This window comes from Equus przewalskii, chromosome 2 (genome assembly GCF_037783145.1).
Source record: "Equus przewalskii isolate Varuska chromosome 2, EquPr2, whole genome shotgun sequence".
NCBI lineage: Eukaryota > Metazoa > Chordata > Mammalia > Perissodactyla > Equidae > Equus > Equus przewalskii.
Genome location: NC_091832.1, coordinates 79062233 through 79134321, shown reverse-complemented (window position 1 = coordinate 79134321; position 72089 = coordinate 79062233). Strand labels below are relative to the sequence as shown.

General features: G+C 35.8%; 1 protein-coding gene and 1 pseudogene across 9 annotated transcripts; one reads left to right on the top strand and one right to left on the bottom strand.

Moving 5' to 3' along the window:
* Positions 1-10135: 10135 nt before the first annotated feature.
* Positions 10136-10661, bottom strand: LOC103553824 (large ribosomal subunit protein eL19-like; annotated as a pseudogene).
* Positions 10662-19621: 8960 nt separating this feature from the next.
* Positions 19622-65007, top strand: RBM46 (RNA binding motif protein 46). 9 transcript variants are annotated; one of them, XR_011537101.1, is made up of 7 exons: positions 19669-19874; positions 33247-33408; positions 34342-34809; positions 35335-36114; positions 51524-51597; positions 56973-57032; positions 64049-65005. XR_011537101.1 is itself a non-coding variant. In XM_070608828.1 (6 exons), the coding sequence occupies exons 2-5, from the start codon at positions 33258-33260 to the stop codon at positions 57026-57028; spliced, it is 1455 nt and encodes a 484-aa protein (XP_070464929.1). In that variant the 5' UTR covers positions 19622-19874; positions 33247-33257; the 3' UTR covers positions 57029-57032; positions 62949-65007. The 9 variants fall into 9 exon arrangements, 6 of the variants coding, with proteins under 6 accessions (XP_070464929.1, XP_008522769.1, XP_070464931.1 ...); XR_011537102.1 differs by having other exon boundaries at positions 19669-20414; positions 62949-65004; XR_545556.2 differs by having other exon boundaries at positions 62949-65003.
* Positions 65008-72089: the final 7082 nt, after the last annotated feature.

Below are 72089 nucleotides of genomic sequence, written 5' to 3'. Positions count from 1 at the left end.
AGGGGAAGGGGGATGAGGCATGAGGGAAGGGCAGAAAGTGTAAAGGGGCACATGTTTACGGTGACAGATGGAAACCAGACTTTTGGTAGTGAACATGATGTAGTCTACACAGAAGTCAAAATGCAATGCACACCTGAAATGTATATAATGTTATAAACCAATGTTACCTCAATTAAAAAAAGACAAAACAAAAGGCTGTAATAAGAATAGGTGTGTCCCTCTACCATCTGTTTGTTGGTGTACACACAGATTCACACACGGTTCCCTAGCTGGGTGTCTCGGTATTTCGGACTTGCTCTCTAGGTACATAGCAGTCATTTCAGGGCAATGAAATTCACATTCCAAATTATAGCCATGGAACTCAGCTGGGTGAATACTGAAAAGCTGAGACACAGGGTTGGCAAATGGACCATCCTGGCTTTTCACCAGTGGGGAATGGTGCAAATCCTTCTCAGACAAAACTCTCAGGCATCTTGTGAGTGGTGGACTCATAGACAATGACAAGCCTGGGTTACAGGTCAAAGGACATTATTTACATGTGTGCCATATGTCATATTGTTGATTCAGAAGAAATCTATCTCGGTCATTTTCTGTAAATAGACAGGATTGAATATACTCCTATAGTTCTAAACTTTTTTCCTCCAGTCTTTACCGCTTGTGAACCAAGCCCTGGAATCACTGCTGACAGTGGCCATTGAAAAGCTAAGACAGAAGTGATGGTTAGGTCTGAAGGGTGAAATCTCCTAGGAAATTAGCCTAGGAGATGGGACGTGTCAGAAGGCAAAGTGGGAGACAGGCGGGGCAAGTAGTTTAGGATGGTGTCTCTTGGAAGGCCACAGGGTTGGCCTAGTCTCATAAGAACAGGCCTCCTAGCTTCAAGTGGCCCCACTGGGCACTTAACATTTGCAGCAGGATGAGGAAGCAAAAACAAAGTCCACACCCACCCCGCCCTGAGTAGGTGTGAACTGGTGGATGCAGGCCCAGCAGCTTCCTTTATCTAGGATTCTAAAATGGGGGCTGGGGCTGGGGCCAAGTTCAAGATGCTAAGACGACCCTGAAACACCCCTTGCTGCAGTTTTGAAATCAACATGTTTACCTTGTTGACAGCTGGCTTGTCCTGCTCCCCAATTAAACTACAAGCTCTTTTAGAGTATTTCTAAGTGTCTAGTACAGTCTCAATAAATTCTAAAGAACGAGTACAATTTCACTGTCTCCCAGAGTCTTTTTTTTCTGCAGACAAGCAGCCAAAGTAAGAAAGATCTCTTGTTTCTAGTTCCTCAGCAGATTGACATTCAAACACCTGACGAGCCATTCATTTTTTCTTTTTACCCTCCTCCCTTCAACAAGTATACATTGAGCACTTGAGTGCAAGGACACGCTGTGCCTTTATTTGCTATGGATGTGGAAGAGGGGGCACAGACCTTCCTCACCACCAGAAGGCAGAGAGTGGCTCTGCGTTGTCTCTCATAATCTTCTGCCTGACAGTATTAATGGTGATATTATTCAGGCTGTGGTTTATGTGTATAAACATAGGATTTATCACTATGCATTGTAAATTTCCTGTTTAATCCTTTGCTTATCTCTACAGACCATCTCATCCTCAAAATCCTCATTCTTAGGACTTGCTCTGGGTTTAAGGAGCAAACAGTCTCTCTTTTCTGTCTTCCTAAATTTCTTCTGTTGCCCAGATAACTAAGATATTAAAAAAAAAGCTTTGGGGGCTGGCCTGGTGGCGTAGTGCTTAAGTTCACACACTCTGCTTCAGTGACCCAGGATTCGCGGGTTCGGATCCTGGGCGCAGACCTACACATTGCTCATCAAGCCATGCTGTGGCAGTGTCCTACATACAGAATAGAGGAAGATGGGCACAGATGTTAGCTCAGGGACAATTTTCCTCACCAACACCAACAACAGCTTTGGCATGTACCAATTTGAAGTGTTATGACTGGCTCTGAGAGTACAACCACTTTCCAGGTGTGGGCCCCCTGCCCACCTGGCTGCCACGGCAGGCACACCTGTCAGTACTGTGTGTGGGCTTCCAGGTTGACTATATGATGCATTTCTGTAAGTGTTCTCATTATTTGATGAGAGTATTATCACTCTCATCAAAACAACCTGTTCTGTCTTGCAAGTTTTACTGTTTGTCTACCATCTAATTTAATGAGAGATTGTCAAGATAATTTTATTTCTAGATTTAACAGGAATAAAGTCTATTTAGATTGAAAACGTTGGTTTTGTTTAATTCTCTCATTTTTACCTCGTTTCATAAACATTATCACATTTATCTGCAGTTTCCCACCATAATTTCATTTGCCCCCCACGATTCTTCTCAGTCTTCATGGGGGAGCCTCTGTGATAAAACGGAAGAATCTACTTTGTGTCTTGCTCCTGACCAGCTGGAGTCTCTGGCAAACTATGTCATTCTTAATTTTCTCAAGTATAAAGGGGAAGCCATATTACTTACCTCTCAAGATTATTGTGAAGGTTAAAGTAAAATATGTTGAGCCCTCCGATGGGCTTAGCACGTAGATATGCTTAATAAATGTTAACCAAGAGGCAAGAGTTAGTATTGCCTCTTCCATGCTCTGAGCAGTATTTCTAGGCTTACGGTTCCTTTTGGTACTGACACATCAATTCTTTCTGTTAATGTGTATTAAAGAGATTCTTCTGTCCTCCAGCCTCTGCACCACAATTTAGCTCTCAGAAACAAAGCAGATGCTTGGCTCTCCTGCTGCCTTCCCTTTGTGGAGCACGGCCAAGACAGCGAGGTCCTGGGGCAGCTGCATGAGGCTTCAATGTTGGTAGGCCCCCAAGGCCCTGATGGCTGTTTAGTCAGTCTGCCCATTCAAATGATGTGACCCCACTGCTGACCTTTTGGACATCCCAGTAGTGCTGGGACCGGCCTGGCTTACAGCAACTGCGTGTACTGGCTCTTTTAAAGCAAGGACTTTATGAAGAGAAGCAGTGAAGAGCTTTTTATGCAGAAGCTGGGTAACAAGAAAGCTTGGAAGCAGCCAGGGAGAGGAGGAGAAGGGAAGGAAAATGGAAGTGTGGCCTTAACCTAGAGGCTATGAATACAAACCAGAGCTTGTATTAGAAATGAACACCTCTTTTTCTAAAATTGAAACCGAGGAAAGCTAAAATAACTCTTCAGTTGTAATTATCAATCATATTGGTAATTCTGGATTTTACGGCATTCAAGATTCCACCTGAAGGGAAGATTCAATAGTGATCAATTTGTGTGTGTGTGTGTGTGTGTGTGTGTGTGTGTTCAGTGTTTATTCTAAATATTTGGAAGTAATAATCCATAATAATATGGCAATACTTGTCACCTAAAATATTTTATTAGCATCCACACCCCATTTTCTAGCATTCTAAGTAAATGAGAGTTTTCTTTTCAAGGTGTACATTTCATTAGGCTTGACTGCCTCCATGAAATGGACTGCTTTTTTTTTTTTTACGTTAACATCAGCCAATTCTAATTTTTCCCTTATTCTGATTTCCTATAGTACTATTCCTTAATGTGCACTCCGTGGGCCACATACATCAGAGTCATCCCCAGGAAACTTGTTATAATTGCAGGTTCCTAGGCAACATTCCACAGGCGGTGAAGCAGAGATGACTAGTTATCACGAAGTCATTTTCCCTCTCCCCTTTGGTAACATGATCCTTATTTAGTTGGGGTTAGCAATGCACCTATCAAAATACTACATTTGCTGGCCTTCTTTTCCATGTGACAATGTTCTGACCACTCTAATGAAGGCAGTGTTGGGTAGGAATTCCAGAAAGTCAACTTGGGAGGGAGGGAGTGCATTTTGTCTTTTCCCATTTCTCTTGCTGACAACCTGGAAATGGACACAATGGCTATGGCGCCAACAGCCATTCTGAATCATGAGGTGACTTTGTGGATGGAAGCCAGGCACATAGGATGGTGAAGCAGGAAGAAAGAACCTTGGGTTCCTGTGGTGATACCATGTCAGGTTTGGACTGTCTTCTTCCAAAGGAAAGAAGCTGGTGATTTATTTAGGCAATTGGAGTTATTTTAGAATGTTCTTTTCTAGACAGCTGACCTAATCCACCTGCTAAATCCGCCGATTCAAAATCTCTGGGGGGGGGGGTCTTGAAAATCTGCATCTTTACCAACCCCGTGAGATAACTCTGGAACACGATCGAATTTAGGAATCACTGCCATGGTATGTAAGGTCTATAAACAGTTTTACAATTATTTCCTGGACCAACCAGAGACAGGGACTGTATACATTACATACCTTTGCTTTTACTGTCCTGAGTTTAGTGCCCTGTCAAACAGTAGGAGATGGTTCATCAAACAAACAGAATGTATAAATGGGTAAGAAAAGTCTTCTATTTCACCCCCAGTTCTCTTCATTTAGCTACCAGAGAAAGTGTTTCATAAGTATGTACAGTCTTGAGAAACAGTTGGAGGATAAATCTTTTTCTACTGCTTTGAAAGTCCTAAGTATACTACCCTACCTCAACACAATGAGCAGCAGCTTTGCAGTGACACTACAGTTTCTCAAATGTGGTGGCTGTTCTGCCTCTGGAGTCCCTTCCAGAGTTTGCTACCAGGATAGTGTGAGTCCAAAGGCCCTACTCAGTCTTTCAATCCTGCTAGCCTAATGGGGAATAAATCCAGTTCTAAACACAAAGCGATTAAATGCTTACTGTGTTGCTTTAATGATCTATATCTATCATCTATATCTATTTGTGTGTGTGCATGCATGTGTGTGTGGACAATATGGACACACTCATATCATTTTATAAACAAAGTAAACTTGCAAATTCCTGGGCATTATGTGTCCTTATGGCAATTAATGACGACTAATTATGCTGATGAAAATGCTAATTACTTCAATGAAAATTTATGTTTTTCATTTAGAACTGTGGTGCTCAGAAGTCAAGGATGATGTATGTTAATGATCTATGGGGTTCTCACTAAGAATTTTAGAAATAATCCATCTGCCTGCTTCAAGACATGAATTGTCAACATTTCTAAAAGGATGTAAAATAATCCAGCTCTTTGCCTATATTTCTAGATTCCTTATAATATGGAGTCTATCAGCTTACCCAAGTTATTGTCTTTTTTTTTGCTCTGTGAGTATGGGCATATGTTACTGAGAACCAGTGCTGGAGATTCTATAATTAGTATCACAGGGCAATGTTCCAAGATCAAGTGATTGCTAAATTCTTATCTGTAAACATCAGTAACGTTGAAGTTATAAAAACAAAACAAAACACCCTAAACACAGGGGCCAGCCCCAGGGCCTAGTGGTTAAGTTTGGCTCATTCCCCTTCAGAGGCCCAGGTTCACTTCCTGGGCATGCGGCCATATACCACTTGTTGGCGGCCATGTTGTGGTGGCTACCCAAATATAAAACAGAGGAAGACATGCATAGATGTTAGCTCAGGGTGAATTTTCCTCAGAAAAACAAAAAACTAAACAAAAACCTAAACTCTCTCAGCTTTAGTTTCCTTCCCTGTAAAATGGAGATAAAAATAGTACTTTTTCATCAAATTGCTGTGAAGAGTAAATAAGATAAGGCATTAAAGTTTTGAACACAGTGCCTAAACAAAGTGATAAATTTTAGCTGTGATTGATAATTTTTCCTTCTATGAATTGTTTCAGCTTTATTGTGTGTTTCCAACTAGATGATAAAAGGTCTGTGAAACTTTATTAAATACTACGTTCTTTTAAACCCATTCTCTAAGGTTTTTAATAAAGTGGAAAAACAGAATCACTTTCCTCAAATTTAGCCATTTGCCAGATCCTACTTCTAACATCTCCAAGACCAATTACAGAATGGCAACTTAATATTGCCTATGTTTGTCCTATGTTCATCAGGTCAGTTTTTTGGGGGCAAGAATCACAAGCCCAAATTCATCATCAGCCAACTATAGCTACTTTGGCCATCGCAATGAATGTGGAGTTGCAAAGACTTTCTTAACATAGAGGTAACCATAGACAGTTGCACACTCTATATTACAAGCTAGACTTTATCCCCAATCTCCTATGTGGTATTTAAATTAAGTGGGCCAATAAATCTTACTCTCCTGTCATTCTAGCTAAAAGCCTGGAGTAGTGGGCAGGCTGGGACTGGCAGCTCCATGCCTTCTGCCACTTGGAACACCACCATGCCTGCTGCCTTTCTTCCAGGACACTCCAGTAACATGACTGGGAAAAGAGAAATCAAAGAAAGAATAATGGAAGATGATTACAGAAGTTAAACTCCATTTATAAACCATTGACTTTATCCACTAAACTTCCTCCAAACGGATGGAGCCATAAGGAGGGAAGCCTTGAGATCTCCCGATAGGCTGGTGTGTACCAGGAACAATAAATGACAAAATAAACTTACTTGATTGAATAAATTTGAGAGGTAATTTTCATTTACATAACAGAATCTAAGTATTTCTATTATATCGAGAAAAGTTGTTTTCCCTATTCTGTATTTGATTAATGACTTAGTTCAGGGCTTCTGGTTTCTCAGAAGATACTAACTTGCATTGGCTGCAGGCACTTTCCCGGGACCAAACCCTGGAGATGTCATAATAACAAGAGAGACATAAAACTATCAATAAAAAGGTGAGAAACGCTGGGAAGACAAACTGGGGAAAAAGCAGCCCAGATGCAGCAGAATGAGAGAAGTTTTGGAAGAGTTAAATATCATTTCCTTCCCTCAAATTCTACTGAGTGGAATAGTACCTTGTACTTTGACACTGTGAGGCAGAAAAAGGGCAGCGCCAGCCAGGGCACCTAGTGGGAGGGTTACACCAGGGTGGTGCTGGTTGTGGTGAAGAGCAGATAACAGAGGCAGGTCCTGGGGTTATCCCTTCCTCCTCCTCCAATCCGTGAGCACTGGGGGCATGTAACCAAAACACAGGAAGACTCTCTGGCCTATGCCCAGTTGCCAACTCCTTAAGCTCACCAGGAAGGGTACAACAGAAGGACTGGGCTTTGTCCTCCACACCCTGGTTCAAGATTGTAGATGTGATCATGAGCTCACAAGGAACATTAGGTAACTGAGGAGTGTAACAGCTACAAAAGAACTAAACAAGCGATAGCAGATGAAGTTAATGAACTAGATTATAATAAGCATAATAAAATAAGCATAATTCATATTTTCTGAGAAAGAAGGGAGGCTAATGGTAACATGAAGCAAGAACTAGTAGTTATAAAGAAAAATCAGGAAGAAATAGATGAGTATGAAAAACATGATTTAAAATAAAAACTATAGGAGAGAGAAACAGCAGAATAGGTACAACCAACAAATTAACTAGGAGCTGAAAGAATAGGTCAAAGATGTCTACCAGCAGCATCAGGAATAAATAAAGGGAAGCCACATAGCATAGTGATTAAAAGTGTGAACTCTGGATCCAGATGCCTGGGTTCAAGTCTCAGCTCTGCCATTTACTAGCTGAATGACCCTGAGCCAGTCACTTAACTCTCTGTTACGATTTTATCACTGAAAAATGGATATAGTAACAGTACCTACCCTATAGGTTTATAGTGAGCATTAAATGAGTTAATATATGCAAAGTGCACAGAAGAGTCTTTGCACATAGCAAATACTACATAAAGTAAGCTATTATCATTATTAAGAGATGGGATATACAAAAGAACAACTTGTAGGAGATGTGGAAGAGAAGTATACACATCATCATTCAACTAATAGGAGTCCTTGAAGAGAAAAACAATCAAATAGAAAGAAAAACTGTTTGAAGAAAAGACTGAGAATATTCCAGAATGAAAGAAAGATGAAATATTTCTGATTAAAGGAGCTTATAAAGAACTAAACAAAATAGATGAGAAAAAAATCTGTACCTAGACACAGTATAAAACTTAAGATCAAAGACAAATAATGTTTTCAGAAAGAAAGAATAGAAAACTTTCAAAAGAACAAGATTAGATTGACGTCAGACTTCTCTCCATAATAACACTGGATTCAAGAAGACAATGAAGTACTATTTCAAGTTGTTGCAGTAAAAGAAATGGGAAAGTAGAATTTTACATCCAGAAAACTATTATTTACAAATGATGGAACAAGAACAATGGTGTCAGGCATTCAAGGCTCAGAAAGTTTGTATTCAAAGGCCAACTTTGAAAAGAATATTGGAGAAAATATTCTAAGAAAAACAGAAATAAATCTAGGGAGTCACAATGAGATATGTGGGGAAAAGGGGCAAGTAAATAACTTATTAAATAATTTATAAGATGGCCCGACCCTGGAGCCGAGTGGTTAAATTTCCGCTGGTCTGCTTTGGTGGCCTGGGTTTGGATCCTGGGCTTGGACCTATTCCACTCACTAGCCATGCTGTGGAGACATCCCACATACAAAGTAGAGGAAGATTGGCATAGATGTTAGCTTAGGGCAAATCTTCCTCAGCAATAATAATAATAATAATGATGATAATAATAATAATAATTTATAAGGAAACAAGTGTGTGTGTGTGTATGATAATCTAAAACTCAAATTCCATGTAATAGCAACAAAGCACGTGTGTGCATTTGGCTAGGGGAGCAGGTGAAGAGAAAAGGGACCTGAGAGAATTCTAAAGTCCTTGTCTTAGACAGAAAACATAAATGTTGATAAGTATAGGTCTTAGTAAGTTGGCATATAGAACATACAGTTTTCATATCAGCAGAAAAATAATCAGTGTATCACAGAAGGTGGAAAAGGGAAAAAATAAAAGAGCTCCAATCTTTAGCTTCTCCCATTGTGTTAAATCCCTACTTCCTTCATTCGTAGCTTCATTATGCACAAATTGAGTTAACAATTGGACACACTCAATTTGTTTATTCCCTTGTCACTATTAGAGGCAATAATATAGTGACTTTAAATTATAGACCAATATGCCTACAACCTCATTAATTTAGCAATTAGTTTGCTGAACAATTGGCTCAATAAATTGTATTCTGAGACACTGCTGACAGGGATGGGTTGAGGCTTAATTCTGCGAGAATTTAAGAAAATTAGTAGTGTACCCAAGATTACAAGAGAAAATATTTAAATTACTTGAGACAGTTATTTTAAGAATCTCAACCACTTCTACAGCAGCTGTTTACTCACACCCATTTAATTGCAAATATGCTGAGGTGAAACGTGCATGTATTCACTAAATCTGTTCTCAAAAGAATTCTTTCAGTCATTATTTTATTGCTTAAGTTTCCATTTAAAATAATAAATATTTATTGTCAGTCTGGACATATAAAACATATGAATTTTTCTTAAATGAAGATAAAAGTTCCTTTCCCTCCTTTGATCTGAATTAGTGAGGTAAGTGTCTACTGTAAAGAGGAATCTAGTATTAAATCTTGACTAAGGGCAACACAATACTCTAGCTGACCTCATGTTAACCTAAGGTGACAAGGTACACCTGGTAGGTAAGCAGCTGACCCATCCATGGTGGTTCTAGTCATCAGAGTGAGTAGTATCTAAATTTCTTTTTTTTAAACTTATACTTACATATACTAGGACAGTGCATTCAGTCAGGATAAACGGTGTATAACTGAGTAACACGTTCCTTATTAAAATTAAATACAACACATATTTCTTTGGTTTAGTACTAGTGTTACCAAACCCAAAGTGGGTTAGCCTCCTGGCAAGTTACAATCAGACTCTCGATCAGAAGTAGTTGTCACACAAAGTAGAACTTATTTGCAGGAAATAGGAGGCCATATGGAATCATTTCCAAAGTCATGGCTGTCCTCCAACATGGCAAAGCAGGGGCCTTTTATTTTGGATGGGGAATGAATCTTCAAAAGGGAGAGGTGGGTGTTGGCTTGCGCAGGTTCAGTTGGAAAACATGCTTCCAAATACACTGCAGGTTACTGTGGTAATAAGGCCTAAGCTTCTCCCAGAGAGGAGATCTTAGCATTAAAAATGAGGCAAAGGTCATAGACTCCCACTCTTGTGGTGAGGCTTGGTCTGGTTCAGGGTGATTGGTGATTGCATCTCTTAAACAGTTAAATGCTTCGGAACCTCCATTTGAGTTCCTCTGGGCAATTAGTTGGTGACATTAGTATCTGATTTTTTATGGCAGATGAAGGGTTGTTTTACTGAGTGATTTATTTATATAACTGTCTAGGCCACTATGTACAGACAAAAGAAGGGAAGCTTTATTTCTTGGTCTCTTCTCCTTGGATAGCCTTGGCCTGGAGCGGCTCCTCAGGGCACTTGTGGGCTTCCTTGGGCTCTGCCCTGGGAGTCTCAGCCTGGTCAGCCAGGAGCTTCTTGCAGTCTCTGTCTGCGTTCAGCTTGTGATGTGTTCCTTGAGAATCCGTGTACTCTTGGACAGGCTCCCCATCACTTGCGGGTACAGGCTGTGATGCAGGTGGTGTCCATCTTAGATTGGCGGTGTCTTCTGGGCAGTGGGCACAGAATTCTCATCCAGGTTACCTTCTTGGACATTTGAGTAGCCTTTTGCTTACCTATGACCATTTACCTGCCCTTTTCCCTGCATCAAGCCTGGGAATGGACAGTCATAGGCTCATAGATGACCAGCCCATCTTTGATGGGCTTCTGATCTGCACATGGAAGCTGGCATTGGCTATTTCACTAGTTTCTCTGGGGTCCAATCTTATTCTTCTTGCCACAGTGGAGGATGCTGGAGATGAGCTTCTTCTGAAGCCTGGGCCTACTCATGGCTGCAGCCACAAGTGCTGAAAGAAAGATAAGTTATCTGATTTTTTTTCTCTTAAAAAATACGCTATCTTTTTTCTTTTCACAAAAGAATTATATTACCTGCTCATCGTAGCAAAACAAAATATTTCCTATAATCCTTCTGTTAATATTATATAAGAATATTTTACTTTTAACAAAAATGGGACTCTTCTTTTGCCATCAACATCATAGTAAAGAGTGTTTTCCATATCAAGAATATGCTTCCATAACAGAAATTTTAATGACTACAAAGCACTCCACCGTATGGATGTTTTACAGTTTATATAATCAATCCTTGAGTTTTAGACATTTTACTAGCTGTGCAACCTCTCTTTTTCTCATCTGTAAAATGAAGCCAATAAAATTGCCAACTTTAAGGGTTGTTATGAGAAGTAAAGAAATTAACCCATGCAAAGTCTTTAAAACACTGCTGATTGATATTCTGCTTTTAGACCATGGCCACCATCAAGGCAAAGATCTTGTCTTGCTTGTTCAGTATGTATTTCTAGGGTCTAACATCAACTTGGCACACAGGAAGTGTTCAATAAATGCAAATAGGAGTACATATTAGTTTTAGTAGTACTGCTGGTAGAACTCAATTCTCAATAAATATTTGTTGAATAAAGTAATTAACATTCTTTTACTTCTGTATTGATAGAGAACTACTTTTAAACAACTAAATATTCTAGCAAATCTTTAATAATATCAGAGTAAGACATTTTTGTTTTTAAATGCTAAAAGCTTTTTCATTGTCATCTAGAAATTCAGTGAGGCTAGTCTTATATTCATTGGAGCAGCATTTTTCCAACAATTGTTCAATGAGTGTTTGTCAGGTTATTAATAGACATTATATGAACCTGTTGGGTGATTAAATAAGTTTGTTAAACCTTGGGTATCTTTAACACAGGGCATCTCTGAACTTTTAATTAGCTACTGTGCACAGAGAATTTCTAAGAAAAGATATAGTAAATGATGTTTCTTGAATTAGTTTGATCACATAACTATTTTTTCATGGAGCATTTTCTGGTTCAATCATTGTACGGGATACAGTTTGGGAATTTAAAGATAATGCTTTTGAAATATAGGTATCTCCACTTTATAAATAAGAAGGCATACAGGGAGAAGCCTGGAGAGAGAAAAGGGATGAATATGAGGTGGATGCTATACTAGACACTTTACATTTAATATCTATGGTAGTCATTGATAGTGCTCAGCAAAAATGCAGGTGCCCACATTCTGGGTACCTAGGATTATACTGCCTAGACCCCTTTGTTGGCGGCACCTTGTGATCAGTTCCAGCTAATGACATGTCCTTGGAAAGGACATGTCAGTTTAGAATCTGGCATGTAATTGGTTGTGTGAGATCGTCCAGAGCTCTCCTTTCCCTCCGCCATGGCAATGTGCAACATAACAGCTTACTGTGCTCCATCAATCTGGGGTCCTGAGTAAAGAGCTGAGGAATGACTGCATAGGAGCAGAGCCACAGCTACTGTAGCTCAAGAAAGAATAAACTTTGTTATTTTAAGGTGAGATTTGTGGAATTGTTTAATTATTGCAGGATGACCTAGGCTTTTGTAACTGATACAGTATCTTATTTAATCTAGACAACCGACATACAAGGCAGGCAATACTGTTATAAATGTAATTGACTTAAAAATGGAGACTTCGGGAGGCTAAACAATTTGTGTCCAAATTTACATTGCCAGCATTTGAACTGTTTCATTCCAAAGCCCATTATATTCCCACCTTATCACTCTGACTAAAAAAGCTTTTGAAATACAACTCATTAGATTTCCTACTGTGCTTAGCAATCAGTAGGTGTTAGACAAAGTTTCATTGAACTATGTGGCTCATGCCCTTGAACTACTTGTTCGGTGATGCCTGGGGTTAGCGAAAGGATGGAATCCTCTACTGTGCCAGCTAAGTAAACTTCTAGAGGCTGAAGAGAAGGCTGGCTGGAAAATTTCCTTTGGGTTCTGCAGGAATTTAAGCTTCACTATAATTTCAAATCAAGGGATAAATAAACAGAGCAGCATAAATTGTACAAAAGCTAATTTTGGAGTCATATTTCCATCAGTTTCAAAATACTTTAGCTAGAAGTTCTCTAAATGCTGACATTATGAAAGTCATTCCACTCACATTTCAAAAATAAGCACGTACTCTAATTTTTCTCTTAGAAGCTGGGAGATGGAGATAATGTCTTTTCATATATTCGTAATTTGGGAAATCCTATAGGAATTATACTTTCCTTTCATTAGGTCACTTCAAGCATTCAAATTTGAGAGGAAAACAAACTGCCTTTAATTTTTAATCTTTTATTCATTCCTTAGTCCATTTGACAAATAATTATTAAGGGCACTGTGCTAGGCACTAGAGACAGAACAAGGAGTAAAACAGACAAAAATCTCTGCTTTCTTGGATCCTATATTTTAGTAGGGGAGACAGAAAATAGCAAGATCAATAAAATACAGAGAGTTAGATGGTGAGAAGCACTGTGGAGAGAGATACAACAGAGATAGATACTGCAGAGATAGATACAGCTCGTGCGTGCAATGTGGAAGAAGGATGCAATTTACATAATATGGCCTTGGAAGGTCTTACTGAGAAAGTGAAATTTGAATAAAGCCCTAAAGAAGATGTAATAGCCAGCCACTTGGCTATGTGTAGGAAGCACACTCCAGGATCATGGAATCGCAAGCGTAATGGCCCTGAGGCAGAAGTGTGCCTGACACAGTCAGAACAGTCAAGAAGTCAGTATAGCCAGAGTAAAGCGAAGGCAAGCATTTTTGTCTGTCTTGTTCACCGTGAATCCTCATCCCAGCAATTAGCATTGTGCCTAGCACATAGTAGGCACTCCATAAATGTATGTTGAATAAATGAACCAATCAACAGGCAGAGGGAATAAAGGGGATTCTAATTTTATCATGTGTGTATGTGTATGTGGTTTTTTTTAAATAAAAAAAATTAAGGCATATATGACCTGATGTAAACAGAAGTCAATTCTGAGTTGTGAGAAAGTATGTTGTACTTAATGATTTAAATGTCTAAAATTATAATAAGCAAACAAATAACGGACAAATCAAGAGATGACACCAAAGATCTCACATCCCGCATATGAAATGGCTACTGTAGGGCTTAGTATCTTTGCTGCTATCTCATGTCATACTACTCACCTGTGAGAGAGTTGGTATTACATCCCTTTTACAACTGTGGAAACTAGAGCTCAGAGAGGCTACATGAGTCAATCCAGGCTATGTACAACTGGGAAAGAGAAGAGCTGAAATGTGCCCATAGCTTCTCTGACTCTAGTTCCAGTGCTTTTTTTTTTTCTTTATACCATCCTGCATATAAGATATACATTAAAAAAAAGGCTTTTAATAAATATAAACTAGAAAATATATTTAACTATTTGTCACATCTAGTAAATAAGTAGTAAGAAAGAACAAACCTGTGTAAAATTTTAATATGATTTCATGCTATTAATATTTGTTCTTAAAGCAGTCATTTTGAATGTACATCTTATAGTCATTCTGCTGAACTCTTTCCTCCTATACCTCCAACTAACTACTCACCCGACCCTCTAAACCATACTACAGACTGACTCGATCTCCTATTTCCGCACAGAATTAAAACTCTCTATCTGTGTTACACAGCGCTCCTGGATGAACCGGAGAAGCAGTTCTCATCCAGTCTGGTTAGCCTGCCCCACATACACAGGGCAGTACTGAGGAAAACCTGAATGACTGGCTGTGGTTGTTTGGACAGTCTACATTTAACAACGTTATTCTAGCAGAATCAGATTCCTTTCTTTTCAGTCACAAGGGCTTAGTAATTCAGTGCTACCAAGACACAGGGTTGAGATGGAACTGTATCTCACTTATTAGGAATGAGAACTGTAAAGGAACAAGTAAAAGCTGGCCAAACATAAAAGGCTGGTGATTTCAGGGATGCCCTAGAGATTGTACACAGAAATAGATCAATGCAAATTAAAACAGACACAATGATTTATTAGAAAGATTGGAGGCCTTAATTTAAAACACAGACTGCATTCTGGATTACAGCGGTATTCTACATCCCCGTTAGAGTTCCATGGACTCTTTATTCCCTGCATTTTGAGAAAATGCAAGATGTTCTCCTAACCACAGAGAGGGAGTCTCCCTCTGCTTCTTCTGCCATGACAAATGACAGTTGGATAGTCAGAGTTGGAGTCCTTGAAGGAGGGAACTACTCATGGAGTGCAAAGAAAGCAATGTCATACCTAGGAAACTGCTTTGCCCCACACATCCTTTATTGCCAGGTGTACAAATGTCCCTGAACCAAAGCTGACCCTGTTGTCCTCAGCCAAAATAATTTTATTCATTGAATATATTTATGATGGCTTTTTTTAAAACCACTGTGGAAGTTAAAAGCACAATTTAAAAGCTTCTGTGAGAGCCAGTATATAAGACAGAAGAGTCAGAAGAGAGGAGTTGGAGATCCAGATTGGCACTAACTGGTTCTGTGATTTGGGGCAAGTCATTTCAGCTCTCCCAGCCTGAATGCTGAGGTATCTGTCAGCTCTAGTCCCACTGTAACTTGTTACTGGAGGAAGCACGATACTGAACTTCTTCAGTGAGATAAAACAGGAAAGAATTCATCACAGTCTTTCTCCAACCAAGTGCTTAAAATGCTAATCTTCACTATTAGAAAGTTATTTTTTACATATGTTAGTTTTCTCATGTGAGTTAAGTCTATATCTCTCAGAGGGGCAAAAAAGATTATTTTCCTGGCATTGCCTAACACTATTTCTAATATTGTAGTTGATTTAAGAAAAACAACCTAGATGACTGGATCTTGATATTAACTAACAACTAACACTCATCAGCAAAGGTTGTCTTTATGACTATTTCCTTTAGTTAGCACCTGTGTTAACTGAGGCTTATATAGGTTTGGTCCCTGTATAGACCATTAAATTATGTACAGAGATCTCTATATTTGATTTGCTGCCTTGGAAGGACAGGTTGTTAATCAGGGGAGGTACATTGACTGGAGGTAAAGATGGTGTGGGGTAACAGCACAAGTGGAAAAAGCAACCATCCTACCTTATAATCACCTTGGTGCTGACACTCACATCCCAGAGTGATGAAAAGTTCCAATTAATCTGTCAGGCAGAAAGCATCAAACCAGGAGTGGAGACCTCTAGGGAGGGAACCACCCATGGAGTGCAAAGAAAGCAATGTCATACCTAAGAAACTGCTTTGTCTCACACATCGTTTATGGCCAGGTGTACGAATTTCCCTGAACCAAAGCTGACCCTGTTGTCCTCAGCCAAAATAATTTTCTACATTGAATATATTTATGATGGCTTTTTAAAAACCACTGTGGAAGTTAATTGTGAATTGTAATAAACATATTTACCACAAGCATGAAAAATTCCCCATACTTGTGAAAGAGTTTTGAGATATCATTTAGATTGGAGAGTCACCAGATTAAAGGAGATGTGCTTAGCTTAGCTCCCAGGCTGTGTCCTGTAGATCTTTAATTCTATAAACATGCAAGTAGTTGTCATGTTTTCAGTGGATCTGTGCCATCACTGCCAGGTATGGAGAGAGGAAGCTCCAACACGTGGAAAACTAACCAGAACACTGCATGATGCTCTTGTATATGAAACCATTCACCTTTCATTTCTTTTATCAGTACTAAGTTGGATTTTAAACATTTATATGGACTTCTCATTACTGTTCTTTCCTTTTAGGGGTTTGTATTTTATAGAAGGCACATGAAGATAACTTTATTCCAAAAAGCTTGCATTTCATATGGGGAAAAACACAGTTACATGGTGTCTAGACTACAGTAACCAACTATATTTTGCATATCCGTTCCAATTTTTACTGACAGTGCTTTTGTCCCATGTCCCACAGTCAGTATTATTTATCTTCCTGGCGTTTGCAGAGTCCCTTTCTGTTTTCTCTCTCACCAACAGGTATCTTCCAACTTTGGCTTCTTTTCAGTCAAAAACACCTCTGTGTCACTTAACTTTGTTCTTCCTATTCATTTGGATCACCTTTTCCCAAAAACTTGCAACAGGCTCTAATTTGGGATATATTCCTGAAAAAGAATTCTAGTTGGTGAAGGTGTTTTAGATTTTCTTTTCTAAGAGCCTTGAGAAATAAACTTAAAGGCTATTCCTTTAATTTTACATGCAGAGAATATAGTTCTCATAGCATGTGAAAAATACACCTATTAATAGACTTTGGATAAAAACGATTTAGAAGGAATCTGACCAAAAGGACATACAATATAAATACTGGAAGGATCTTTAAATAGCACTGTTTTCATTCTAAAGGAAGGTTCTATGGCCTGACTCTAAGGCCTGTTGAGAAGCCTTTGTTTATTTGGTTTTCTTTATACTTGGGGTAGAAAAAAAACTAGAAATGTTAAACAACCCTTCAGACTACTTGCATGAACTATCTTTTGCACCTCACAAAATAACATCTCCACCTAGTGATGTTTTAAGGATACTACAGCAACTCCTAGAAATTGTTTAGTTGTTTAAACTTTTCAGACTAACGTGTTTAACACAATTTCAGCTCGTTTAACCTTAAACACATGTATTTAGAATTAACTACTGAGAACTGAGACAGCACCAACATGAAAGTAAAGAATGTGGGAAACCTTTTTCTGGAGAAATAAAAGAGCAGCCACAAATAGTAATCAATATGACAGAACAATGATCATCCTTGCAGTTTTTGAAGTAGAGAATTGACATGTAAAAAAAATAACAAGTATGTACAGTCATCTCCCCTTATCTGTGGTTTCACTTTCCAAAGTTTCAGTTATCCATGGTGGTCAACCTGGGTGGGAAGCAGATGATCCTCCTTCTGACAAATCCTCAAACGGTCAATAGTAGCCTAATGCTACCTCACAGTGCCTATGTCATTCACTTCACTCATCTCATCACGTAGGCATTGTATCATCTCACGTCATCACAAGAAGGTGAGTACAGTATAATAAGGTATTGTGAGAGAGACCACATTCGCATACCTTTTATTACAGTATACTGTTATAAATTGTTCTATTATTAATTTTGTTAATCTCTTACTGTGCCTAATTTATAAATTAAGCAGTATCATACGTATGTAGGTATAGAAAAATAGTATACAGGGCTTGGTACTATCTATGGTTTCAGGCATCTACTGGGGGGCTTGGAAAGTATCCTCCAAGGATAAGGGGGGACCCCTGTAGGTACATTCTATCAGTCTAGATTTTCTACTTGCTTTATTTTGAACGCATGCATTTATATAAAGAGGTGGTGTTCACTGACTGAAGGGCAGAGAGTCTAGGAAAGAAGGTTTGTTGAGCTTCCATTATGCACTGGGTATTATGCCATCTATTTCTGGACATATTTCGAGACAGTATAGCATGATGGTTATGTGGGTAGGGTTCAGAGCCAAACCGGGCTATGTACTTGCTGTATGACCTTGAGCAAACTGCTTAAGCTTTCTGTGTCTGTTTCCCAATCTATAACATGGGGGCTACATGGGGCTAGTTTTGCCAAAGTTATTGTCAGAATTAAATGAACTAACACCTTAGAGTTGTTTCTGGCACATGCAAGTGTTCAGTATTTGTTAACATTACTATTTGTCATTTAATCCTCACAATCCCCATTTTAAACTGGGGCTCAGAGAAGTTAAGTAATTTACCCGAAGTGTCATAACCACAAAATGGTAACATGGTGATTTGAGCCCAGATCATCTGACCCGAAAGTCCTTGCTAATTCCTCACTGTTGAAGTACATTAAAGAAAATAAATATATATATATACACACACACACACACACTCACACGATTTGTTAATAAAGAAAGTCTAAGACATTCACTAGTGCCTTGAACATATGGAGACAACAAACTGAAATCATGAGTTAGTGTGGAGGAAAGCACTGAGGTTGGCAAGTTGGGGACCTGTGTTACTGTGTAACTAGTAGATTGTTCTGGGCGTCAAGTTTCTCATTTTTTAAAGGAGAAAATACAGGATCTAGGCTCTTTCCAGTTCTAATATTCTGAGTCTGTGAATCCACAGAATTAGTTCCTAAAGCCCTTTTTTCCCCCTTTGTCTTCCATTTAAACCCAAGCTCTATTTCCTTTTTTTTAAAAGTTTTAAAAAAATTTTTTCCTTTTTCTCCCCCAACCCCTCCCCTGCTTCATAGTTGTGTATTTTTAGTTGTGGGTCCTACTAGTTGTGGCATGTGGGATGCCACCTCAGCATGGCTTGATGAGTGCCATGTCCGCACCTAGGATCCAAACCATGAAACTCCGGGCCACCAAAGCGGAGTGCACAAACCCAACCACTCAGCCCGGCCGGCACCAACCAAGCTCTATTTTCATAGGAAGCAAAACTCAGGGTATGTATGCAGAATGCCTCACAACCGTATGGTGAAAATTGGTTTTACACAAGCGTAGAACCTGGCTCTTCAGCTCCAATCCCGCCGCCAAATCTCTCCCCAAACTGACTAGTGGTGGAGTCAGGCCTCTTACTAGGTCCCCTGATTCAGGGCATTCTCCTAGGCATTTAAAACACTTAACTTTAATTTGTCGACCCCTATTTGCAAACCCACGTTTAGCTGTATACCTCCCCACCCCCACCCCCTCAAGCCCGCATTAAAAAAAGGTCCATAGTTAGGATATATGTTTGTTTTGGGGCAAACTAGCAGTTTAAGACTCGAAAACTCCGTTAAATGAGAAAAGAAACCTTTACAACGCATCTATACTTTCCCCAAGTAAGAGAAATACGGAAGTTCAAATCATAGCCCTTGCTTTTAAAAGCCTTAACAAAACTGGCAGGACTTTGTTTTGGTATCACTGCCTACCCACCCACCCCCTAAAACTCTCTCTCCTCGCCCCAATTGGCTCAACTGCTTGTCATTCCAAGTACTTTTACTTTAGCCTCCTTCGGATTTAAACCTTGGTCCCGCCCAGCTTCTTCCCAGGGCTGGTCACTGATTGGTCCAGGCGCCACTCCGCGTGGGGCGGCCCAGGCTGCTGCGCGCGGCGCCGGCTGGGAGCCGAGGCCAGGCGCGAGGACGGCGCGAGCTGTTCCCGGTGGGACCCCCTCCCCCCTGCGCCGACCCCGCTCCGACGGACTGGTCCCCGAAACGGTGGCGGCGGTTTGTGGTCGTTGGTCCCAGGGATTAGGACCAACATTTGAAGACCCGACGGGGTGAGGAGGGGATGGGGGCAGCGGGGTCACTGCCAAACCGCTGGTAACGGCTGGAGACCCTGCCTCCTGGCCGCAGGAAGCCTGGGCCGGCTCACTCTCACGCCACAGAGGCAGCGGGGACCCACGCCCGCGGGAGGCGGTGTCCGGGTCACCCGCCGCCTTCCTCGGCCCCGTCGAGCAGCGGGCGGGCAAGTGTCGCAGACGCGGCTGCCCAGCCCCACGGGGCATCTTGCGACCGGAGAGCTCCGGCCGTCCGTGTCGCGCGGCGTGGGCCCGGCCGTCTGCCCCAGCTCCCCGTCTCGGCGGCCCTCGGCGGCTCCCTCCGCCCCGCGGCGCTGTGCCCTCTCTCCGCCTTGTTTTCGCTCTCCCCCGCCGCCTTCCGGACGCTTCCCACCTGCTGCCCTCAATGTTCTCCCCCTGACCCTCTTCCTCGCGCGACTGCCACAGGTGAAGGCCGCCCGCCGTGCCTCCCGGGCCGTTGTCCCGCCCGCGCGTCCCCTCCCGAGGCTTTGGGGCGCGTCCGGGAGTCCCGACTGCCGGGTGAGATTGGGCGATCACGTCGTGGTTTTCATCGAGTTGTGATGGATGAGCCTCGACGTTTCCTCTGCTTTTGCCTCTCTTGTTTCTTCCCCAAGTGCTGTCTTGTGAGTTGGGTTTTGAACTGTGGAAAGCTGCCGGGGTACGCGAAAGACGACCTAGCCCCTCGCCGCCCGCGACACGCGACACGCGGCAGGCAGCCATGGATGGGGATGCTCGCCATAGGACCATTTTTGTCTCCTAACGTCAGATAGTTTTCATTACTAATTTGTAAAATATTTTCTTCGGAGCAGTGGAAAGACCACTGAAGCTGGAATCACGAGACCTCGGATTTAATCCTGGCATCGAAATAGATTCTGAGATCCTTGTGAAGCCCCTTGATTTGTCTGGGTACCGGTTTCATCATATGTATATTTAGTTTAGCTAATGTTGAAGTTCCTTTAAGCTCTCTCTTTACGTTCTTGATAAATAACGCTGTAACCTTTATAATATATGATGATTCGAATATAGGCCGATATCATAGAGGGAGTATCAGCAGCTTTTTAAGACTCGGCTTCTCTTACAGATCTGTCCCATTTTGTGTTTGAGGGTGGCGTTAGAACCAGGAAGCAGGATATGTTGCGTGTATGAGTAGAGTAACACATAAATAACACATTCACTTGTCGGTCGACTTTCGCTTTTTTAAGTAACGGGAAGGTATTTTCATTTCAAGAATCACTGCAGTGTATAGTTGAGTTGGCCAAACTTCCACTGGGAGCCTTTCAGAAGTAAAGCTCCTTATGGGCTCTAATGCTAGACTCTTTTCCAGGGTACACATTTAAAACATTCTATTTTAAAATTAGTTTGTTTGCAACCGTGTGCCATTATAGGCGTAAAGATGACTATTAGTGCTGCAATTAGTAAATATTAGCAATGCCCTAGTTTCAGCTTAAGGCACTACTTTGCTAATTTTCACTTAGCAGGGTGGAGCATTGGACTTGAACATTATTGCTACAGATAATACGTATGAACACTTGAAATATAAACATGCATATTACTGGATATATTATGAAGAATTATTAATAACAATAAGACCAATTTATGGACTGAAATTAAGCCTCATATTTTTAGTGGTGGTATTTTTGTTGTTAGGAAGTTTAGACCTGTTGGTTTAAGGAGGGTTTGTGAATAGAAATCAAATAATTGGTCTAAAATCTGTCCAGATTTTCATATTAATGCTGAATGTTGTTTCCCGTTTTATTTTACCACCTGTTAGTTGGTGAAGCAAGAAAATGAGGGAAGAAAATATGATCTTTATGTTCAAATTGTAACAGACTTCAGGTGACAGATGATAGAAGATCTTATGTAAGGAATAGTAGTGTACTATTTTGTAGTAGTGTACAAGAATTTTGGTTCTGTTGTAGACATCTTTATCTTAAGTTCAAAGAGCATGTTACGCTTTTGGGTTCAAAGCAATATTTAAAAAAATTATTAGTTACAATTATTTTTTAAATAGTTCAGTTTTTTTAGTCTCTAAATAAATCTTCCCTCCATAGTATTACTAGAGGTTGTGAAATGCCTGATACTAAAATAAAACTTTTTATGCGTTATATATTTAACTTCTAGGAATAAAAATGTGCTCTCATTCTTTAATAAAAATAATTTAAAATGGAGTTAAACTGATCCAACTATACCCTTTTATTTTGAAATAATGTTAGACTTACATATTCGTACACTTTTGATTAATCCTTCTCATTTTCCACCCATTTTAATGTAGTGCTGTCTGTCATTAAAATGAGTTGCCACTAAAAAACCTCCATTGACCTGGCAACTATGGTCTCAGTGTACCATACTCAATAACTGAACTAACACATCAGAAATTTAATACCATGTCCTTTAAGGAATGCTGCAAAGATCTAATGTGCTTTCTATAAATGTATTTTGATACCTTAAAAGTTGTTTTTTTCACTATTCCATTGTTTTTAAAAATTATAGTAACACTTATAAAATGTTCATTTTCAGAACTTCATACATTTTTCCAGTAATTCAGAAGATAAAGTTTCAATTTAAGTAGTACACAGCTGACACAGACTCCTTTAGATAAATGCTTAATTTTCATTTGTATTTTGCTAAAATTGTGCTTGTCGTTTTTTTATTAATGTTATTTTGAAAGACAGTACAAATTTGAAAATTTGTATTTGTGTTAAGTTATTAAGATGCTTACAATTAATGAAGATATGGTTAGCATTTAAAGGTGAAGGCTTGATTCTCATTGCTACTTGAGTATCCTACGATTGGCTATGCTATCTTGGCCTACTTTATACCTTAGTTAGCTTTTTTCTTTTTTTTCTGTTTTTTTTTTTTACTTTTGAAACAGCTGGAGAGGAACCTTTGAAAGTTTAGAGTTTAGGAAAAAAGATTTCCCTGTGAAAGCTAGAGTTTATTTCTGGTACTTTTTAAAAACAACTTCTAATCTACTCTTCCCACTTCTTTTTTTTTCATAAACTATTTATGTCGTTCTCTTACTCATGGCCCTGCGTCTCTTACTTAGCTTCCTTGGGTCAGCAGGGTAAGGAATAGTTTGTAGAACACTTTGGAGTGTGAATCCACAGCCAAAAGTGGCAGAGGACTAATTGAGCCTGGAAGCTTCAGTTGGTATGTCAGCTTTGTCTTAGTGTATAGGACTGCTATGCTTCCTTGGAATTTTAGTAATTCTCTGATTCCGGAATATTTTAGAATGAATGTAAAGATATTGTATGCTTGTTTAGATTTGATCTATAATTCTCTAGTTCAGGGTCTTGAATTCTGACTCTTCTAGAAATGTGTTTTGTTTAAATTAAGTCTGGTGTTAAAGTTAGATATTTTTACACTTGCTTAATTGTGAATTAGATATGTGTATATGTTACTTTTGTTTTGGAGGTTTTAGGATACAAGAACACATTGCTTTCTAGAGAGGATGAGATTGGTGACTCTCCAGTGTCTTTTATACTTCTGTAATTTCAAGTTTTATATTATTTTCATTAAGGTTTCTTGAAATGTATTAAGTCTAGCATGTGTTTCTAGTCATTCTTTAGTAAAAAGAGTCTTTAATGTGAAAATTAGCCTTTTATGTCAATGTGAGACCCTAGATAATATCTTTAAAAATACAACTTTAGAGACGTGAATTAATTGAAAATATGTGTCTCTAAGGTATTTGCAAGGATGAGTTGGGTTGCAGAAATTCACCATTTAGAGCAAGCTATGAATTACGTTTAAATAAAAAAAAGTACTGTTTATTAATTGATTTAAATTCTACATTTTGGATAAAATGAAAGCAGAAGTCATATTTATCTGTTGCTTTTATAGGCAGTAAATAGCTTATGTAAGGTAGCATACTAGAGTCTTAGTTTTTTCCTCATCCTTTTTCCTGAAACATGTTTAAAAACTATAAATCTCACACTTGCCTATTCTCCAAATGATATCAACATATTAGTGTAATGGGCCAGTATGATGTCCTGTGGGATGTTAAGGTTCCTCTGGACTAAATTATGGAAGAGAGTGAGTTTATAAATTGCTTTGGGTTTGAGTCTCAGGTCTTTTCGATTGCTAGTTTTATGACCTTAAGCAAGTCTCACATTTTATTTGCTCTTGATTTTCCTAGTATGAAATTTGAAGTGATTTAAAGTAGACTTGCAAGTCTAATATTTTCTTACTGAAAAGTCTTGAATGATGGTATAATGGCAAAACCTAGAGTTAAAACAATCTTAAGTGGAGAAAGGTAGTTATAGCATTTAAAATGCTTTTAATTTTAAAGGAATGATAGTAGAAAAACGTTGCATTTTTTTAAAGACAAAAGGCTGAAAGTTGGTTTGGTTAATTAATCTTTATCTCATTAATCGTTCTGATTGTCAAAGAGTAACATCTCTTTTGCCAGAATCTATCAATAATACATTGATTTATGTATTGGATTTAATATCACATAAACAAAATATGTTCCTGAAGTATAGTGGAGGGTTACACAGCTGATAATTCAGACTTAAGACTTTTCCCTTGGTAGAACTTCTTTCCTGTTTCTTAATTCTGCCATTTAATAAGTGTGTGAGGCCAGTAAATTAGAATAATGTAAAAGTGACTAGGTAAAGAGAGTTGAGACAATACCTGCCATGATGAAATGAACCTGGAAGTAGGAATTGAGAAAAAGCTGCACAGCTTTTTCCCTTCTCTGGAGATGGGCCTTTGCAACGTAGCTTTATTATTTAAAAAAAAATTCTTTAGAATATCACATATACCTGTTATTCAAATGTAAATACATTTTGAAAATGAATTATCAGGGCCCAAATAATATTAATAGGTAGATATTCTGTCTCATTACAAGGAAGACAGAATGTTGACTATTTAAGATGAAGTAGAATCCTATATACTATTCACAGGTCAGACGAGGGCAGTTTTAAGATTTTTTTGATTATATTTGGAAAGATAGCTCTTAATTAAGCTTGCAAATATGAAAGTTGTATCTTGGAAAAGGTGGATAGGTTAGGCCATTTCATGGATGGGACATAAGTGGGTAAAAGATCAGAGGGGAGGGGAGGAAGAACTAGTGGATTGAATCTAGAAAGGTGAAATTTATTATGACTCTAAAATCTGGTTACCTGATAAAGGCTAGGGCAGATTGTTTGTTTTGTTGACAGTATGCTTAATTTGAACCATGTATCACTAACCTGTGTAGACCACTAATGCAGTCTTTCTCTGCACTGGTGGACTTTGCAGTTTTGGCTACCCTGCTTTCAGAGGAAAAAGAGACCAGGTAGTGAAGGGACATGAAACTGTATCATATAAGAAGCAGCTAATGCTGCATTTTCCAAATGTTTCTATAGAAAGTTAATAGACGTATGAAGGAAAATTAGGGTATCATACTGAAGTGTTTGGGAAACATTGAGTTAAACAAAGCTGAATGGTTTGTTTTAGCTGAACTTTTCATAGTGTTAAATATGCTGATGTTCATTGTGATTCTCTTAAGAGGTAGGAGGTATAATGATTCTCAGATGTATTAGGCATTGAATACATTTTTGAGGCCTGCTAATAGCTCCTGGAATAATATTCTAAGGGACATCATTTTAGGAAAGGTTGAGGTAAAGTAACTGATAATGTTTAGCCTGGCAAAGAGGAGAATTGCTTTTCAAATGCAGTTACATGAAAGAGGCATATTCAATTTGGCCAGAAGGATAAAATCAGAATCAATATGTAGAAGTTACAAGGGAAGAGATTATGATCCATTATAAGGAAGAACTTTCTTAAAGAGTTAACCAAAATTAGGTTCCTCTAGAGAATACTGAGTTTCTTGTAAGAATTTGAGACTAAGATGGGTGATTGTTTTGTAGCAATTATTATGAAGAAGATGCAAACATCAGGTGGGTAGTTGAGTTAGATGATTTTTAAGGTCTCTTATAAATCTGAAATTATTTTTCCAAAAAGGTTTTCCAAAAAGTGTTTGTTGACCTTTTTGTTTGTCAACAAACAAAACAACAAGCAAAAAAAGTGTTTGTAGATCTTTTTCCCTCTAAGTTAATAAAATATTTTGTTATTTTTTAAAATCATGCCATAGTTTTTCAAAGAAGGCATGAATAATTGATTAGTTGTTATAATCTTGTAAAAAAAAAAACTATTGTGAAAAAAATCTGGATTCAGGTACTGGTATTGCAATTTATGTTGTATGACTCCAGGCAAATCACATCACTTTTTGGAGATGTCAGATTATTAAATATCTAAAATGAAGATAATATAAAGTTGGGGTTTAGGAGCCCAATATTTAGGCAGACGAGTCTCTGATTTGAATCTACCCTACTAATTTACTAGCACTATGACCTTATCTCTCTTAGTCTCAGTTTATTTATTTTTAAAATGGAAAGAATAATACTTATCTTTATTATAAGTGCTAAATAAGATAATGTATATAAAATACCTGTCATCCTGCAGGGTATATAGTATGTTAAATAAATGAATGCAGAAATAAACATAAAATGGAATTTCACAGATTAGGAAAGTAATGGTAAATGTTGTGAAGTGATTTGTCAAAGATCTCTTGATTAGGAACCAGAACTCAGGTCTTCTCTCACCCAGGTCTCTTTAGTTAAAGCATGGTGTCCCTCCATCCTTGTCTCATTATTGAACATTTATAATATGCCAGGGAGTATATATGGTGGTAGAAATTTGAAAATAAAAGACTAGACCCTACTTGATAGCTGATGGGTGTTGGGGAAGAGGAGGTGGAGGGGATTGACTGTTCATTGCTCTGAGATGGGTTCTGTGATAGTAGTACAAACAAAGGGCAGCCTAATATAGCATTGAGAAGGGAGGGTTTTCCTGGAGAATATTAGGAGTGGGAAAGCCAAGGAAAGTGAGGAAGGACTGTGAGAACAAGCTAAGCAAAGGCTGGTACATGAGAATATGGCACATTTGAGAAACTGCAAATAGGTAAGTATTGTTGTTGACATATAGTAAGAAATGAAGTTGAAGAGTTAGGCTGGGCCAGATTATGAAAGGACCTTTATGACTTTTTAAAGAGCTTGGATTTTATCTTTAAAGAACAGTGGGAAACCCCTGAAAGGGCTTTTTGCTCTTAATACAAGTAGCGCATGGTCTTATTCACAGAAAAGTGAAAAGTTAAGGTCCCTTGACTCATCTTTCCTGCTTACCAGTGATAATGACTGTTAAAGTTACTTGTGAATTTTTCCAAAGTTTTTGTGTGCCTATACGTACATGCCTCTGTGAATGTATGCATATATATCTTTAACCGAAACAGAGTTGGTAATATAGTAAATGTATTGTTCTCTGACTCACTTTTTCTCAAATATTTCTTGAATATTTTTCCATATCAGCACACACAGATCTATGCCATTCTTTAATAACTGCATAACAAAAAGCATACCATACTTTTTCAATCAGTCCTCTATTGGGAGACAACTAGATATTTTCTAGATTTTTGCTTTTATATACAGTGTGTCAGCAAACATGCTTGTGCATGTATCTTTGTATACTTGTGCAACTATATCTGTAGGTGAATTTCTTAGTAATTGAATTACTATGTATATGTACCTCCTAGATTTTGATAAATATTGCTAAATTTCCCTCTAAAAAGATAATTCCAATTTAATGCATACCTGCCAACATTGTATGAAGTCCTGTGAAGGATTTTTCTGAATTTTCTCTTAGACTCTTCATCCAACAAATAATTATTGAGTACCTGCTGTGCACCAGGCGCTATGATAGATAATAGGGAAAGCGTTCAAGGTAGATGGAATTTCTGCCCTCGTGCAGCCTAGAGTTTAAACCATAGAAAGTCTGTAGATGTTTTATTTGATCTGTACAGTTTTTCTTCTTGTTTTTATAATTGAATTAATTTCCAGGTTTTTTTTGTTTGACCTTGCAATACTGTTTTAAAGGAACCATGAACCTCTTGTAGAGCTATTACTCTCTAAAATGTGGGCTTAAAACATAGAAGTCACCTAACTGGATGATGAGGGTATTACTGTTTTCTGGATCATAAGTACTTTTAAGACAGGATCTATGCTACAGCTATCTTTGTACTAAATTTTGGAAGGAATATTAAAAGCCACATGGTCCAGCAGTGCACCGTTTGCTTGAATCTCTACTGCAAGTCCAGCCCATGTTTGAACACTTCCATTTGTCAGGAAGCTACCTTCTGTAGCTTTCCAGCTTTGTGCAGTTCTCTTTGCTTAGTAGAAAGCTATATTGAGGCATACTCTATCCCTGGCACTCTCCACCCATGGTTGCTGTTCTATTCCTTAGGGTCATCAATATGACTGGAAACCCAGTAAAGTGACTTGGACATAAAAAACATTAAATAAATGTGTAGAGAATTGAACTGAAATATGAGAATTTGACTCATTAAGTTTTTGAATTGGGATTTGGAACCAAAATATACCCTAGACTAAGTTTGAACATGATTTTCCACCAGATTACTTTTTAGTTATGCCATTTTTATGCCTGTGAGTATCTGCACACGTAAATGGAAATGACATTTATGTAGCTTTGCAGATTTAGTATGTAAATGTAGCCCTTTGGATCTCAAATTTTAAATATTGAGAGATTTCATATAAAAATTGGCAGATTTCTGGTGTTTCTTGAAAAATTGGGGAATTTTGCATAACTGGGAAAACTGGATTTCCTCATGGCAACAGTTTGCTAAAATTGAGTAGCCACTGCCCTTTTCAAATGCATGGGCAGTCTAGTTAAGCACAGTCCATAGCACTTCTTAGAGTCTTGTGCTTGGCCTTGCCACTTATTACAATTTTCTTGCCAGGGCCTTGTAGACATCTGAGTTGGTCATTTAGTGGATACTTAAACTTAAAATGTCCAAAACCCACCTCTGATCTTACCCCTAAAAACTGTTCTATCTCAGCTTTCCTCACCTCTCTGCTTCTCAGAGGGAAGCAGAAAGTTTTGTTCAGGCCAGAACTTTGGTGTTGTCCTTGAGTTCTCTATTTATCTCCTAATCCATATCTGATCTGTCAGAAAATTCTATTGGATATACCTTCAAAATATATCTCATATCAAGGACTACTTCTTTTTCCCTCCACCTTAACCTCTCTGGTCCATGCCACCATCTTCTCTCACCTGAATTTTAGTCTTGGTCTTCTAATTGGTCTCCGTGCTTCCACCTTGGTTTCTCAATACAATACCATATTACTTCTGTGCTCAAAATCTAGTGGCTCCTCATTTAAAAGCTAAAGTCCTTTGTTACCTGACTTACAAGGTCTGGGTGATGTGACAGCTTGTTGCCTTGCTGACTTTGTCTTCTACTCTTCTCCCCCGGCTTTACAATACTGGTTGCCTTGCTGTACCTTGTATGTGCCACATACGCTTCTACTTTTGGAACTTTGTTTTTGTTTTTCCATTTGTGTGGAATGCTCTTCCATGATAACTGCGTGCCTGTGTTCCTTAATTCTTTGCTCAAATGTTACCTTCTCAGCGAGGCCTATACTGGTTATCCTGTTTAAAATTGCACCCTGTCTTCTTCCTGCCAACCTTCCCCCCACCGTGGGCCCAATCCCTGTTCTTTCCCCCCCTACTATTACCTTTTAACATATATTATTTATTATTACTTTATTATCATTTTTTTTCCCCACTGAAGTAAGCTATGCAAAGGAGGAATTTTGGTCTTTTATTTACTGATATATCCCCAATATAAAGAATAGTGCCTGGCACACACTTGGTACTTAATAAGCATTTGTTGAACAAATGAATGAATTTGAGTTTATAGTGCCTGGTCTGCAGTTTGTTTTTCTTTTTATTGTATTAATCAATTTTTTACAGAATAGTATTATTTTATTATACATTAAGATTAATTATATATTGTTTTATTATATATTAATTAGATAGTAAATACATTTATAGTGCTGATATGCAAAATACTATTTTAAGCCCTTTTTACTTAATCCTGACAGCAGTCCTGTGAGGTAGAAACTATTACTGTCCACGTTTTAGATGCAAGTAACCTGAGACCAAACTTGCCCAGAGTCACAGCTGGTAAGCGGGGAGAACCAGAGTTCACGTTTAAGTAGTCATTTAGGTACCTGAATTTGCTCTTAACTATGACGCCATGCTGCTCTGGTTATTTTAAGGAAATTAGCCTTTTACTATGTTGCAGATCATTTTCCCCGTCTGTGATTTTCTGTCTTAGTTTTGTGGTATTTTTTGCCTTCTAAAATAGTTAATATTTATATAGTATTAACTATATAATCTAATAATATTTTACTTTGAGGCTTATTTGTTTATTTTTTGGAAACACCTTCTTGATTCCAAGATTAAAAAAAAAATTTACTCATTTTTCCACTTAGTTTTGATTGTAGCAGAAACTTAATCAGATATGTATTTTATGTCACTTTGACAACATTATGGAGATTTGTTTGAAGGGGACAAGACTAAAAACTGGAACAACAGTTAGGAAGCTAGTACTAATTCAGGTAAGAAATAAGTGTCTGAGAACAGGCTGTGGGGATGGAAAGGAAAAGACTGATTTCAAGAGATATTAGAAGGTAAACTAGTCAGGTCTTTGTGACTGATTAGCTGTGAGTCAAGGGAAGGACTCTGGGTTACCTCCCAAATTTCTGGCTGTGACAGTTTGGAGGAGAGGGAGTATGGTTGTGATGCCATTTATGGTTTGAATGGATGAATTGATGGAGATAAGGTAAAACAGGAAGAAAAAGGTTTGGAAGATAAAATGACATTTAGTTTTGGATCTGTTGAATTCAAGATGCCTATTGAATATCTCACTCTCAATACGTACGTTCTTTAGGCAGTTTGATAAATGAATCTTATCTTAATAAAGAAAACTTGGCTACTAAGTTTAAGGAAATGAGGTAGATGGCAGGTAGAAACTATATGGGTGCATGAACTACTTTCCTGCCTTGTTTTCTTCCGAATTACTTGATTGGATGTACTGTAACATCTTGGAAGGAGGTTTAGATTGTAAAACGATTGTGTGTGGTGTGTATGATATGGATTTGTTTTTAGCTGTATTCATCATCACTCAGAAAAATTCAGATATTTTAAAACTAGGAAGGAGTTCAGAGTTCACCTAATTTTAATATGCCAATTTATAATTTCTGAATATTTTATTTGCATAAAAGTCAATTTGGGGGCTTCTTTGTTCCTTGAGGGACTTTTTAATATGATGTTGTGGCAAAAGATATGTCCTAATCATTTTCTTGGCAGGAGGGGATGTTTGAGATCAAGCAGACCTGGGTTTAGGTTCTTGTCTGTGCCACTTTCTGGCCCTGTGACCTTGGATAATTTATCTTTCTTAGCCTATGTTTTAGCATCTGTGGAAATAATAATTTTCTTTTAGCAAGGTTGAGATTCCCCTTCTAGTAGTTATAGTGACTAGAGATAGATAATATGTAGAAATTCCCTGGCATTTATAATAGGCATACAAAATAAATGGAACCTCTTATGATTCTCATTCTCAGCCTCTTTCATTCTGCTGTCTCTGGTTGGTTCTGAATCCAGTTCAGATCAGTTACCTAAAGATAAAATGAATATCTGGATTCTAAGCTATAATTATTTGCAGATGTTTAATGATTTGCAAGGTTCCAATATCTGCATAAAAATTAGTATTTGTGTTCAAGGCCAACAAATGAGTCCTGGAGGTTTTTTTTTTTAACCACAGTTAACTGCTTTAATATTTATAAAAACTGTGATATAGGCAATGTTATTATCTACACTTTACAGATGAGGAAATTGAGGTACAGAGGGCTAAATAACTTACTCAAAATCATGTAGCTAAAAAGTGAAAAGAAAGGATTTGAATTGAGGCAGTCTGGCTACGGAGCCGCTGTGCTATATCAAGCACTAGTGAGGATAACTGTGGGACAGTTGCACTTAGTCTGGAGCAGTCATTCTTTGGTGATGACCTCTCCACTCCTACCCACTCCTACCCTCTATCCGCTCTTCCCTAGAAATGTCTGTGCCACATCACACTCACTCCTCCACCTTTGAGAAAATGAAAGATATTTCTGGAACAACAGAAAACAACCACCAAAAAAACAAAAAAACAACCTGAAAAATGTGCTGCCTTTGTTAACAATAAGGTGCATGCACTTTGTTAACAAGGTGCATGAACAATTAAGATGGACCATTCTCTAGTATTTATCAAAACTAACCTTGATTTGGCCTTACGTAATTTGAAGAAGCCTTTTGCATTTGTTGCCTCATTTAATCCCAACAGCAACCTTCTGATAACTTGTATTGGTATTCCTGTTTTATAAATGAAACGACTAGGTGTAAAGAAACTGAATAAGTTGTCCAAGGTTGTAGTGCTAGGAAGTGGCAGAGCTAAGTCTGAAATTGAGATGCTGTGGCTGAAATTTTCATACTTTTGAAAATGCTGTGCTAAAATGACTTGGTTTCCATTTTTAATTAGTAAAGTTCTATTGAAACCCAGAATATCTTTCCCAGTGCATTTCCCACACTGTGGATTTTAATTTTTCTATTTGTTCGCGGTAACAGCAGATGAGAAATAAAATTAAGAAACAGAATCAGCACCATATTGATCTTTAGGATCAGTGTGATTCTTCTGAAAACCTAAGGATATAGTAAATAAGTTCATTTAAAAATTAAAAACATTTTTATATACAGTAGTCAACATAGATCTCAGCTCCTCTTCCCTAACTCCTGCTCTCTCATCGGTGTAAGTTTTGTAAGCTGCTCCTACTTGGAAATCACAGTAGCTCCTGTTTCTGCCCAGAGAACAAGTGGTTTTGATTCCTGCTCTATCTAGTAGCTCCTTTAGTAGATAGGAAGAGGGGCTAATTGGAAACTCTGTTTACTTATTCCAAGCGTCTATTTAATTTCTGATAACTGGTGGAGCTCTTGAGGGTTGCTGACAACATTAGCGTTATTGGCATTAGGCTACGTTTATCTGACAGGTGTAAGTCACAGAAAAATCCGGTTGGCCTGTATGATAAAATAATTTAAACCTTGGGCTCTATAGATTGGCGGTGATCATATATTCATTGATGGCAGTATATTTATTTTGTTACTCCTTCTGCTTGCTTTTTTCTTCTCCAACTCCTTTTCACTTAGTTCTGTTTTCCTACTCTTGTTTGTGGTGTTCCTTTCTCTTTTTCGTTTTTGCTACCCTTTCTTGTAGCTTAGGGCTTCTAAAAATACTGCTTAATTCATCAGTGATGTTAAAAGAAGTTTCTACCTTCCACTGTTGAGAATAACTTTGGGGGCAGGACCAGAGTGATTACCAAATGTAGCAGCTGCAACTCCTTGGTTTCTTGCAACCCAAAAGAATGCTTCATAGATTCCTGTTACTCCATTTCATAAACACTGTTTTTAACCTTTGTTTTAGGAAGTGCAACCATGAATGAAGAAAGCATAGACGGAACAAATGGATGCAATAAAGTCCGAACTGGCACTCAGAATGAAGCAGCGTTACTTGCTTTGATGGAAAAGACTGGTTACAACATGGTTCAAGAAAATGGGCAAAGGAAGTTTGGTGGTCCCCCTCCAGGTGTGGATTTGTTTATGTTCAAAAAAATTAAATCCTTAATGTAGTCATTTCCGTTAGGTGTACATCTCCACAAGAGTCCCAGACAATAGCTATTTCCTTGTTACTGCTTTAAGAGCTTAGCGGTCATTTTTATTATTGTGAGGGAAAAGAGCTAGATCATATATGTTACGCAAGTCTGACCCTCACATTCTTTTCACTCCTGCTCTTGGTTTAAGAAGCAGTTGAGAAAGAAGTTGGATTGGGTTTAGAAAGAAGTCAGAATTGGATCAGTGGAGAAAAGGTACTCTGGCTCTTAAAGGGGAGGTGGTTTTGGGAGGAATTTGAAAGAGCAATGAGTAGAGGAATGGCATTTATACTAGATGCAAACCAGGTGCACACAGGTAAATAAAGAAGAGTTTTGTCTTTCTACCAATACCCAGTGCAATCTCTTTGCTCAAACTCTCCAATTAACTTTCTCTCAGGCTTAAATAAAATCTTGACCTCTAGCTGCATCGATGGCTGCCTTGCCTGCTACTCTCCTCCTCCCTCAATTACACGTTAGCTGTATGGTTCTGTGTGCTCTCTGTTGTTTTCACATATAAACCACATGCTTCTTCCTGATACGTCCTCAAGGCTCATTCCTTCATTTCATTCAGGTGTCTGCTTAAACCTCGTGTGCTCAGAGAAGAGTTACCTGACTACTCTACCAAAAATAGTAACCCTTCTGTGGCTTTGTTTTCCCTTCATAGCACTTATCACCCATTGTCTCCATTTTCTATTGATTAAAAGCTTCACAAGGGAAGGGGCTTCTATTTTGTTCACTGATGTATGCCCAACGCTTAGAATAGTGCATGGCACATAGGAGGCTCACAGTAAATTTGTGGAATGAATGAATGATTGAATAGTGAATATGATTATCTGACTAGAATTTATGTGTGTATTTCTGTTTTTCAGGTTGGGAAGGTCCACCTCCACCTAGAGGCTGTGAAGTTTTTGTAGGAAAAATACCTCGTGATATGTATGAAGATGAGTTAGTTCCTGTATTTGAAAGAGCCGGGAAGATATATGAATTTCGACTTATGATGGAATTTAGTGGTGAAAATCGAGGTTATGCTTTTGTGATGTACACTACAAAAGAAGAAGCCCAGTTAGCCATCAGAATTCTTAATAATTATGAGATTCGACCAGGGAGGTTTATTGGTGTGTGTGTAAGCTTGGATAATTGCAGGTTATTTATCGGAGCTATTCCCAAGGAAAAGAAGAAAGAAGAAATTTTGGATGAAATGAAGAAAGTTACAGAAGGAGTTGTAGATGTCATTGTTTATCCAAGTGCAACTGATAAGACCAAAAATCGAGGTTTTGCGTTTGTTGAATACGAATCTCACAGAGCTGCTGCTATGGCTAGGAGGAAACTAATTCCAGGTAAACTTATCCTTTTAAAGATTATTTTTTCATATTAACTTTATTATAAATATGGAAAAATGAGAGTACCTCATAGATCAATATCATGGAAATATGTAATGCCCTTAAAGAGGAATAAAGATTGTTTCCATAAGGAAGTAAAATAAATCAAATGATTCTAAAAGACAAGAAGGTGTTCCTATAAAATTAGTCATTATTTATATTAATTTGCTCATTCACTGAATGTATATACTTTTTTTGAGCTGTTAATTGTTGTTTGAAAAATCCAAAGGATAGTACCTAATTCTTCTAATAAAAGTCTATCATTGAAGTATATTTGTTCTCTTGACTCTTAAAATTAATTCCACCTTAAGTTCTGGCTAGGTTTGCCTTAGTAAAAACTTTCGTTTGAGTAGGAAATTAATGCTTAACCAAATATCTTGATATGTATTTGAGTTTTTGCTACTTTGGAGAAACAGTTTTCTTAACAATTTTTGAATTTTATTTGGTTTAATTGTCTTCAGATTAATTCATTCTTTTTTACAGGAACATTCCAACTGTGGGGCCATACCATTCAGGTAGATTGGGCTGACCCAGAGAAAGAGGTTGATGAGGAAACCATGCAGAGAGTTAAAGTTCTCTATGTAAGAAATTTAATGATCTCAACTACAGAGGAAACAATTAAAGCAGAATTCAATAAATTCAAACCTGGTGCAGTTGAACGAGTAAAGAAACTTAGAGATTATGCTTTTGTTCACTTTTTCAACCGAGAAGATGCGGTGGCTGCTATGTCTGTTATGAATGGAAAATGCATTGATGGAGCAAGTATCGAGGTAACACTGGCAAAACCAGTAAATAAAGAAAACACATGGAGACAGCATCTTAATGGTCAGATTAGCCCCAATTCTGAAAACCTGATTGTGTTTGCTAACAAAGAAGAGAACCATCTAAAAACTGTAGGCAAGCCACCCACTCTTCCAGCTCGTCTCAATGGTCAGCATAGCCCAAGCCCCCCTGAAATCGAAAGATGCACTTACCCATTTTTTCCTGGAACAAAGCTTACTCCAATTAGTATGTATTCTTTAAAATCCAATCATTTCAGTTCTGCAGTAATGCATTTGGATTATTACTGCAACAAAAATAATTGGCCACCACCAGAATATTATTTATATTCAACAAGTCAAGATGGGAAAGTACTCTTGGTATATAAAATTGTTATTCCTGCTATCGCAAATGGATCCCAGAGTTACTTCATGCCAGACAAACTATGTACGACGTTAGAAGATGCAAAGGAACTGGCAGCCCAGTTTACATTACTTCATTTGGGTAAGTTTAAAAATACTTTAAATAATATTGTAGAATATGAAATTAGGAGATATTACAGATTATTTATAAATTTACTTATTTTGAACTCAACATTAGTGGTATTTAACATAAATTTTACCTCAATTATATGAATTCATGGTAAATTTTGTTGAGATTTTTCTCTTGTATAATCTTCCTATATTTAACTTTTTAAATGTTACTTAGGGGAGAATTTGGTTTTGATTTACTTCAGAGTTCATGATCCTGTTTTTTTATCTTATTGTTTTTGTAGTGACTAATTCTCATTTGAAATAGTAATTTCTATATGTGTTACAAGATTTGCTATTTGAACCAATTTATGAAAATGTCCTTGCATCTTTGGTGAAGTCTACACAATAATCTTTTTGTGGGGCAGGAGTAGGGAGTTGGTAAAATCAGAGGCATTTCAAATGGGTCATGTGTAGACACAGCTTTATGCTCACCAATCTGGAAATTTGTCATTATTACTCGTGAAAGACAAAAAGCATCATTAAGAGATGTTTGTGACCATTCTCTTCTTTAATTTCATGCTTTGGAAAGAAAGTAAATTTCTTTAAAGCATTTGAGGGATAATTAAGAAAGGCTTTGGGCCATATGCTAACTAGATATTTGGCGTTGTGAAGGGAGAGATGTAATATTACTCTGGTTCTTTCCTACATCCTGTTTTTTACTGTTAGCCTCCCCCACTCCTTGTCTCATTTTTTAATGCACTTATAGGTTTCAGTTGGTGATTACTTTGTTCCCAGAATAATATTTATTAGAAGAATAGCGGTTTCTTGAAAATCAACAATAAAAAGGAAAGGTCTCATGTTAAGGATTATAATTGTTTCTTGATTATACTTGTCAAACTCTTAGCTTGAAATTGATTTGTTATGTGGTTGCAGAACCATACTACTGAAGCTTATATCTATTTAAAATTGATATTCTTAAATTTGTTGAGAGAAGGCAGTCAAAAAGGAAAAACAGTGACAAAAGAGAGAGTCATTTTTATACATTGTGTAGTCTTGCTTATTCATCATGATATCATGAATATTTTTAGGAGATTCTGATTTAGAGAGATCGTCAGTATTGGGGCTAAAGATAGGGTTCCCCTCAAAGAAACTTTTTGGTAGTGTCCTCAATTATTAGTTTGGAAATATTTTGGAATTTTATAATCATCTAAGTTAATAAATTCTTAGATATGATTTCCATTAATGTGCAAAATAAAAGCCTTCTATTTTTGTTTTAATAAAGATAATCTAAGTTAAAGATAAAATTAGCTGGATAGCAAGTAATTTAAATTAGCATTCTCAGAGAAAAATGGATCAAATTATTCTTTTAGAGTGACGTATAGGTAATTAGTTGCTGAGCAAGATTTTCCCAGGATGCTTGTGTCTGATCGAATATGGTAATGCTGGAACATATTTTATTTCTATCCTCACTTAATTCTTTTACAAATTTAATTTAAATTTCCAAGATTCTTAAAACATTGTCTAGTTTATTTTATGTCAGATTTTCTATTTAGACATGGTTTGCCCATCTGGTATCCCATAAAGAAGATCAGATGTTATATGGAGCCAGAGGTTTTTCATCAGCTTTTAATTCCATTATTAAGATGTTTTTTACTTGAGTCCTGGGGCCGTAGTTAACTCATACTGACCTGTAGTTCCCGAAGAAAACCCCTGTCCAGGTTCAGTATTCCCTACTTGATTATATTAATTAGGAATAAAATTAGCTTCAGTAAATGAAATCCTTAGAGGGCACAGGCAGTTTGCTTTAGTCATCTGTTCCAGATTTTATCAGCCTTATCAGCCTGTCAAAGCTGCTTATAATAAAAAATTGAACAATTCATGTTTTAAATGTTTTCTCACTCTCATTTCACTGTCGGAGAGAGGAGCTAAGAGCCAAAAATAAGTGAAAAATTTCGATTAGACCTTAGGAACTGTTTGGATGCAGTACACAAAGCCTGAGGCCTTATTACAGACAGTAACACAAAAATCCTTATTTTGATTGATTGACTAGAAATATGAGTGAAGGTTGAGTTGGAGGCAACTGAGGAGAAGGAGAAAGAGAATTCAGGAAGTGGAAGGACTAGTCAGACATCAGGGTCTAGGAATCTTTGATCAGAAAACAGATGTCAGATGTTCAGAGGTCATTAAGTAGTGGCAGGAGCCATAGAGAGCCAGGAGGTTCCATGCTGCCATGTGGCAGGTAAAGAATAGATTGAATATTGTGGCAATGTTCTAGCTTGCTATTTCCTTCTGTTGATGTTGGAGCCGCTGGTCTTTATAGAGTTGTTGCTGTTTTAGGTACAGTTTCCTTTAGATGAAGGTTGCAGGGTTTTGTTGGATGGTCAGGGTCGGGATCTTGGTGGTAGTGGTGTATTCTTAGAGGGGAAGGAGTGGTGTGTAATTGATATCCTGCTAAATGTTTACTTCTTTCAAGCACTGGATTTTTCTGAGATCTTGAGAGGTTGGTTCCTGGAGTCCCTCAAGTGAAGTTCATTAAGTATTAAATCTTTTGGCTCTATTTTCTTAAAGAATTTTAGTCTAATTCTCTGCATATTAAATTTAATTACTATTTTAAGATGTTTTCTTTGAGTGTAGTAATTTTTAAAAAAAATTTCTTTGGATACCTTTCTATCAACCCTTTCAGTTTGATGCTATTTTGAGCATTATTATCCAGTCTTACCTTGATGATCTTTGATTGTTACATGTGATATAAACAGTTATTTACCTTTTCATTTCAGAGCTCTTTAAGAATGTACTTGTAATATCCACGTTGTTTTGACATTACCATGCCCATTTTCAAGTAGTAAAATAGGAAAAAAATTAGACCTTATTTAGTTAAATGACTGTCATTGGTATTATTAGGAAAATTGAAGCATTTTAAGGGATAACAGGCACCTAAATGAGTACTGGAAATCAGAGAATTTACTTCTGGTGACCATTTAGTGCTCTTACTAGAATCCTAAAAGTTCTTGGTGTATAGTACCTTAAAATCAATTTTTAAGTATTGTGGGTTTTTTTAGTCCCCAGGGGAGATCCCCAAGCAAAATACCCCTATTAGAAGAAAAGCTGAAAGTTGAGGTTAGTGCCAAAATTGAACCCTCGTGTTTTTTTATTTCAAAGTTAGAGACTATCTTTACTTTCACAGTGTCAGAGAATAGCTTCCCTAACCTCACTGGAAACTGTCACCCAACCAATAGGATAAGGAATTTTGTATCACCTGGTTATATTTAGAAACCTGTAATAAGTGGGATTCTCAGTGGGTTTAATGAGTAGAAGACAGACTTGGAGGCCTGGAGATAGATTCTATACTAAATATTTGATATATGGAGACATCTTGGGTCATTCAGTATCACGTCTTTTTAAATAAGCCTTTTCTATTTCATCATTTTGTATCCGTTTAATAATGGATCACACTATCAGTGTGAATAATCCTACTTTTTCTAAAGCTTTGTCTCTGATTTGAATCTTTGCCTTCCAATATTGCCACTGTTTTCCCTGGAGGATTCTTCGCCATCTAGGAGTGAAATAAGCAAAATCAAGGAGATAGGGGAAAGTCCTGGAGAGTTATAGTTTTGAAGAAGAAAGTCCTGGAGAATATTGGAAGGAGGGAGGGAGCCTCAGTGTGTTGATAATTCACCTTGTTAAATAATTTATTAACAAGTAATTGTAGGCGAGGCATTTCTTTTCTTGTTTTCATGTTTGTGTAATGCTGACGCAAGTGGTAGTTTTTCACTTGTATGATGACCTAAAGCTTTAAAACTGGTGAAGAACCCCTGTCACAAACAGCGTGTGCCATTGATTTAACTCTGTCTGACTTGTGTACCATCATTTTGGTCATGACAGATAAAGTTTAGTTAACACATCTTTTTTGAATGCCTTTCACATGCTAAGTGTAATTTCCTAAGCAATTGGGAGCTAAAGATAAACAGAACATTGTTTTTGTTCTTAAGGAGTTACAGTCTGCTGAAAACGGCAGAGACACAAACTCTGTGCATAGGTTATTTTGGGAGTACAAAGGAAGGCACACCTCTACCTGAGCTGAGTTGTAGAACTTGAGGAGAGTGTATGGGCAGAGAGAAGCACAACATGAGCAAACACCTAGTAGAGAAATAGCATGGTGGGTTAATGGCAAGCAGTTCCGTATAATATTTGCTTTGGTGGTTTGGTCAGATTTTAAGAATTAGAAATTGAAAAGATGGGGACTTTAGTTAGTTAAAATTTCATCAGTCCTGCTTTTTAAAACTTTGCAAGTATTTTTTTAGTACAACTATGTTGACTGTACTTGCTTTTCCTCTGAGCAAGTAATTTTTTTCTAGATGAATCCATCCTGATTGTGTGGACCATTTTATGTGTGAATATTCATCTTTTTAATATCTTCTGTACTTTCTTTTTTCCTTAATCATTTTATGACTGATCTGCATATTTCTTGTCATATTTGACTTTGTAATGACATACATCATTACACTTTAATTTTTTCTGGTCTTTGAGTGGTAAAATATTTAGCACATATATATTCTAAGCATGATAGCTATTTTGTTTGCTATCCCTTCACTATCATTTAAATTAGGTTTTGATTTCTGTCACTGTAACTTGGTTGAAAGTTATGAAATAGAAGACACAGCAGGATGAAGGTATGCTATTCTGAGACATTTTAATGTGAAAAATAATTGGTGCTTTTTTCTTATGAGCTATCATTTCCAGATTGATGGGCAGAAATGCAAAAATAAAATTTTGATTTTAAAAATTTACCAATAAGTTGCTTTGAAACAAAGAGAAAGCTTCTTCAGTTTTTTTTTTTTTTAATTTAAGAAATAATTTTAGGAGACACTTAAGGTAACTATAATGGTTATATTATAATGAAATTTATTGTTATGAATAATTAGAAGAAAAATAATACTTTTAGAAAATTATTCTTTCCTTTCCAGTTTTAATTGCAGATCTAACTTTGGTGATACTATTTCAAACTGATATTTTAAAGAAAAAAAAAATTTGCTAAATTTGCTTTAAAATTCACCTAGTTAAATAAGAAGTAGGATCAGCATCAACACTTTATACATTAATTTGTTTTCATATGACCAAGTGGTGAGATGAAAATTCCATTAACTCAACTATGTGTCTTTGACCCTCTGAGAGGGACCATTGCTCATGAAAATATATTTCTATTCCTTTTGAAACTTACTATTTTTTTCTGAAAGACCGTAATCTGGTATTACTCATAATTATTTTACTGAACACTTGTATTAATGAACTATAATTATTATGGAGTTAGTACTGTGACAGAAGCAGCTTAATAGAGCAATGAGTAATCAAGTAAAAGTACAAGAACCTGTAGTCTCAGCCACAAATGAACTGTGACCTTGGAACTGCAAGTGAATCGTTTACTATTCGTGGACCTCCATGCCTTCAACTCTAAAGTGTCAGGGTTTCACTTTGAGCTCTAAGGACTCTTTTATTCCCCAAATTATGGTTTTGTTTAAAATATGATCAAAAATCTTAGGAATGACCAAAAATAATACTTGACTTTTTTTGTGTCCACGAAGATACATATTTGAGTTCAAATAGTTTAAAACCAAGAGTTGCTTTTGCAAGAGTTAATTATCAGTTTAATATCCCTTCTTTTATACAATTCAAAGCTTATATCTGTCTACTTCACAGCAGAACAACTGGATAAAAAAATGAAGGATTCATTCAGTCACCTGTTTTATTTGCATGATGACAATTAATTGCTTTTTGGTTATTTCCTTCCCTGAATTTGTCAATTATAATCAAAACCAAGATTTTATAAAACAAATTAAATACTTAAAAGTTTGGAAATTAGTTTTCTTTTTGTAACAGAGATTCTAGGAAAATAACGCTTTGTAAATTTAACATTTGATTTTGTCATTTAATATTATAAAAGATATAGTTTGTAAATTTTCCCCTATTGTATCGAATGCCATAATAAATTTTGCATATAACTTCCATTCTTAGATGGCAGCAGTAATTCATAATTTTGCCACATGGTGTCGCCTAAATATATTTTTTAATGCAGCTTTAAAAGAAGTTTCATTGTTATATTGATTGTTCTCTCCTCTGTGGCTTACTTATTTTGGGGGGTTTAGAATTGGTAAATCTGTGTGAGAAGCTGCACTTAGTCTTCTGCCTATCATACCTTTATTTCTGCTTCCTGTTTAATGTCTAGTAGACAATAATTGCTTATGCTATAGCAATATAATTTAGTGAATGGACTAGTAAATGGAGATAGATGTTTGGAAAAACGGTTTTACTTTAATGAATTTATTCAAGTGCTCATCTGTGCTTGTAACCACTTTAAAATTATTTAGTGTCAATTATATCCAGGTCTTTTGGTTAAGATTGAATATAGTATCTACTCTTATTAGTTAATTTCAGTTGTATCATCTATCCTAGAGCAATTCATCCTCTGTCCTAGAGTAATATCCTCTATCCAAGACCTGGTAGTACCTTAGCTCCAAGAATGTGCACTTCCGTCTGGGGATCAAAACAAAAGAAAACAAAATAAAAACTTTAGCCTCTTAAACTAATTAGAAGCTTTAAGTCTCTAGAATGTTAATAACTAGTTGGATTTTCTTGCTCCTTAAATTTGTAGTATTTGGTTAAAGATATATTAGTTACACGTGGGCCAATATTTATCTCATAGTAAGTGACCTTTGAGCTATAAAAATGGCCTGTATGCAGATTTTTATATATACAACAGTTTATATTTTAAGAAAATGATTTATTTGGCTAACTATATACCTTTCTGCATTGTTTTGACTCAGTAAATATAATCTATTTACCACAGTGATAATGATTTCTACTGTAATTATCTCTATAACTTTAGGTTAGAAAGTACATATATAGGAATGTAATCATCAGAAAACATCAATTTGTTGTAATTGTATTGCCTGATAATTTGGTAAGTGTATCTAAAACCCCTCTTTTGTTGTATTTTAAAACAATGTATCTTGATTTTTATGCACAAATTAATTCAAGGGATTGACATGAATAACTAAAAAAAGTGTGAACTAGGATAGATAACTTCAGCTTCTTTTATACAGTAGATATTTATGTTTACCTTTACTTCACTTTTTTTTTCTTTTGCACATTTTGATTTTCTTTCATTGTGTTTTCTAAGGTGGTTATTACTAGAGATACTTTGCTTTTCTCTACACTTTTTTTGTAATCCTGTTTTGTGTGTGAATGTAAGACTGCAAGCCCTTTAACTTAATTTTTCTTCTTGTTACATTTGCTTCTGCAGTATATGTTCCAGTCTGCCTGTTTACTGGCCAGATTCTGGGGTAAACAAATAAATTTGCAGCATATGTGCCATACATGTCTCTGGCTTTTCTTTTCTTCCACTGCTATGTTAACTTTTGGTCCAAGGGTTACCAGATCTTTAGTTGTGGGTTTGTGAAAGTAATGGATTATTTTGGGCACAGAATTTGTAAGCTTCCAAGTAAGCTATTATGGATCTTTGGAAAACAGTTTTAAAATTTTATTCTGCACTGTAAAGTTATAATTTTTACCAAAAGCAAAAAAATAAATAATTCAATCGGGATATGTTTACTAATTTAAATGAGTCTCACCTATAGATTTTATGTTTACATATGTTTCCTTGAGAGATCACAAATCAAGTTTCCTTGAGTGATCAAGAATCCCTTGAAAGATTTCTTGGTATGAAATTTAGGTGTATCAAGTAATATAGAAACAGTGATGATGCCAGAGCATTGGTATCTTAAGAATACCTTAAGAACTAGAGGGAAAGAACCAGAGGAAAAGAGGAGGTACTTAGGAAAATAGGATTACTTATACCCTATGAAAGCACTCTTATAGCTTCTGAGGGAGATTTTTAAATGTGAGATAGTGATAGTTGTTTTCCTTCTTCTTTATTTCTTAAATTTTTTCTTTATGATTTACTTTGTTGTAGACTTAAGATTTTTAAGTGCTTGTATTGAAATGCATCTAGGATATCTGAGACTCTTCTGCTCTTTTTGCAATCATCTACTGCTGATTAATGCATCAGCACTTTTTTGAAACCTCACTTCTCTTGATTTTAAAAAATCTTTACACTTATTTATTTCCTTGCTTATTTATTTTTATTTATTGTAGTTTGTGCTACAAGCAAGGAGTTGCTACCTTAGTAAACAGAGCTTGGGGAGGGTACTGACAGGATTTTTCATCAATCCTCTGAGGCCTTGGAAAGTAGATGGGTGATGTCAGGTACTCTTTCATTTGAATTGATAAATAAGGGAATTATTTCATTGTATTTAGATTTGGTCTGAATTTTCAGTTAATAATGATTTATATTTTCAGTTCTTTCAAACTGACGTTCTATATTGAGAGTTTTTCTATTACAAAAATTTCTCTAGTCAACTCCCAAATATTTATATTTAGATATGAGGTATGAATAAATTGAAACTAATCCAAATATAATTGGCTTACTTTATTTAATTATATTTATTTATTTATATTGGGATGATCTTTAAATATGTAGTTCATCAATTCAGGGAATTTACATACATTCGAAAGCCATATTATAAAACCCAACTGAGGAAAAGATGGAAAGATGTTCAACTTCCCCTCAGCTCGGTTTCTTATTGGGGAGAGATGGCATTGTCTCATATTGATGGACCTGCTGACCTAAGTAGAATATTAATCTTCCTTCTATCTTTCTCTATTACTGGTAATGGATGGCTTATTCACTTTCATCCCTGCCTCATTCCATGAAAGATAATGAGGTGACTTATTAAAAATATGTAAAATACAAACTGATTCAAATTTTAAATTGAAGGAATTGAGGCAATGGGAAATTATGAGTGGAAAAATAAAGCCAAGCGAAACTAAACAATATACTGTTGAGGGATGTATGAATATGTGGCAAAACCATGAAGAAAAGCAAGGGAATGATTAACACTTAAAAGTTAGGATCATGATTACTTTAAGGGTAAGAAGGATAAATTGGAAAGGTTGCAAGAAAGACTTCTAAGGTATTGATAATTTTCTATTTCTAAACCTGGGTGATGAGTACATGTTTTTATTTTTTAAATTGTATAAGCTATACATCTATATTTTCTATGTTCCTCTGTTTGTATAACATAATTTTGTAATTAAATAAATAAGCTGGCAAAGAATGAAAGTCAGCCAGCCAGCCAGGGGTAAGAACTTGAATTATTTTGTCAAAACCAGAATTATGACTCATTCTACTCTGGAGATTTCTCAAATTATTATAATTCAGGGCAAAATAGGAAAGTTATGTAATATCCAGACCAAATAATTTTATTCTGCTTACACTATAGCTGGAATGTTTTGTTTGCTTTTGGGCACCAGAGTTTATCGAAACTTTGACAACTAGGGAGGACTTGGAAACTCTGTAGTAGGAAGGACAGCGAGCAACTGAAGTATTTGGGACTGCTGTCTGTAAATGCTAGTATTGACAGGGGGAGCATGATTGCTGTCTTCACGTGTTTGAAGAGTTGGCATATGGAAGAAAGAGTTTAATATGAAGCTCCAGGGGTTGGAATTAAGTCTAATAGAAGGAAGTTTCAGGCAGATAGATTATGATGTAATATAAACCAGAACCATGTAAGCTTTTGAACTACTAAAAGCTCTGAATTCCTCAGTTAGAAAAGAAAAAACCTTTAATTTTTTTATATTTATTATTAATCTGTTTATGTTAAATAAATGTATGGGGGAAGGAAAGATTGTTTACTAGACTATTGTAACTCAGAATTATCTGCCTTAGCAACACTTGGAATATATTAACCTTGCTAATTTAAGCCCTCTAAAAAATTTCCTTTTGCAAACTTTAAGAAAGTTTGTTTTTGGTGTCCTTACTCTACTCATACGAATAACCCTTTTGTTTATCATTATTCACTCCTCTCGGCTTTTCCTTCTCATTTTCAGTTGTTAACTGGCAGCTGGCTGATTGTTCATATGTGTGTTCATTCAACAAAAGCTTATCGAACACTGTGCTTTGTTTAAAGTCCTGAGGATCACTGTAGTGAGTCAGACACAGTTGCTGCCTTCATGGAGTTTACATTCTATTGAGGGAGACTGCTATTCAGTTACAGTTCTGATAGATGCTCTGAGGAAGTTCAGGTGTTATGAGGAGGTTTAATTGGATGACCTCACTAATCTGAGATGACGGTCAGGAAATAGTATATTGCTTTTTAGAAAGAATTCCAGCAAAAGGAAATTCAGTACTTTTAAGTTTAGTATAGCAGGTAAACAGAATAAAAGACCATGACTTTGCGAGCCAGATTTCCTGGTTCACATCTCAGCTTTGTTACACATGTGGAAAAGCTACCTTAACCTCTCTACTTCAGTTTCCTCATCTGTAAATTGGGAATGTTAACAGTATTTATCTCATAGGGTAATTGTATATATTAAATGAATTAAAATTGTAAAGGGCCTGCGACAGTGCCTCTTGTATATTAAAATGTCATGTAAGTATTGAAAAATAATATCTATTCAGAAAACAAATCCAAGACGACAGTTTCCAATCATTTGTAATAATAATTATTATTAGTAATAATAACAGTTAAGATTCTTTGAGCACTTACTGTATGGTAGGTACTATGCTAAATGACTTTACAGCATACGTTTTTCTGACAGTTCTTTGAGGTAGATATTGTTTTAATGTCTGCACTTTTTTTTAACAAATGAAGAAACTGTGGGGCTTTAGTAGATTAAATAATTTGCCCAGGAACCCCAGTTAGCTAAGAGGCTGTGCCCTTAACTGCTATTCTTTGTAACTTGTCATGATTCCAGTAAAAACTGACCTTTGTCTAATGTTAAACATTGACAACAGACTGTGAACTTGTGGAATATTATTGGCAAGTTATTCTTCTAAACATTAAAATATAGTGAGACAGGCTTTTGTTCCCTGCTTTACCTCCTTTTCAGAGACAGTTTTATCTTCACCAGTCCTACAAGCTTGTATACCAGACTACGCCAGTGTAGTGTGGACCCAGTACATCCGATGGAATCCTAAATGAATCATTCTAAGTTACAAAGATCTTCTGAACATATTTTGTTTACAAGGTAGCTTTGGGATTTTTAAGTTTGCCCTAGGATAAGCATTGCCAACTGTTGGCAGATGTGTTAACGTGGGTGGCAGATAATATGTGTTTTTTCCTCCTTCAGATGCTAGGCAGAAGTTCAAAAAGGCAAAGTTTGTATATATCTATTTCATGGTCACTTTTTTCTTGGTACACTCATTTTGCTTTCTGATTATACTTAAAACATGTCAACACATAATTCAACCATTTAATTTATCATTCCAATTATGGCTAATTGTGCTTTTTCATTGTTATTTCCTCTCTCAGGAACGTACACTGCCTTGCTATGGTAGAATAATCAAGTCCTCTGAGCTCCACATTCTCCTGTTGAGAGTGCTCCATTGTTTGGCCCCATCTTATCTAATCATAGATACCTCTTGCTTTGATCATATGAACTTGCCGTGCTCATTGGTATTTCCAGGCTTTTCCTAGTGCTGCTCACTCTGCTTGGAATATTCTCTACCTACTCTCGTCTACTTAATCTCTTAAATTAAGCTTTTCTTGGAGATAGTAATTGAGAATGACTTGTTCTTTATAATATTACTCAACAATTTAGTAAGTTTTGTATTACTGTTTATTTACTATTATGAAATTTTTGATCTACCAGGATTATAAAGCCAAGCGACTTTGTACACATATGGTTTCTTTTATTGTTGTTGTTATGTCCTGCATTATATAAATCAGTGCTGTCTCCTCCTTTGGTACTTAGAACGTAGTGCATTTCAAATAAGTGAAAGTAATCTACATGCTGTAAGGTTAAAAGATAAAGATTCTGAGGAAAGATAAATTTTGGCTGTGCTTTGAGCAGAAAGAAGAAAGGATTGGACAAGAAATATCTAAGATATGGAGTTGGTAGGTGCAGACACAGAACAATTAAATTATGAATGGTGGTTAACAGGGTGATATATATCTATATTTTACTGAAGTAGAAATGATCAGTATATATTTCTTAATATGCTGATGAAACAAGTGTTTATTCAAAATAATGAAACCCTTGAAATACAGACTGAATCATATGGATTATTTTATTTTGAATATGTATGTCTTATATGTGTGTGTATATATATATATACATGAAATTTGGATAGTAGAAAAATAAGAGATTATGGTTGTAGTAGTATAGAATATAATGGATCATATTATATACAATTTTATAATTTTTTGACCATTATGATAGCTGTTTAAGTTCATCACATAAGCCACAGTTATATTTAGTGCCATCTATAACATTTGTTAAGACTTCACAAATGGAAAATAATTGGCAGTAGATTATTGTATGTTATTTCTAAATTTACTTTTCACTAGTATTGCATTTCTTCTTCATTCTTCTACACAGGTATAGACTGAGAAGATGACTTTCTTCCTTTCAGTTTATTTTCTAAAGGCAGGAAAAGCCCTGGAAATTCAGGATGCTAAGATGGTAGTCTTTGGAATATACTGGAATCCTATACATTCATTTTCTGTTTTCAAAAAAAGAAATAGTATGAAATACTTGAAAGTGTGAAAAAGTTTTTTATCTTTCATACTAATTACTTTAAAATTTTTATGGAATTCTGTTTTGAACTGCAAACCAGTAAAATCTTCTTGAAAGATACGCAATATGCTTATACAATTAATTTTAAGTGACTTTTAAAACTTTTCATCACATCTTTGTGGAAAAGTCATATATCTACTACTGTTATGTCTTAATTAATACAATGAAAATTAGTATCCTAATTAGTGGAATTTTACCCAGTTTATCTTTCTTGTGGCTCTTATTCCTACGTAATGAAAAGTAAAAATAACACGTATAATGATTCCAATCATTCAATGTTTCCAAGAAAACGAGATCCTGTCTCTGATCTTTGAAGTTTAATGTATCCTATTCTTATTCTTGACGTTTCGAGGTGCCTTTTCTTTTCCCTAGTCTCTTTCTTGTGTCTTGATTACTGAATAATCCTCTTTGAAATAATTTCTCAGAATATATTTATTAACAATCAGGGCTTTTTTAAAGGAATGACAGTAATAAATGGCAAATTAAACTGGACTAAAGCGCCAGTAGTAACCTTGTATTTGACATTAAATTGAGGTTTTACTGATATTTTTAAATTTTGCTTTGAGGATCATCACCATCTCTTCTATATGATAATCGAAATGTGATTGTTCTAGATCAGTAATTTCAATCCCAGAGTTTTTTTCTGTTAAATTTGATTTCTTTCAAATTAAAGATGAACAAAAAGCTAATTCTAAAAACTCCAGGTGGTAGTAAATGAAGGCATTGTAGACGGAAAACTGGTTCCATGTTTAATAGTAGTTCTATTTAGCATCTCTACTAAAAAATGGCCATTATAGTTTTTAAATTACTCTGAATCATTTTTGTATGTTATCCTGTTTGGATAGTAACTTTATTATAATCAGTGGTTTTATTTTTTATCATAAATGATCAACTTCTCATTTATGTATATCACTATGGTAGCTGTTATTGTTCCCCCTTTTTTTAACTTCTTATTACATTACATACAAATGGAAAAGTGCATAAATCATGACTGTGGGCTTTGTGCATTACCACAGAGGGACTGCATCTGTGTAACCACCAGGTGAATACATAAAATATCAATACCTCTGAGGGCTTTTTTGTACCTTCCACCCGATACTAACCTTTCTCTTCCCAAAAGAAGCCACCCTTCTGACTTCCTCTGTTTTTTGAAATTTATACAACATTATCTGGCTTCTTTGAACATTGTGTTTATGGGATTGATCCATTGTTGCATGTAGAGGTACTTTTCATTCACTCTCGTTGATGTAAGTATTCTGTTGAAATGATATAATATATTTGCTGTTTCTATTGTGGATAGAAATTGGAGGTGCTTTCAGTTTGGGCTCTTTGAATAATGATACTGTGAAGATTCTTGTACATGTTTTTCTGGGTGTTCATTTGCATGCATTTCTGTTGAATACGTAGGAGTAAAAATGGTGGTTCATATTTTTAAAACTTGAGTAGATAATGCCGAATAGTTTTCCAAAGTAATTATACAAATTTACACTTTACTAGCAGTATCCGGGCTTCAGTTCCATATTCCTGCCAACACTTCGGTATTATCAGCCTTTTAAAATTTTGAACATTCTAGTAGGTAGAATGTTGCAATCCCATTGAGATTATAACTTGTATAGCACTGTTTATAATGATATGGAGCATATTTAATAGGTTTATAGGGCATTAAGTTATCCTCTTGATGAAGTCTTGTTTTAAGTCTCTTGTCCTTTTATTGTATTGAGTTCTGTTTTTTTCTTTATTACTTAAGATACAAACCCTTTGTTGGCTATATATTTTGCAAATACCTTTTCCTCTGTGTGGCTTACTTTTCTACTATCTTCATGATACACTTTGAAAAAAACAGAAGTTCTTAATTTTAGTCTAGTTAAACTTATCAGTTTTTTAAAGTTAGTACTGTTTGTGTCCTGCTTAAGAAATTTTTGCATACCTTGAGGTCATGAAACATTCTCCTGTGTTATCTTTTAAATTTAGTGAAGGTGTGAAATATATGTCAAAGCTTTTTTTTCCTACCCCAAATATAGATAATCATTTACCCAGCACCATTTATTGAAAAGACTACCCTTTTCCCGTGGCTCTACAGTGCCACTTTTAGCATAAATCAAGTATATATATATATATATGTGTGTGTGTGTGTGTGTGTACATACATGCACACCTATCTACATATGTACATACCTTATTCTGGGTTCTCTTTCTATTCCATTGATCTATTTTATTACATTGTCTTCATTATATAACTTTATGAAAAGTCTTAATATTTGGTAGAAAATATCTCCACTTTTTTTCTTTTTCACAGTTATCTTGGCTCTTCTCAACCCTTATATTTCCATATGAATTTTAGGGTCAGATTGTACATTTATACCAAAAAATATCCTACTGGGAATTTGATTGGAATTGAATTGAACCTGTAGATCAGTTTGCTAAGAAGTGGCATATTTATAGTATTGGGCCTTCTGATCCATGAACATTATAGATCTCTCTGTTTATTTAGGCTTTCTTTAATTTCCCTAAACATTGAGTAGTTTACTGTGTAAATATCTCTTCCAACTTTCATTAGATTTATTTGTAGGTATTTAGTGTTTTTCAATGCCATTGTAAAAGGTACCTTTTAATTCTAATTTCTAATTGTTCGTTTATATAAATATGATTTTTTAGTATATTGAATAAAACTACTTATTTGATTCTAATGGTTTGACTCTATTTTAAATTTTCTACATACACAGTCGTGTCAACTGCAAATGATGAACTTTTTTCTTCCTTTCTATCCTTATACTTTTCTTTTTTTTCTTGCCTTATCGCACTGGCTAGAACCGCTTGTCCAGCATTGAATACAAATGATGATAGAAGGCATCCTTGTAAACTTTCAATATTTCTCCATTAAGGTATGATGTTTGTTGTAGCTTTTATTATAGAGCCCCATTATCACATTAAGGGTATTCCCTTCTATTCTTAGTTTGCTAAGAGCTTTTATCATGAGTATGTGATGAGTTTTATCAAATGCTTTTGTGCATCTATTTAGATAATTATATCATTTTTATTTTTTTTTTTAATAGGGTAGATTGCACTGATTGATGTTTGAATGTGACATCAACCTTGTTTTTCTGAAATAAACCCAATTTGGTCATGGTACATTATTCTTTTTATGTATTGCTAAATTTGTTTTTGATATTTTCTTTAGGATTTTTACATCTGAAATTGGTCCATACTTTTCCTCATAAGAACAATTGGGAAGTTTTTTGTTTTACTGTACTATGGAAGTCTTTGTATAGGATTGGTGTTATATATTTTTTGAGTATGTGGACTATCATTTAAGAAGCCATCTTAGTTTAAAGTTTTCACCTTTTCTTTTAGTACAGTATGTGCATTTTCAGGCTACCAATTTTCCTTTTAAGTTTAGTTATAGCTAACACATACATTTTGATGTATCTTATTTATTTATTTTTTTTTTATTTTTGAGGAAGATTAGCCCTGTGCTAACATCCTTTGCAGTCCTCTTTTTGCTGAGAAAGATTGGCCCTGAGCTAACATCCATGCCCACCTTCCCCTATTTTATATGTGGGATGCCTGCCACAGCATGGCTTGATAAGCGGTGTGTAGGTCTGCACCTGGGATCTGAACCAGTGAACCCCGGCTGAGCATGTGAACTTAACTGCTATGCCACCAGGCAGGCCCCTGATGTATTTTATCATTTATTTCAAAATATGTTCTGTTTTGATTTCTTCTTGACTATGAGTATAAATTTCTAAACACATGGAGATTTTTGTAGTTATATTTTTGTTTTTTATTTTACTATGATCAGAAAGGATATTATGTATCATTTCAGTCATTTATTTTTTGTTTTTGTTTTGTTAACAGGCAAATTTTCTTCTGCTTCTCCTTTTTTTTTGGGGGGGGGGGTGAGGAAGATTGGCCCTGAGCTAACATCTGTTGTCAATCATCTTTTATTTTTTTTCTCTCCAAAGCCCCAGTACAGGCTTGTGTATCCTAGTTGCAAGTCATTCTAGTTCCTCTATGTGGGATGCTGCCACAGCATGGCTTGATGAGCAGCATGTAGGTCCGTGCTGTGCCCAGGATCCAGCCCAGTGAACCCTGGGCCAATGAAGCCGAGTGTGCAAACTTAACCACTTGGCCTCAGGGCCGGCCACATGTCTTTTGTTTTTTTAATGACCGCTTAAAGTAAATATTTCATGCCTGCTTAAAAAGAATGTGTTTGCAGTTGTTAATTGTAGTTTATTAGTTTGCTAGGGTTGCTGTGGCCAAGTACTGCAATCTGGGTGTTTTAAGCAACAGAAATTTCTTCTTCCACAGTTCTGGACACTAGAAATCAGAAATCAAGGTATTGACAGGGCCATGTTCCCTCTGAGGCTGGTAGGGGAGAATTTCCTTGCCTCCTTTAGCTTTTAGTGTTTGCCAAGCAATCCTTGAGTTCATTGGCTTGTAGATACATTATTCCTATCTCTGCCTGTCTTGTAATATGGTCATCTTCTCCCTGTGTGTATCTGTGTTTTAACATGGTATTCTCTCTGTATTCTGTATTCTACTCTTTTAAGGAAACCAATCAGATTAGATTAAGGGTCCTCCCTACTCCAGTATGAGCTCATCTTAACTAATTTCATTTACAATGATGCTCTTTCCAAATAAGGTCACATTCTGAGGTACTAGGGGTTAGGATTTCAACATATCTTTTTGGGGCACACAATTCAACTCATATATCTCAATTAGGTCAAGTTTGTTAATCATATTTAAATTTCTTTACCTTTCATGATTTTTGGTCTGCGTATTCTGTTACTTACTGAGAGGGTTATGAAAATCACCCACCATGATTTTAGATTTATCTTTTCCTCCTTTTGGTTCTGTCACTTTTTGCTTTTACATATATTTTGAGGTTCTGTATTAGGTGCCTAGAAATCTAGAATTGTTATACTTTTCTGATGAAGTGTACCTTTTATCATTATCCTTCTCTATCATGCTTTCTTGCCTTAACGTGGACTTCCTCTGATATTAACATAGACTTATATACTTTCTTGTGGCTAAAGTTTGCCTGTTATATATTTTTTCCATTTTTTTTTACCTTTTATTTTTCCTGTATCTTAGCCTTAAGATGAGCTCAATATATAGCTAAATTTTGTTGTTGTTTTTGCTGTTTGTTTTTGTTGAAAGTCTATCCTTTGATTGTTTGATCAGCTTGCATTTAAAAATGTCCTTACTGATATGCTTGGAATTAAGTCTTTCATCCTGCCATTAGCTTTCTATTCCTTGTTTTATTTCCCTTTTCTCACCTTCTTTAGATAATTTTGTTGTTGTTGTTTGTTTTCTGAGGAAGGTTTGCCCTGAGCTAACATCTGTGCCAAGCTTCCTCTATTTTGTATGTGGGTCACTGCCTCAGCATGCCTGCCAATGAGTGGTGTAGGCCCACACCCAGGAACTGAACCTGGGCTACTGAAGCGGAGCATGCTGAACTTGACTACTAGGCCACAGGGCTGGCCCTCGATAATGTTTTTTGCCCTTTTTTTCTCTTCTCCTTTTAACTGTATTAGTCATAGAGTCTTTACTGTTCTTTCACTGATTACCCTGAGGACTCCAACGTGCATTCTTAACTTACTGAAGTCTAATATTTCTTAGTGCTTTTGTCACGTTCCAGACAACGAAGGACCTCGGTACACTTTAATGTCTTTCTTTCTTCTTGTAATTTGTATAGTGTCTTGGTATTTCCGTATGTTTTAAACCTATGTATTTTAACCCCTGCATACCTAATTATGATAGTTTTTGGTTAATATACATTTGTATTCATTTAGCATTTACATATTTATCATTTCCTTTGCTCTTCATTTCCTCGTACATCTCCAAGCTTCTACTATAATTGTTTCTTTATTCTACCCAAAGAACATTCATTTGTGTTTCCTTTGGTGTGGATATGCTTGTGACAAATTCCCTCAGTTTTGTTTGACTGAATATGTTTTTAATTCACTTGCCTTTTGAAAGGGTGTTTTTACTAGATCAGCAGTTATTTTCCTTTAGCCCTTTGGAGTTATAATTCTACTCGCTGTCTTTTGGATTCCGTTGTTTCTGGTGAGAAGTCAACTGTAATTTACTCATTACTCCTTTGAACCTAAACCTTTTTTTTCCCTTCTGGCTACTTTTAATATTTTTTTATTTGCGATTTTCAGAAGTGTTACTATAATGGACTTATGTGTAGTTTTCTTAGTTTTTATCTTAATTGAGACTTCCCCCACTTCCTTTTTTTTTTTTGAGGAAGATTAGCCCTGAGCTAACATCTGCTGCCAATCCTCCTCTTTTTGTTGAGGAAGACTGGCTCTGAGGTAACATCCGTGCCCATCTTCCTCTAGTTTATATGTGGGATGCCTACCACAGCATGACTTGCCAAGCAGTGCCATGTCCGCACCCGGGATCCAAACTGGCGAACCCTGGGCCGTCAAAGTGGAATGTGCGAACTTAACTGCTGTGCCACTGGCCTGGCCCCTCATCACTTCTAAAATCTATGGATCAATGCTTTTCACTTGTTTTAGAAAGTTCTAAGTTATTCTGTTCTCAAGTATTGCTTTTGTTATTTTCTCTCTCCTTTTTGTATGGTACTTCAATTACACATGTGTTAGACCTCTGTAGTGTGTCCCATATATCTATTCTTTCTGTATTTTCCATTCTTTTGTATGGTCAGTCTGCATATTTTCTTCAGACCTATCTTTTGGTTCATGAATTCTTTTTCTATCTGTCTAACATGCTGATAAAACCATTAATTTGGATTTACTTCTCAGTTCTAGAATTATATTTCCTTTTTATGATTTTCATTTTTCCTCCAGAAGTTTCAATCTTTTATTTGCTTGAGTAGATTAAGCATAGTTATGTTAATATACAGTTCTGAAAGTTTTATCTAAATTTCACGTAGATCTGTTACTGTTGACTGTTGCTTCTCTTGGCTTTAGGTCACATTGTTTTATCTCTTTGTATGACTTGCTTATTTTTTATTGAATGCCTGATATTGTGTATGAAAAATTGTAGAGATAATTTGAAAGCTAGCATGCTGTTATCTTTATTCAGAGAGGATTTATTTTTGCTTCAGAAAGGTGGCCAAGGGACTGGCAATCCCAGAGTGCCTTAATCCAGGCAGGGATTGAGAAGGTTTGAAGTTGTTTAGTCTCCATTAAAGTTGGTCTACTTCTAGTTCAGTTTTACTCAAGGTTTCATTCAGGCATGCCTCATCAGTATCTCCTTAGCTCCAGTTTTTGTCCTATCCTCTGAAATTGGTCTGTCTCTTGTTATCTTCCTTGCCTCTCAGATCTCTCTTCAGAATTGGCCAGTCTTTCTAGGGGAAATGCACCTCCAAAAGATATGCACACCTCTTTGGATTTCCTTCTTGTCGAAGATCATGGTCCAGTAATTCTTCACTATCTTGGTCATTCTCAGTGCTTTCAGATATATATTTTTGCTTTGAATAATTATCTACCTTTTCTAGTTCTCACCAGGAGGGTTGATTAAAGTTAGCTATTTCATCATGCAAAAATTAGAAAATGTTGTCACTGTTTTTTTCTTTTTTTATTGAGTTATATAATCTTTAAGACGCCTATTTAAAAATCTCTACTTTCATGTAGATCAAACATTTTTCATTTTGGTCATACTTTTATGCACAGTTTCTTAGCATAGAGTTGAGTATACATCCCTACCAGCAAGCTTTAAGGTATATAAAGAGATATCCACTAAAAACGGATGGATATCCAAAGTTGTACTACATATGGTTAAATTAGGCTTCAAGTAGATGAAGTTTAGGTGTTAATAATCAAAATGTTTTTTAAGCTTAGTATTATTTTGGCCATCTATCTCTTTTTAAGACAGAAGGAAAAGATATTGATATTTTTCAAATTCACTTAGATTCTTTGGCTATCCACTTATCAAAAATTGGGCAATCTCGTTTGTTTTAAAAATTCTTTATTAGTAGAGTAGTACTTCTAAGAAAAAACCCAACTAATAATAAATTAATTTGTATAGAAGGTATGGTTTTTTTCCTGATAATGTATTAACTCGTTATTTTCAATAAAATATCAAAATACTTTTCTCTTTGTTCATCTTTGCAGAAATTCAGAAATGATAACTATTTGTCACTTGTTTCTTTCTCTCTAAATTTGTTTTCCTATTTATTGATCAAAAGGTTTTTCACTAAAGTTATCAAGGATTCCATGCACTTCCAAGATAGGGATAACATTAATCTAAAGACTCAATTCTTTTCTGTCTTCACTGCTTACAGACAGGGAACACAATCTCTTCAGCCTGGACCTATGTAGAAGAATTTGGAGAAAATAAGCAGGTAAGAAAAAGTCTCTTAGGAATATTAAGTAATACGTTTAGTTTTCAAGAAGCTAGTTATAGATTACTATTCTTAGAGTTGTAAAAAGCAATATCTAAAATTGTCCAATGAAACCTTGCAAAGTATTTTGATTATTACAACTTTATTAATTATAGACTCATTAAGCAGTTTTAAAAAGTTAAACTGATTTCCTTATTTCAGGTCTTCTCAAAACTTTTCATATGCTAGTGTACATTGTGAGTCTTCTCAAAACTTTTCATATGCTAGTGTACATTGTGAACTACCAAGATGGTAAACAGTGTTTTAAAGTAGATGTAGTTGGAGTATGTTATATGTAGATCATCCATCATTTCTCAGATTTATCTGAAAATAGAACACGGATTTTTTTTTCAATCTTATAAACCAAAATTATTATTGATACAATTTAGAATAAAAGTTACGTGTGTTAGGATTTACTGTTTTTCCAACATAGTAGTGAGAATGATAAGTTTTAGTAGGAAGTTAAAGGTAGTTTATATTTTGAGTGAAGATTATTACTCTCTAAACTCCTTTTTACACGTAGAGGCAAATGGAGTGTTGTAGTTCCCTGGATAATGATCCGTGTACTAGTTCTGTGTTCTTGAATCAGTCTCTTCACCTTTCTGTGCCTCAATTTCCTCATTGTTAAAAAGGAAAATAATAGTACTTATCTTGTAGGGCTGTTATAAGGATTAAATAGTTCTGATCTTGTATAGTTATTTTTGGCACTTAGTAAGTGCTCGATAAATATTAGCTGTCATTAATATAACTCATACTTCAGACACAAACACATTTATTATGCTTGAGACATAACTTTATTTTTATAGATCTTAATCTTAGCATAAATATTCAAATACATGATGCTATTCTTAGAACTACCTTTTCCTACAAGTTTTTAAAGTTCAGATTTTGAATTATAAGGACTAATTTTACTGATAGAAATGAAACTCGAAAAGAGTTGGTATCTTTTCTAAGCCTTTTATTTTCTATTCACTTTTACCCGGATAGTTTTTCTAGTGAGCTACAATTTTTGAGCTATCCTGAAGCCTAGATTGTTACAGCTTAGATAATAATATTCCCCTTTATAGGCTGCTGTTCTATTACTCTCTTTCCGAATGGTTTAGAAACTAGCATTTAAAGGAATTTGGCATAATTAATCTCAATACAAAGGTAGCAAACTGGAAGCTCTAGATATGGTTCGTTTGGACTCCTCAGTTTTTTCAAAGGAAAGCAACTAGGCTGACTTTCAGTCCAAATAGCTAGACGCCTATTGTTTTACGTTTGGTCCTCTTGGAGTTCTTTTTTCCTTTGTTTCATCTTGGCTTCTGAAGGGATTTGAGTTTGTAATCGTTGTGTTTAACATACTTCAAAACTTGTTCTGTTTTGTTTTTAATGTTTTCTTATTTTATGTATTATCCCCATTGAAAGTTCTTCCCAAACTGATTTTCAGGGTTGTTCAGGGAAGTAACTGCTACTAAGGTCAAACCAGTTTGGGGAAAAGTGTACTATATACTCCCTTTGGAAAATCCTAATGCCTTTGACATATTGAATAATTGTAGTAGCTTACCTGTTTAACTGTTAAACCCATCTTTCCTAAATTTTTCCTAAGATTTTTGCAGCTGAGGGATTCTTATTTTGAGGTACTTGAATTGTATGAGACGTAGTTTGGGAAACACTGAAACTAACCCGAAGAAACACTTGGGTGTTGTTTATGACTTTATTGAAGTATAATTGAAGTACAATAAATGCACATATTTAAAGTATACACTTTGGTCCGTTTTGGTTTATGTATACATCTGTGAAATGACACCACAGTCAAGAAAACAAACATTTCCATCACTCCTAATGTAATTCATTCCTCCTACCCTCTTTTCCAGGCAACCACTGATCTCATTGCAGTCACTATAGGTTAGTTTGCATTTTCTAGAATTTCAAACTCTTGTTTTTGAAGGTTTAAATTATAATCTTTAGATAATTTAGAATAAATAGCTGGAGTTTCTTAAAAATGAAAGTACAGATATCTGACAGATTATGTGTTTATGATAATTGTTATACACTATCAAAATTTCATAGTAAGAATTTAAACCCAAATCACTCCTTAAAAATTATATGTGAAAACATATTGTAAATTAAATAATTTAATTAAAAACAAAAGAAAAATTAGCGGTTGCTGGGGCTGGGGGGAGAAGAAATGGAGAGTGACTGCTATTAGGTACAGGGTTTCTGTTTAGAGTGATAAAAATATTCTGGATAGGAGTGTTGGTTGCACAGGCTTTGTGAATATACTAAAACCCACTGAATTGTACACTTAAAAAGGTGCACTAAAAAGAGGGTGGAGGGACCAGCCCTGTGGCCTAGTGGTTAACTTCGGCAAGCTGCACTTTGGCTGTCCAGGTTCAGGTCCCGGGTTGAGACCTGCACTGCTTGTCGGTGACCATGCTCTGGTGGTGACCCACGTACAAAATAGAGGAAGTTTGGCACAGATATTAGCTCAGGGTGAATCCTTCTCAAGCAAAAAGAGGAAGATTGACAACAGATGTTAGCTCAGGGAGAATTTTCCTCAGCAAAAAAAACACAAAACAAAAAACAACTGGAGGATGAATGTGAAGATAGAACTCACATAGCTAAAGAAGAAAAAACCAATTATGAGTAATGTACTTTTGGAAAATTCATTTAAAGAGTGTCTGGTCAGAAACAGACAACAAAAAAGATAGCCAAAGTTAATATGAGAAACACTTTCACTGAACTCACTTCAAAGTCTCTATTAAGTGCTTCCTTCCTCTTTGCGTGAAGCAGAAAAGCTGCTAGAGAATCTGTGTTGTTTGGCCAAGATGTGTAAGAGAATTAGAAACAAAAAGAACGAGACACAAATAGAGTAAATCAATATATACCCATTGCTTAGATTTTCACAGAGAAACATATTGGTGGCATTCATCTCTTGTGTTGGACAGAGAAAGGTAGTAACCAAATTATAATCACTCCAGAAGCAGGACTGACAAGCAGGTGGTGAAGATGCTACCAGTTTCTGCACTTGCTCCCGGTCAGATGTGGTGCAACAGTGATTAACTCACTCACTTTTCTGCTTAGTCATGAGTAAGACACAGCTTCAGAACCCTTTAGAATCCAGGGTCCTTGTAGCCATTACTGCTTGATTAGAATTGGCACTTAAGGTTAAGCCTGTTTGCTAGTCTTTATATAGATCAAAGTTATTCAATGAAATGTTTGTATTCATTCAGGATATGAATGTGAAATTGTAGAGGATTTGATCAAAATGCTGTCTCTAATAATTTATTAGAGCAAGTTATTTTCACAGTTTTTGCTTTTTTGAAAAAGGGCCTTTTCTTCAAATGAAATATTACATAAAAGTTTAACATATAAAACAAGGGCATGCAGAGCCGTGTGGTTGAAAAGGGAAGTGTGGGGGTGGTAGGTGCAGGCAGAAGCCGGGGGGCTTAGAGCACCATCTGTTTGATTTCTGTCACCCTGCTCACAGCAGCCTCTTCAGGCACTTTCTCTCAACCCACTGTTGAGAAGAAGATAGCAAGAGTGAAAAAGCTGGATCAAGCAGAAGTAATACTTCCCTAGGAATTAGGAAGCCTAATTTTTAACTTGTTCTTTCTCTCTTTAACTGTGGGAATATGAAACAGTCACTAATCAACCATCTTTTGTCTGTGTAATTCTTCAGTGAGAGGTGGTTTGAATTAGAGACTTCTGAGGACTTAACTTGTTCCTGGTTTATGATTTTTGAATTTGATTACTCAAAACTTTATTAATATCAGTGATAAAAAGGTGAAACCGATAAAAATGAGGCAAAAGGCTTGAATGGATACTTTACTAAAGATGTTCAAATGGGCACTAAACACATTATTAGTCATAAGGGAAGTCCAAATTAAAACGCAAATGGGATACCATTTCAGATCGCTGAAATAGCTATGATTAAAAACACTAGCAATACCAAATGTTGGTGAGGATGTGGAGCAACTGGAGCTCTCGTATTTTACTGGAGTGAGTGTAAAATGGTCATATTGGAGCATTGTCCAGCAGTATCTGTCTGCCTACGACCCAGCAATGCCACTCCTAGTTATTTACCCAAAAGAAATGAAAACCTGTATCCACAAAAAGACTTTATATAAGAATTTTCCTAATGGCTTTTTCATAATAGTCAAAATTTAGAAACAACCCAAATATCTATCAACAGGTGAATGGATAAAGAAATTGTGTATATTCATATAATGGCTTACTAAACAATAAAAAGGAACAAACTGATATACACAACATGAATGAATCTTAGAAATTATATTGACAGAAAGAAGGTAGACGTAAATACTTTAAAAAATACATTTTATAAGAAGTCCAAAAGTAGGCAAAACTAAGCTGTAGTGATAGAAATCAGAGAGTAGTTGCCTCCAACAAAAGGGCTGTTGCCTGGAAAGGAACACAGTGAACTTCTGGATTGATGGCTATGTTTTATATCTTGTTTTGGGTGTTGGTTACATGGATTTGTACAATTATCAAAACTCATTGAAATGAACACAAAGGATGTATGCATTTTATTGTGTGTAAATTGTACCTCAATTTAAAAGATGTTAATACAGTTGAATAATTCTCAGTGTAAAACTTAAACTCTGAAATTGGCTCTGTATCATTGCCTTGAGAAGGGGAAAGGGGAGTCCATATCCCAGTCTGAGGCAGAAACATTAGAATTGAAGAGCTAAGGGTGTTCATTGAGAAGAAAAACCAGGGTGGGCAAGTAAGTATAGGCTAGGAATTTTAACTAATTTATTGATTTGTTAACTTCATAAAAATCAGTGATGTTTTCTGATTGTTTTCTATGATATATAAATTGTATGTTAGATCTAAGGAAAACAGATTGATCTAGGTTTATCCAACTAGTTATTATATTGAATTTTCTAATCACCCAGATGCTTTTCTGAATATATTTAGATTCTTGGAGTGTAACAAAATTTAATTTTGAAATGCTTGTAAAATCTTATAAACATCTGAAGCTTCTCATTTCTAATCTTTGTAGTATTCGAGGGAAATTTTTTTCTCTTGATTTATCTTGTATGAAAAAGTCATCAAAGTCAGCTTTTAATTTTGTATTTTAATTTAGTCTCTTTAAAAATGTGAGACTACATCAGTTTATTATATTTCTAAATTAAGCGTTTGCAGTAGGGAACTATCGGAAATGCAAATTTTTAGACCTAAGCACTATGCCAGTAGCCAATTGTCTGGCTATCTTCTTTGTGAAATCTTCCCCTGAAGAAATCTACTCTGTCCACATTTCATGAGTAGGCTGCATTAGCCTTTGAATGGATATAAACCCAAAGTGAGAGTGATTTCTCTGAAAGCTACAGTTCCGCACCTACAGGAGTTAACTGTTTAAACGTCTGCTCTTCTAAATCGTGTTGTTTCTGACCACATTGGTAAAATCTGAAAGAGCTAGTTGTATCATAGATACATGGCTACTAAGGAATTGACTGTATTTGTGTAATAATTTTTAGGAGGAGAGAATCAAAACTTTTAAGCAATTATTTGAATTATAGGAGCACTAAAGTTTCTATTTATATTCACTACCATAACCCTTCAGGCAAAGTGGATCCTTTAAGAGAAAAAAAAAAGTTCTATGATACTTGGAGTTATTCTACCCTGGATATTAGAAAAGCAAACGGTATCAAAGTAATTCCTTATCCAATTTCAAAATACTGAAAATATTTTGAACTAGATGCTTTAAAATGTATTTATGTCTTTTTGGAATTGACTGCTTTTATTGATCTTATGGTACCATTAATAAAAATAAAAAGGTTATAAAATTATTCTCATTAGAGTTTTACAATGCTAGAAATTAAACCTATATTTAACTGATTTTTCTGTTTTCCATTTTTTTTCCTTAACTAGGTCCTTTCTGATGCTTGAGCTTATTCTGCAGTTGATCTCATTCCCGTTGGCTAAATATTAAGTCCCATGACAACATTAAGTTAATGCTCATGTTTAGGCTTCATTTATAGTACCAGAAAAATGAAAAAACCTTACCTGTACATTAGATGACCTAATTCCTTTTCTTCCATTCCTAGAAACACCCGAACTTTTATAAATAATCATTTTATAGTCATTGTTACACGCTTGGCTTATTCTACCCTAAAGAACATAGTTGAGTTTTTGGAAAGTACAGGATTTACAAATTTGGTCTTTAATATTCACACACATCTATAAACATAATTAACAAAGCAAGAAATTATTGGTGCATAAGATGAATGTTTATTGTGGAACAGTAATAGTTCAGATATAAGTGGTTTAAAAAATAATTTGGTTTAATTTGGGATTTTTCTAAACTCTAAGTTGATAATGGTTTCTTGAAGTTTATTTTATAAAGATGATTCATTTTACTGTTTTATGGTACCACTAGGACTCTAATGTTAAGTTGGTGTGTTGAGTTGTATAAATGTTTGTATTCGTATTTAAATAATGAAATATTGGACCGTTAGTTTTGCAGTCCAAACAGTTAGGTTTGCATCAAACCTGGACTGGTTTGATAACATCTGCTGGTTTGATGACTAATAGTTTCAAAAAAAGAAGCAAATATGAATTCACTGTTTTTTATTTTTTCTTCATGGATTACCCCTTAACATCAGAAACAAATTTAGAAGAAGCTTCATTGTGAAGCAAGAGAAATCAGAGGTTCTCTTTCCTTGTGATCAAAAGAAGACACAAAACAATTAATAGGTACCCAAGAAGTAGATATCCAAAGAATGCATTCTAATAAAATCTCTGAAGCATTGTGTCATTGAAAGAAACATATTACTGACTGATAAAACTATCAGGATTTCCAATGCAGTGAATGCTGAAACAATCTTTTTACCAGCAATATGGTATTATCAGGATTTTGAATGTTAGAACATTATGTTAAACTGTGATTATAGTTTTAATGCTTTGTCTTTTTGAATTAAATTTGTATCCATAAAGATGTGCAGCATAATTGTTCATGTATTTATTTACAGACTACAATTTCCGTCGCAGCTCAATAAATAGTCTTTCCCCCGTTAGTGCTACCCTCTCTTCTGGGACTCCCAGCGTGCTTCCTTATACTTCAAGGCCTTATTCTTATCCAAGCTATTCCTTGTCACCAGCAATATCACTTGCTAATGGCAGCCATGTTGGACAGCGATTATATATCTCCAATCAGGCCTCATTCTTCTGAAGAAAATATTGTAAACAGGAGTATGAAAGTTTCTTTGTAAGCATGCAGATTAAAATACTGTTTTATTTTGGAATCGGGTTTGCACATTTGGTTTTAAAATGATAGATATGTATTTATTTCAACATAGTAAGCAGCCACAATTCAGAATAACCTACAGTTATGGAACTTGTAAAAATGCTAAGTTTAAAAAATTACTCAGTGGTTTCTCTTGATAAAGGTATAACAAACTACTATTCTTTTTAAACTTTTGGAATTTTAAATACTTCTAATTCCTGAGTGAGCAATAGAACCCAGTAGTTTATGTTAAATTTTTGCATAATAACTTTGCTAAATAGCATTTCACAAATATTAAAGTACTTGCAGACAATGGTTACACTAGATTTGTTTACCAAGGATCACTATCTGTATTAGAGATTAGAGCAATTATATAACTAGAAGCATCTAACTATTATGTAGAAAGAAATGAAGGGCAAAAAGATTAAGATGCAGATCTTATGCATTACTAAAGAAAAAGCAATCTACCATTGTGGTCCTTGAAAATAACTATAAATATATTAGTTAATTATTTGTTATAGAAATTATAATTTTGCTGTTGATGTATTTAAAGTTTATACAGTTATGCTGAATTTGTGTTTTTGATATTCACTGTATAGTTGAGTAATGTGTTATGGTTTTTTAATGTTGAAATCATGTGTTGTTTAATTTTTGTACTTGAATTGAAATTCTTTGACATTAAATATGTGATGCTTCTAATATGCATATGTTTTATTTTTACTTAATAGCGTGTACAAAAAATTAGCTCTCACAATCACCTTGACCTTTTCTTGAGGACAATTTCCCTTACTCAGTATATAGTCATAGGCTCAGTGTCTTCACGGGACCAAAACAGAGGATATTGCAGACAGAAATTGTTGTTTTGTGAAAGAGTAACAAAAATCCTTTCCAGGGGCCAATAGAAATATTTTGTTAATGAACCCAGTGGAGTTTCCCCCTTTTACTTAGGAACAATTAATGAATCTAGGTCATTTTGACTGTTAGTTTAGTAGTGTACGTTGTAGTGAATTTCTAATGATGGTTTACATAGTTGATGGAGACAAAAGTCTTGCTGCTCTTAGGTAGCAGATGTTAACTTTGTTGATCAACTCATTGTATTGCTAAATGGGACATAGGGTTTGCATGCATAGAATATGAAATTGTTACAAATATTTCTCCTACTCACTTAAGTTTCTAGCAGAAGTTGTATGGAGAGTAAATTAGATTTTTTTCATCCTCTATTGAAGTTTCATTCCATATAACCATATGCAATACTTAACTTTCTGCTTTACTGCCTTAGGATTTTCTAATTTAAATGAGCATAGTATGCTTTACTTGACCAGCATTATTTTTTTCCCCCTGACATAACTATGTAAACTATATAGATTTTGCAGTTTAGTTACCATGACTCACAAATTCAAATCATTCCTTCAGCAAACATATACAGTAGTCCCCACTTATCCGTGGGGGATACATTCTAAGACCCCAGGGGATGCCTGAAATCGCAGATAGTATGGAACTCTATATATCTCAGATTTTTTTTTGTATACATACACACCTGTGGCAAAGTTTAATTTATAAATTAGGCAGAGTAAGATATTAACAGTAACTAATAATAGAACAATTACAACATAGTATAATAGAAGTTACTTGAATGTGACCTCAAAACATCTTACTGTACCGTACTCACTCTTCTTGTGATGATGTGAGATGATAAAATGCCTACATGATAGGATGAAGTGAATTGAATGACTTAGGCATTGTGATGTAGCGTTAACCTACTATTGACCTCCTGATAATATGTCAGAAGAAGGATCGTCTGCTTCTGGCCTCAGTTGTCCATGGTAACTGAAACTTCGGAAAACACAACTGAGGATAAGGAGGCTACTAATTATTTGCTGCTTTAATTCTTACAGGATAGGCTATATAAGGCCTTTGAATCATATGAGGGCTTTCCTAGTCAGTTCATCACAAGCTAGTACTGAAAAGTCTCTTAGCTCTTTGATATTGCTCATTGGGCTGGGAAACAATTTTAAACACAGCCCTTTATCAAATTCTTTGTGCAAGTTTGTGCAAGGGGCTATGGCTGAGATGTAAAGTATGTCCTATTATGTAGTGATGATCCATCTTGTATAAAATTCCTCATAAGCAGAAAGATTAGAAAGGTTAGGCAGAAAGTTTAACCTTATCTCTCGTCTATAGTTTTTCTTTTACACTGTTAGAGTTGGAAAGATTTCTCTGACTATGACTCAAAATCTAGAAGCCATAATGGAAGAGGTTGATAAGTTCAATTTGAAAAGAAAAGCCTGTGTGGTTATGTCAAAAGACAAATGATAAACTTGAACAATAATTGCACATCATTTCACAAAGGACTAATCTCTCTAATATTTCTAGATAATAATAAGAAAAAGACCATCCTCTTAAGAGAAAATGGATAAAATATGAATAGGCAGATGACAGATAACCCTTAAATGTATAAAAGGATGCTTTATCTCATAATAAGAGGAATGAAAATTAAAGGTTCAGTTTTGCAGAAATACAAAGTTTGATAAACTCTTGTTAAGCCTTTAAGGAAATGAGCATTCTTATACATTGCCAGGATTATAAATCGGTATAAGTCATGTAGAGAGCAATTTGTTAGCTATTGTCCAAAATTACAAATACTTAAATCTTTTGACCCAGGAGTCCTTTTCCTGGGATATACTTGCATGTGTGTGTGAAATGCTATATGTAAAAGGCATTCCTTGAAACGTGGTTTGTAACCCTAATACCCATCATTGGGGGACTGATTAAAATAATACATTTGTTGGTGCATACTAAGAAGTACAAAAGAGAATTAAGAGCACTCTTTATTCCTAATATAGAAAGAGATAAGTGAAAAAGAGCAAGAGTCAGAAGTATGTGTGTAATACACTATGCTGTATTTTGAGTAGGGAGGGAGAAATATTTGTATGTTTTTATGTTTGCAAACAAAACTAAAACACTGAGTGATTACGAGGAAAACAGATCACACTTTAAAAATTCCCTTTACTTCAGACACAGTGCAATGATAAGTTTATCTAAATTTTTTTCAAGTAAAAAGACATAATTGTTCTCAGAAACAAAATGAACATCCCCAGTGAACTGTAATCTGATCTGAAACACATTAGAAAAACTTAAAGCTGATCGATGTACTCAGTGACAAGAAGTTCATGGCTTTTAAGAGGGATCCAGGACAAAATAAGCCAAAGTTGTAAATGCAACTATGCAGCAGCTGTGCACTTCACCAGTTTTGACTCAGTGGGTCCAATGTATTTGAAATGTGTCACTAGTGATGTGTGCAAAGCATGTATAATCTCTGATAGGAAAAACACGGTGAAGACCTCTAAGATTTGGAACAAAGCCATCTTCTCTTAGGCAAATAATTTGCCTTCTTTTGAGAAACAGCTCCTAGCTAGTGATTAGGCTTAATAGTGACTGACCCTCATGAATTGGGTGTTACTTGATTGCCAAATAAAGTTGAACATGTCCAGCATGTCTATCAGGTGGAAATGGTGTATGACAGTCTAGAGGACTCTTCGTGCCATGATGCCATTCCTTAATCTCTCACGTCAAACAGGGTTCCTAAAATCAGTTGGCTAAGGTTAATGGAAGTCACCAAAAACTAAATCTCTTTACACATCCTCTAGAAACTAAACAATAACAAAAGCAAATAAAGCCACACATGATGCACACCTTCACCATAACTGGAGAATACTACAATTTGCAAACTACCGTAAGTAATAATAAATATGGACATCAAATTCCAGAAGAGTTTTTTTTTTGAGGTAAATTTTACATATAACACACTAGCTTCAGGCATACAACATGATTTGATATTTGTATATATTGTGAAATCATCACTACAATGGATCTAGTTAACATCCATCACCACATGTAGTTACAGTTTTTTTTCTTGTGATGAGAACTTTTAAGATTTATTTTCATAGTAACTTTCAAATATACAATACAATGTTATTAACTATAGTCACCATGCTGTCCATTATATCCCTTGACTTATTTTATAGCTGAAAGTTTGTATTTTTTTGATCCCTTTTTGCCCACCCTCCACCTCCCACCTCTGGCAACCGCCAATCTGTTTTCTGTATCTATAACTTCAGGGTTTTTTGGTTTTTTTGGTTGTGTTTAGATTCCACATGTAAGTGAGTTCATATGGTATTTGTCTTTCTCTGTTTGACTTATTTCACTTAGCATAATGCCTTCAAGGGCCATCTATGTTGTCCCAAATGGCAAGATTTCCTTCTTTTATTATGGCTGAATAATATGTCCACTGTGTGTATATATATACACCACATTTTCTTTATCCATTTCAGCCAATTATGGACACTTAATCTACTTCTATGTCTTGGGTTCTGTGAATAATGCTACAGTGCACATGTAGGTCCGTGTATCTTTTCGAGTTAGTATTTTGATTTCCTTCACGTAAATACCTAGAAGTAGAATTGCTAGATCATATGGTAGTTCTATTTTTAATCTTTTGGGTAACCTCCATATTGTTTTCCATAGTGGCTGCACCAATTTACATTCCCACCAGCAGTGCACAAGGATTCCCTTTTCTTCACATCTTCACCAACACTTGTTGTTCCTTGTCTTTTTCATAATAGCTGTTCTAACAGGTGTGAGGTGATATCTCATTGTGGTGTTGATTTGCACTTCCATAATGATTAATGATATTGAGCATCTTTTCACATATGTGTTGGCCATCTGTATGTCTTCTTTGGAAAACTGTCTATTCAAGTCCTCTGCCCATTTTTGAATCGGGTTTCTTGTTTTTATGCTATTGAGTTACAGGAGTCCTTTATATCTTCTGTATATTAGCTCCATACATTTGACTTGAAAGTAATTTCTCCCATTTGGTAGGTTGCTTTTCATTTTGTTGATTGTCTTTCTTTGCTGTGCAGAAGCTTTTTAGTTTGATATCATCCCACTTATTTATTTTTGCTTTTGTTCCCTTTGCTTTTGTTGTCAAATCTAAAAAATCATGGCCAAAACCAATGTCAAGGAGCTTACTGCCTATGTTTTCTTCTAGGAGTTTTATGTTTTCAGTTTTACATTCAAGTCTTTAATCTGTTTTGAGTCAGTCTTTGTGTATGGTACAAGATAGTGGTCTAGTTTCATTCTTTTGTATGTGGCTGCTGAGTTTTCTCAGCACCATTTATTGAAAAGACTGTCTTTTCCCCATTGTATATTCTTGGCTCCTTTGTTGTAAATTAATTGATTAGATATGTGTGGGTTTATTTCTGGGCTGTCTATTCTGTTTCATTGATCTATGTGTCTGTTTTTATGCCAATACCATACTGTTTTAGTACTATAGCTTTATAATATAGTTTGAAATCAGGAAATCTGATGCCTCCAGCTTTGTTCTTCCAGAAGAGTTGTTATTTGAACTCTTGATACAAACCTTTGTTCTTCCATAAGAGTTATTATTTGAGCTTTTGATACAAACCTTTGGGGAGAGCAAGGGATGAGCTGAGGGGTCTGGAAAAATGTGTAGAAAGGAAAATGGGTATAGAGGGCTTAAGGGTGAGCTAGCGGTCCACCCCAACTTTGAAAATACTGAAAAAATTTCCTAGTGTATATAAGGGAGATGAGGGTCAAAAGGAACCAGGACACTCCCTTTTGGTTCTGGGTTATGAAGGGAAAAAAACGCAAAAGGGGAAATGCAGGATCCTGTAAGACAAATGAGAACCACAAAAGAAAAGTGGGCATACAACCCCTATCACTCACAAGAAAATCCATTAAAGAAGTTGTACTTTACTACTCTGAGAACAGAGGGCATTCTTGAACTTGTAATCTTATGAACCACTCATAACTGCCAACCCTATCTGTGAAATGAATAGATAAAAGTAGTCCACATTTTTTATTGAAGTATAATTAACATACAATATCCTATTAGTTTTAGGTGTACATCATAGTGATTTGATATTTATATGCATTACAAAATGGTCACCATGATAAGTCTAGCTGTCATCTGTCACCATACAAAGTTATTACAATATTATTGACTATATTCCCTATGCTGTACGTTACATCCCTATGACAACCTAACTTTCATACATGGGAAATTGGTTGAATAAACTGGTACATCCATACAATGGAGTATTATGCAACTTTGAAGAATGAGAAAAACTCTATGAACTGACACGGTGTGATTTCTGGGATATATTGTAAGTGAAAAACCAAATTATAAGAGAATATAATGTATGCTGCCTTTTGTAGATGAAGAAAGAAATAGCCCCTATGTGAACCGGTGATTCATATCCATACTTGAATTCATTTTCTAATGAATCTCAGTCCTATCTCCAGCTTAGTCAAGACATCCTGTTACATAAGGTTGAAGAGAATTATACCAAGAGCCAAGCTTACAAAGTAATCTCCTGGCTGTGCCAAGCTCTTAGGCCGAACAGGGTTCTGACAGATAAAACACGATGAAAGTCTCAGTTGCTTCATTATTTCAGTAATGTAGAGAACTCATGACTAGCTGGAAAGAGGATCACCAGGTATAATAACCAAAAGCGAGAATTAATTATATTCAATTAACAGGCATTTATTGAACACATCCTATGTGTTGAGTTCTAGAAAGATGCATATGAATATGATCCCAGACCTGAGAGAAATCACAATACTGGAGAGGAGATAAGCATATAAAGAAATAAAATATAGTGTGGCCAGAAAATTTTAAGAAGCATATGGACAGACGTTACTGGAACTGGAAGTTCAGGGTCATGTGTGCAAACACAGAGGTTAGTCTGGTATCCAGAATCTTAGGAAACTTTGTGGTGTTCTGCTGCCCAATATGTTATAGGTGTAGGTGATAAGGTATTTCAGACCAACATAAAGTTTTAAAAAATGTTTATAGAAGCTAAGTCTCTCTCCACATTTAAACATTTTTCACAACCACCTTTCATACCATGTTACTGACGTTCCAAAATAAACAATAGAAGCCATTTGCAGGGAAGATAGGAGTGGTAGGCTACAGGTCACCTGTCACCCCTAATTTGAAGATCTCATGTATTCAATATGTAGACCCTTTATATTGATTCATTCAGCAGATATTTATTTTATACCTACTTATTCTTTTGTAATTAGCATTGGGTTTACAGTGAGGAGTGTACGTTGTCCCTCTTCTCTTGGAGCTGATATCACTAGGCAGTACTGACCCACCAGTATAGGTCAAAGCTTCTAGATTGCCTGATGAAAGAGATATTACCAAAAACCATAAGTGTTCATGCCAATATCCAGTCCTCAGTAAATAAGATGGACATCAGGATTGTGTGAAATCCTATATAGCACAAATGTTAAGGTAAAGAACTTCAGCTCTTGAGTATAAACTGTGTACTCATTACAAAAAGGCTCTTTAGAATGTTCTTCAACAATAGGTAGTGCGTAAAAGGCAACATTCAGAGAACATTGGAGAGAGGAATGCAAACCAAACTGTCAACCCCTGAAAGATCTTTGACTCTTGAACTGGGTGCTTAGTTATCTTATGCCAATGCCACTTGAGTGGCCTTTTAAATTCCCCAGTACCGTCACTGAAGTACTACACAGTGATCGATGATGTTGGGTGTCACATAAATAATTCTGGATAATATGCTGTGTGAATTAGAAAAAATTGTTCTCTAAACAGAGGAGGGGGGCATGGTATTCCAGGTAGAAAAATAATAATATGCAAAGCTGGCATTGTGAGACAGCATAACATGTATACAGAATTTCCTGTAGTAAGTCCCTTTCTGCTTGAAGTATCTACAATGGTTTCTGGTTCCTGCACT

Bases quoted from the DNA above. Each gene is read 5' to 3' on its own strand.
- RBM46 (XM_008524546.2), top strand. From the start codon at position 33,258: ATGAATGAAGAAAGCATAGACGGAACAAATGGATGCAATAAAGTCCGA. The intron at 33,409-34,341 runs GTGTGGATTTGT...TCTGTTTTTCAG, and splicing joins GTTTGGTGGTCCCCCTCCAG to GTTGGGAAGGTCCACCTCCA. The intron at 34,810-35,334 runs GTAAACTTATCC...TCTTTTTTACAG, and splicing joins TAGGAGGAAACTAATTCCAG to GAACATTCCAACTGTGGGGC.